Source organism: Suricata suricatta, chromosome 11 (assembly GCF_006229205.1).
Source record: "Suricata suricatta isolate VVHF042 chromosome 11, meerkat_22Aug2017_6uvM2_HiC, whole genome shotgun sequence".
NCBI classification, from domain to species: domain Eukaryota; kingdom Metazoa; phylum Chordata; class Mammalia; order Carnivora; family Herpestidae; genus Suricata; species Suricata suricatta.
Window position 1 is genome coordinate 8,814,928 of NC_043710.1, and position 70,434 is coordinate 8,885,361.

General features: G+C 50.2%; 1 protein-coding gene and 1 non-coding gene across 8 annotated transcripts; one reads left to right on the top strand and one right to left on the bottom strand.

The window, feature by feature from the left end:
• Window positions 1-11,505: 11,505 nt before the first annotated feature.
• Window positions 11,506-39,720, bottom strand: INCENP (inner centromere protein). 7 transcript variants are annotated; one of them, XM_029957657.1, is made up of 19 exons: window positions 39,565-39,720; window positions 35,972-36,122; window positions 35,462-35,575; window positions 33,879-34,678; window positions 27,354-27,405; window positions 26,500-26,557; window positions 26,272-26,389; window positions 25,127-25,178; window positions 24,612-24,729; window positions 24,398-24,532; window positions 23,865-23,876; window positions 19,777-19,886; window positions 19,583-19,703; window positions 19,233-19,355; window positions 18,087-18,265; window positions 17,814-17,877; window positions 17,536-17,643; window positions 15,729-15,879; window positions 11,506-14,126 (listed from the first exon to the last, which is right to left on the bottom strand). In XM_029957657.1, exons 2-19 carry the CDS (start codon window positions 36,109-36,111, stop codon window positions 13,912-13,914), a joined length of 2,670 nt encoding a protein of 889 aa, XP_029813517.1. In that variant the 5' UTR covers window positions 36,112-36,122; window positions 39,565-39,720; the 3' UTR covers window positions 11,506-13,911. The 7 variants fall into 7 exon arrangements, with proteins under 7 accessions (XP_029813517.1, XP_029813514.1, XP_029813516.1 ...); XM_029957654.1 differs by having other exon boundaries at window positions 33,879-34,681; XM_029957656.1 differs by having other exon boundaries at window positions 33,879-34,681; window positions 39,673-39,691.
• LOC115272810 lies at window positions 28,074-28,186 on the top strand. The gene has a single exon (XR_003900468.1). It is a non-coding gene; the product is annotated as a U5 spliceosomal RNA (small nuclear RNA).
• Window positions 39,721-70,434: the final 30,714 nt, after the last annotated feature.

The window sequence follows — 70,434 nt, forward strand, 5'->3', positions numbered from 1 at the left end:
TGAGTCATCTTTACCTCCTCTAAATCTCTCCCCTAAATCTTCCAACCATTCCCCGCCCCCCCCCCACACACCACCAACATGATCATTTATCTGTTACCTCTGGCCCTCAATAGTCAACCCTCAACTCTGTGTTGGTCTCATAATTTCATCAGCCTGTGCTGTCCTCAGTTTCTATGTCCTGCTCCATGAGTCTGAAATCTGAAGGACGGCCGTTAAATACGTGTGGCATTAGCGTGTGGAGCACCCCCCATCCCCCCCCCAAAAAAAAGAGTTGCTCAGTTGTCATGAGTGAGTACAAATCCGAGTGACACTCATTTTCTGGTCACTTGGACCACTGCAGCCAGGAATGGCACATAAGGGCTCCCCCTGGCGGCCAAAAGTATTCTGCACATGCTCCGGGCGATTCGGGTTCCACATGAAATGGCGCCACCTGGAGATTCAAACTTAGAGTTGTGTTGAGACCTTAGAGTTTAAGAAAATCTCAAGGAACATTTCCCACAGGTTGACTTGACTGTGCCACTCCTTGCTCTGTGATCAACTTAACTGGTTTAACGTGTGAATAATTATAATCCACCAAGGAAATGAGTGAAAATAGGATAATAAGTATTTGAAGTGATAATCCGTGAGAAAGATCCAAAATTATGAAAGACAGAAAAAAAGACTATAAAGAAAGTCCTACAAACTTTCATTCCTGCCTCTGATGGTGTAGATTGTAGAGACCAACACTTCCTCCAAGAACAAGTAGAAATCTAGATAAAATACAGAAATCAGATGTTTGAGGTGTTGGTGAGCAACCATGGCATCAGAAGGGGTCTTGGGTTTCCCTGGACATCAGCCAGGATCAATGATCCCCGCCTCTGCCATGTGGGATGTCAAGTAGACTGAAGCTATTTGCAGATATCCTAGACTCGTGCCTTCCACCCTGGGGCCTGGCTTCCTTGAGCTTGCATGCAGGAATCCTCTCCAGAGGTGACCTCAGATTGTCCATTCCTCCTTTGTCTCCTTTCCCTGGAAAGGAAGAACAGGGATCAGAGTCTCATTTTTGTGTGTGTCTAATCTCTGGGGGAAATGAGGAGTCAGGGAGATGAACAGTTTGGCTAGAAAACGCAACTTCTCCATCTCTCCCAGCAGAACTAACGAGTCTGCAATTTGATTGTGTTCATTTACCATTGATTTGGCATATGAAGTACATTTATGGAGGGCAACAAGGAAAGGGATAAACATATCAACCCTGCTGTGCAGATTAGAGAAGCATTAAAGCAAATTAAAAGATGTGAATTTGTTAAAAATTAGATACATTTTAGTAAAATAAGTGAGGTTTTAATTATGTTTCTATATTTTTTTTTTGAGAGAGAGAGAGAGAGACAGAGAGAGAGAGAGAGAAAGCCGGGGAGGTGTGGAGAGAAAGGGAGAGAGAAATCTTAAGCAGGCTCCATCCCATCAGCACAGAGCCTGATGTGGGGCTTGAACCCACAACCTGTGAGATCATGACCTGAGCTGAAACCAAGAGTCAGATGCTTACAGACTGAGCCCCCCAGGCACCCCAAATGAGTGTGGTTGAAGCCAGCCCTAAGCCATTTGTTTGGAAGTGGGGGCTGACAGGGTCTTTCATAAAATGGGCTCCTTCTTAGCAGAGCAAACACACTCAGATTGGAGGAGAATATTCAGTCGGTGCTTTGCTGAGGTTCAAATATACTGATAAGTAGAAGTAGTTCATTTAGTCCATTCAAATCGCCCAAGTCCCAAGCTTGGGCATAGGGCCAGACCCCCAGATTCCTGGGGCACGTCTCGGAGAAATCCACAGGTTGCTTTAGAGACTGTTTCTCAAACTATGTTTCCCGCACACCAGCAACACCAGCATCACCTGGGAACCTGCCTGACATGCAATTTCTTGGACTTTACCTCACATCTACTGATGAGAAACTCCAGGGGTGGGCCCAGTAAGCTCTGGTTCATCAAAACCTCTAGGGGATTCCGATGCACGCTCTCTCTGAGAACCGAGCCTTGCACCATCTCTAACATGCTGGCCAGCAGGACCTTAAATTGTTGTTTCCTGGAATATTGGTCCCTAGAATAATTCAAGACAACACGTACTTATATAAAAACCAAAAAGAACTCTATGCTCAGATGCTGGACTGTCCGTCTTCCCAGAATACCCCTCCCCCAGACCCCTCCCCCTCACTCCCTATCCCCCTTCAGACATGGGGGCTGACATGGGCCCTCTTCAGTGAGGCCTTTCTTGTCCATCCTAACTAAAATCGTGACCTCCTCCTACCTCCTGCCTTTGTTTCTCTCTCTGGAGTGTATCGCCTTCTAATCCACTTTATATTTTACCTCTTTCTTTGGTTGACTTTTTCCCTCCCCTCGCTAAAATATAACCTTCACGAGGGCAGGGAATTGTGTCTGTTTTCTTCAGGGAGGTGCCCCCCATGCCAAGAACAATGCTTGACGTGAACTGTGCATTCGACAAGAAGTTTGTGAGTGAATGGCCACCAGGTAAGAATTGGTCGGTGGGAGGACCCCGTCGAAGGATGATCAATGAGAGAAAAGGTTTCCAGGCCAGTCCAGAAAAGTGGCAATAGAATCAAAGAAAAGACAATTCCAGACTATAGTACAAAAAAAAGCCAAGAACCATCAGCAAAGAAATGGGGTCCCACCATGGTCTGTCCTGCACTGCATCATGTATTTACGCTCTGGGGTACTGGACATTACTGTGAAATGTGGGGGTAGAGGGTAGAAACCAGAAACACGGGGGGCTGGAAGCCTGTAAATGATTCTCATCAATGGGGCGGCAAAGCCGTCTCTGTGAGGGGACCTAACTAACAATCCACTGACCCCGAAGCTCTAAGCAATATCACTCCAAGAGGAGCTTGTGTCCCCCTGAGGACAGAGATCCTAAGTGGCTTCTGAGACAGGAAGGGACTCTGGACTTTCACTTAAAAGCCAACCTGGGCAGAGAAGTGATAGATGTGCAGGGTGTCAGAGGGATGGGAGAGATTTGCTTGAGTCCTGTTCACTGTTTTCCGCATCAATGCGCGAACTCACGGGAACACAGACCGACAAGTGTTCTCCTGAGGTTTAGGGTGACGGGCACAGAGGAGCAGAGTGGATGGGGATGCTTGGCTTTTGTGGAATAGGTGGGATTCTGGGAGACGACTAGATAATGTCTTAAGTCCCTTCCAGCAGTAACAGAGAGACTCTGTGTCCTTCACGGGATCAGGTGGGGTCAGCGGCTCCTGGCAGGAAGCTCAGGCTTCAAGACAGAGCCGAGCCTCCCGGATTGTGTTTACATTGATGTTACAGCTGCATTTGAATTTGGGAGAGAAATGTGCGGTCCACAGTGACAAAGAGGCAAGATGCAGCCCTGTCCCGGGTCCCAGACTCAGTGCGATCCAGCCCGGGGAGTTTTTCCAACCCCACGTCACTGATACTTTGGTTCTAAAATCAGCCGCACTCGGCTAAAACCAAGGCACCAGGAAGCCAGCACTCCTGCTGAAGGCTCTGAGGGAGAATTCATTTCTTGCGTTTCCCAGCTTCTAGAGGCTACCTCGGCCTCTTGGCCCCTTTGTCCATCTTCAAAGTCAGCAGTGAAGCCTCTTTCCTCTGACCTCCGCTTCTGTCCTTCTAGCTCTTTGCTTTTAATGGTCTTGCCTCCCTCTTCTAAGGACCCTTGTGATCTCTCGGGCACCTGGGTAATCCAGGATAATCTCTCATCCCCCAATCCTTAACTAAATCCTTAACTCAATCACAGCTCCAATGTCCCTGTGGCATGGAAGGGAACATAATCACAGGGTCCCGGGGTTAAGACATGAACATCTTTAGGGGACCCTTCTCCAATCCAGCACATCACATGACAAGCCCCACTTGAATAGGACTGAAATACATTCCAACGAGGACTTCAATACATTTCAATTTCTTCATTTTTTTAATTTTTAAAAAATATTTATTATTGAGACAGAGAGAAACAGAGCATGAGTGGGGAAAGGGCAGAGAGAGAGACACACACAGAATTCAAGGCAGGCTCCAGGCTCTGAGGTGTCAGCACAGAGCCCGACGCGGGGCTCGAACCCACGAACCATGAGATCATGACCTGAGCCGAAGTTGGATGCTTAACCGACTGAGCCACCCAGGTGCCCCAATACATTTCAATTCCTTGACCAGCTGACAAGCTCAGGTACCCTGTTACAAAACCTCTTGTTCACACAGCAGAAAAAAGTGAATCGATGGGTGGGAGCCAAGCGACGGCAAATAAATAGAGCACAGTGTATGTGTTCCAATGCGTCACTCTATAAATCCCTATTGAGGACCTGATACCACCTTAGAGGAGAAATCGGTGACTTTTCTGAGACACACAGGGAAATGGGGAGTTACAAGAGTAGGTCAGTTACCTACTGGCGCGTGCACACACATGCGCGCACATGCATTGAATCTGGGTGGATAACATTGTCTGGCTCCTCACTTGAGTCCAAGCTTGGGGGCTCCCACAGGGAATGAGAAACATATCTGACCTGCCGAGAGCCCTGTGGTTCCGTGGAAGGTGACAGGGGTCAGTCAGGGCGACTCTGCTGAGGGTTGCCTGGGTGGGGAGAGCAGTGCATCCTGTAGGGGCCTACGGATTAAGTTCTTGAGCGAGTTTTCACTGTAGCGGCCAAGCTCAAGGGGCTCAGCCCACTCCCCATCCCCGGGGCTCAAGAGGGGTCAATAGAGATGCTGCCCTCCCGCTTGTCTAAATAGCCCTCCCCTGGGTCCCAGGAGCCAGGACACATGGCCAGGACAAGAGGCCATTTCAGAGCCAAGGGCGGCAGGGCCCAGTTTTCTCTCCCTCTCGCCACCTCTCTGCTCTGCTCTCCCGCCACTGCCTGGTTCTCCCACCGTGTCCCCTGTTCTCCCACAGGGAGCCTGAAACTCCTTTACATCTGGCCGCTTTGTGTCTGAGGGGAAAGGCTTTCCCAGGGACTGGAACAGAATGGCACGAGTGAGTCCCGAGGACATTTTCATGCAGGATGCCAACTGACAATGTGATGCTCGGACCAGCCAGGCCCAGGCCGACTGCCCCTGCCGGTGCCGGTTCCAGGAGAACTATTCGGATGGAGAGTGGGGGTGGGGACAGCAGGTGCAGATCCCGGCGGGAAAACGAAAATGGTGGGACATGTCTCAATGTGACAGCATCTCTGGCTGGCCTCCTCCCACCTCGTGTCCCAGCCCACTCTGAGCCTGTGTCTGTATTCTTTGATTCATCTAACAGAATGAATCGAGAACTTTCCTTGGGCCAGCCCCAAGCGGGGGTCCTGACAACACAGGGATGAATGAAGCAGACCCGATCTCTAGTTTGATACAACTTAACGCTTCCTGGGATCACCTCTCATCTGGGCACCTAGAAAGGCACTTCGTCCCCTACTCATGGCACCCAAATCCTTCCGCCTGCCCTTCAGACTACCATAAACCATAGATACTGCGCGGCCACACTGCCACTCCCTTCAGCCTCTCAGATTGTCCACTCTCCTCACTCGCCCTGCCACTTGCCATGCCCATGCTCATCCCGTGCGCCCACTCCTTCCTGCTGCCACTGGCGCTCCCGTTCCTGGGACTCTGCCAACATGGCACACGGAAGGGAGGAGGAGCCTGGATTTCAGAGTGGGCCAGCCGGAGTTCAAATCCAGCCCGCACAAGCTGTGTGACCTTGACACATTACCACACATTTCTGGTCTTGTTTCCTCGGCTCTAAAATAGAGATGATTATACCAGAATCTCTCCCAGAGGACCGACTGTGATGATGTGTGTTACGGGCACAATTGTGTCCCTTCAGAAAGAGATGGAGTCCTAACCTCCCCGTACCTCAGAATGTGACCTTATTTGGAGATAGGGTCTTTATAGAGGTAATCAATAATGACCTTTATAGAGGTGATTAGGATGGACCCGCATCCATAGGCCTGGTGTCCTTAGAAAAGGAGAGAAAGTCGGTCACGCACGCACACACGCAGGGGTATCTTCATGGGAAACGAAAGCAGAAATTGCAGTGTAAACCACCAGAAGCCAGGAAAGAGGCATGAGGCAGAGTCCTCCTCACAACCTCCAAAGGAACCAGTCCTGCTGTCCCCTTGATTTCAGACTTCGGGCCTCCAGAGTGGGGAGACAGTCTGGGACGGTCACCTTTCCGGCTGAGCTGGCCGTGGATGGCGTTTAAAGGCCAGAGCAGGGAGTCTCAGAGCACCTGACACAGTGCACCTGGGCCCCTGTTGGCAACCTGGGCATGCCCTGAGCAAGTTGTAGGTTTCAGGGGGGGACACGAAGGTGAGGCTGGCCATTCCTATCCCCTGGGTCCTATCCCCTCGGCTCACCTGGGTAGGTCAAGGCAGGCTTTGGAGAGGCCACTTGAACAGAAACTTGAATGATGCGCTGGAATTTATCAGATAGTAAGGGTGGGGGGTGGCATGTGTGTGCACAGGTGCTCCGACCTGCACCATGAATCGTGTGAAGGATCTAGCAGTGGTTCCTTGCCCACAGCCAGGAGTCCCCCACGGCAGGGAGGGATGTAGCCGACTTCATCTTCCCAGCTCCCTCTTGCCTCCTGTCTCCCAGTAGTTTTGACTTCACCCCAGGAAGACCTTCCCCGCATTTCCGGCACAGGTCACCTGTTCAGCCTTGTCGGTGATACTGGATACCGTGCCTTGCAGCCAGGGTGAGTCGAAACTCTGGGTGAGCCACAGCAGCCTGGGATGAGGTCCCAGCATGGCCGGGACAAGGACTGTCCATCCCCAGTGGCACCAGAAAAGTCTGGGTGCCTCAAGCCAACAAAAGGCAATGGCGGGAATCCACTGGAATTCTCATGTCTGGGTGTGGCCAGGTGTTGCAGCAGAATGGACTTAGAGCAACACGTTGGGGCCAGAGATCCCTACCTCATCGCACACACTATATGACCATGAGGAGGTGACTGATGTGTTCCATCTCACTTTCCATACGCTTAAGATGAAGATGAAAATAATGCCTTGGAAAGCAGGTGTGCTTCAAGAACATAGCCATGTGCCTTACACACAGTCGGGGTTTTATTCTTAAACTATTCCCCAGGAAGTGGTTAGCCCCAGGCCTAGAGTAACTCAGCCTCTGTGGTTCTGGGCAGCGCTCCCAGCTCTGTAGGTATCCAAGGGAGCCTCACAGTTGAGCCCCAAGTGAGCAGCTCAGACAGGACAAGACCTTGATATCTGGGTAGAGGTTGCAAACTTTTGTAATACAAGTGATGGCCAACTTCCCTTCTCATGCTCTTCCATTGTTTCTTAACCTTCTGGAGGAATGTTTGCATTACGGAAGCCCAGGAGCAGAAGCTGCCAGGGCTCTTGCCCAAGCCGAGTTGACTGGGCATTCATCATGGCTCAGCAGCCCAAGCTGCAAGGAGGAGCCCCGTGGCTCACAGCTCACTGCAGCACAGGGACTGAGGCCTGTGTTGCAAGCCCAGACGGGGCCAGAAAGAAGCTGTGCCTTTGCCTACTGGAGGGAGAAAGAGAAAGCCTCACCAGATAGGCAACTAGCTGGGGGCCAACAAGAGCAAGAGCACCAGGCAGGCAAGGAGATGGGATGAGGGGTGAGGGTGGCTGGAAGGGTCCTACTGAAGCAAGAGAGAGAGTCTAGATGAACCTGTCATTCATCCTCACTCGGACCACACGGTAAAAGATCATTCCCAGCACTATTCCTGGGAATAGGACAGGCTAGGTTAGGGATGTCCCATCCCAATCATGGGGAGATGTTGAATAATACTGACTTTTAAACAGCAAAAAAAGGGACACCAAAGTGGCTCAGTCAGTTAAGCGTCTGACTTCGGCTCAGGTCATGATCTCATGGTCCGTGAGTTTGAGCCCCAAGATGGGCTCTGGGTTGACAGCTCAGAGCCTGGAGCCTACCTCGGATTCTGTCTCCTCTCTCTGCCCTTCCCCTGCTCACACTGTCTCTTTCTCTCTCAAAAATAAACATTAAACATTTTAAAAAATAATAAAATAAAGCAAAAAGACTTTAATTTTGATTTTTACTTTTATACCAATCCAACTGGTAGACTTTTTCGTTTATAATTCATAATTTTTGTGTCACGTGTAAGCAATCTGTGCCAAACACAGTACAGTTTTGTCCTGTTTTCTCCCAGGAGTTGTACCTTTAGGCCAATGAGGCGTCGTGAATTAAATCTGATACATGGTGTGAGGAAGGTTTGCAAGATCCAATTGTTTCAAGACAACTTATCTAAAAAAATTATCCTTTCCACACTGAATTACATTTCCACTTTTGTTAAAACTAAGAGACCATGTGTATGTAGTTCTAGTTCTGGATGCTGTATAGTTCCCCTGTCTGTCTATCTTTACATTAATACCATAACTTTGTAGTGAGTCTTGAAGGCATGTACATAGCTCCTCCGAATTTGTTTGTAGGTTTCAAAGTTGTTTTGGCTATGGTAGGTCCTTTGCAGTTAAAACACATTTTGAAACCATTTTCATAAACCTCTACCCCAAAAAATCCTATTTGGACTTTGATTGAGATGGCATGGCATCAAATCCATAGATCAAATTGGAGGAAATTGACATCGAAAGAAAATTGTTTCCAATCCATGAATATGATAACGAAGACCATTCAGGTCTTCCTTAACCGCTCTCCACAATGGTTTATAGTTTTTACTGTCTTTCACATTGCTTGTCAGACTTATTCCTGAGATTTTGAGACTTTCTGACATTATCATAAATTGGATTAATTTTGATATCTTTAAAAATTATTTTTAAGTTTACTTGAGAGAGAGAGTGCAAACAGCAGAGGGACAGAGAGAGAGAATCCCAAGCAGGGATTTGATGGGGGCTTGAACCTATCAGCCATGAGATCATGACCTGAGCTGAAGTCAGATGCTCAATGGACTGAGCCACCCAGGTGCCCCTAATTTTGATATCTGATTGTGCAAGGGAAGTACATAGAAATACAATTGATTTTTTGTATTAAATTTTGTATCCAGCAAGCATGCTAAACCCAGTTATTAATCCAATAAACACTACCAGATTTTCTACAAGTCATCTCTGAACCTAATTCTAAAAATTTTTGTCCTATTTATGGCACTGGCTAAAACTTCCAGTAAAATGTTCAGAAGTAATGATAGTGGACATCTTTGCATTGGACCTGTTAGGAAGACACTCACCATAGTGTCTGCTGGAGATTTTTTGGTAGAGGTGGTTTACCAACTAAGGAAAACTCCTTTAATTTTTTTAAATTTTATTTTGAGAGAGAGAGAGAGAGGGAGAGAGAGAGAGAGAGAGAGAGCGCGCGTAAGCGAGCAGGGGAGGGTAAGGGAAAGAGGGAGACACAGAATCTGAAGCAGATTCCAGGTTGAGCCATCAGCACAGAGCCTGACACAGGGCTCAAACTTTCAAACCACTAGATCATGACTTAAACTGAAGTTGGACGCTTAACCGACTGAGCCACCCAGGTGCCCCAGATTCCCTTTAAGTTCTAATTTGCATGTGTTATAATTCATTCACTCATTCATTTCTGGAACTACTTATTTAGGTCATATTACTGGTCATACTTGGGCTTAATGGGAGAGAGAGGTAGAGTTGAATATGAGACCAAAAACATTCTGAATTGCTTAGAGCTTTTATCATGACTTAGTGTTGAATTGTCAATGTACTTTCTACAACTGTTAATCACATGGTTTTCCTCCTGTATTAATAGGACAAATTACCTTAGTTGACTTTCTATGTTATACTTGGTCTTAGCCAAAAGGCTTTCTATATTAAACCTAGTAAATTCTTGGGATAAACCCTCCTGGGTTAAGATGTATTATCCTTTCTACAGAACTTGTTGGATTCAGTCTGTTATAATTTTGCTAAGAATTTTTAAATTGAGGTTCATGACGGATAATAATTGTCTAATTTTCCTTTCTTGCAGTGTCTTTGGTTTTGGGATCAGGGCAATGTTGGCCTCATAGATGGAGCGGAAAAGTATTTTTTCCTCTTTAATTTCCTGGGAGAGATTACGTAGAATTGGTATTATGTCTTTTTTGAATACGTGGTTGCATTTACCACTACAGTGATCTAAGCCTAGAGTAGTCATGAGATTTTAAACTAACTACAAATTCAATCTCTTTCATAAATAAATAGGGCTATTTAGGTTTTCTATTGCTTCTTGAGTGAGCTAAAATAATTTGGATCTTCCAAAGAATTTGTGTTCATCCAAACTGTCCAATTTATTACCAGAAGTTGCTCATAATAATCTCTTTTCTTAATTCCTATAGACTCTAGAGCGGCATTACATCTTCATTCCTGACACTGCGCATTTGTTTCTTCTTTTTCTCCTGATCAACCTGGTTGGAGATGTTTTTCTTTGGAGCTTCTCAGAGAATCAGCTTTTGGTTTAGTTAAATTTTCTCTATGATTTTTCTCTCTCCAAAGCCATGGGTTTCTGCTCTGCCTTTGTCATTTCCCTTCTTCTGCTTATACTTTTTTCTTTTTCTGGTTTTTTAAAAATGTTTGTTTATTTTTTGAAAGAGACAGAACAGGAGCAGGGGAGGGGCAGAGAGAGGGAGACACAGAATCCGAAGCAGGCTCCAGGCTCTGAGTCCAACATGGGGCTCGAACCCATGAAATGCAAGATCATGACCTGAGCCAAAGTTGGACGTTCAACTGACTGGGCCACCAAGGTGTCCCTCTAGTTTCTCAAAGTGGAAGCTGAGGTCATTGATTTGACACCTTTTACCAAACACAGATGTGTTAGTTTATAAATTTCCCTCTACCTACTGCTTGAGTTGCAGCACAAAATACAAGGTCAATGCACAAAAATCAATTGTATTTCTACACACCAGCAATGAGCTACTGGAAGCCAAAATTAGAAAAACAATAACCATTTACAATAGCTCCAAGAAAGTAAATGCTTAGCTATAAATCCAACAAAACCTGTCCAGGATCTGTATGCAGAGACTGAGAAATGCTGAGTGAAGAATCCACAGATGTAAATAAATGGAAAAAAAGTCACATTCATGGTGTAGAAGACTTGCTGTCATATGTGAATCCTCCCCAAACTTATCTATAGATCTAAAACCACACCAATCAAAATCCCAGCAAGACCTCTGTATAAATAAAGTGATCTTAAAATTTACAAGGAGAGGCAAAATTGATAGAAAAGTCAGAGTAATTTTGAAAAGGAAGAATGAAGTTGGAGGAATCACACTAACAGATTTTTAAGATGGATACAAGCTACAGTAACGTCGATGATGTGGTTTTGGTAAAAAGAGAGACTCTCAGATCAGTGGAAGAGGACACAAAACCCAGACGCAGGGACGCCGGGGAGGGTCAACGGGTTAAGCTTCTGGTTCTTGTATTTAGCTCAGGTCATGATCTCATGGTGGGAGACGGAGCCACTGCGTAAAATTCTCACTGCCTCTCCCTCTGCCCCTCTTCCATTCCCTCACTCTCTTTTAAAAACAATAACAAAGTCCAGACGTAGACCCATACAAATATGGCTGAATGATTGACAGAGATGCAAAAGAAATTCAGTGGAAAACAGTTTTTTCAACAAATGGTCATGGAACAATTGGATATAGACCCATACGCCCCTCCAAACCAAACAAAACCCATAAATCTCACGCTTAAAAAAAATTAACTCAAAGTAGATCATAAACCTAAATGTAGTATTTCTAAAACTATAAAACATTTAAGAGACAATATAAGGGAAAAGCTTTGATCCAAGGCTTTGAGAACCAAAGAGTTCTTAGATGTGACACCAAAGAGTTACAATCCGTAAAAGAAAAAAGAAAATTGGTAAACTAGGCTCCACCAAATTTAAATTTAACTCCGTTAAGCGAATGAAAAAAGCTGCGGATCAAGAAAAAAATACTGCAAAGCGCATATTGACAGCCGATCTGTATCCATAATACATAAAGATTCTAAACTCGAAGGTAAGAAAACAATCCAATTTACACAGGAACAAAGCCTTGACCAGACACTTCATCCAAGATATACAGATGGTAAATAAGCACGTGGAAAAATGTTCACCATCCTCCGCCATTAGCAGAATGTACATTAAAACCATGATGAGGGCGCCAGTGGCTCAGTCGGTTGAGCTAGCGACTCTTGATTTGAGCTCAGGTCATGATCTCATGGTCGTGGGATCCAGCCCACCCACCCCCTACCCAGGCTTAGCACAGAGGGTGGGGCCTGCTTGGGATTCTCTCTCTCCCCCTCTCCCTCCGCCCCTCCCCTGTTCTGTCTCTCAAAACCATAAAAGTTTACAACCATGATGCGATTTCACTACGGAACAGAACGCCTAAAATAAAAAAATACTGCTGATACTGAGGGCTGGTGAAGATGTGCGGCAATTAGAACTACCTTTTTGCTGAGCCTAACAACTTTTTCTTGAACGCAAAAATGCTCAGAAAAAGTAATATTTGGACACTGTGGTTTTAGGTAAGGACACACCGATGGACTCAACACAACAGCTTCCAGCCTGCGTGCGTACCGAACAAATTGGGACTGGGCACCATATTGGAGTGAACTGTCAAATGTTTCTTTTTTAAGTTTATTCTGAGAGAGTGTGGGGGAGGGGCAGAGAGCCCGAGAGAGCCAGGGAATCTCAGTCAGCGAGAAGCCCGATGCGGGGCTCGATTGAACTCCCAAACCGTGAGACCATGACCTGAGCCGAAGTCAGACACTTAACCGACAGGGCCACTCAGGCGTCCCCAAGTTTCTTTTTTTAGGGCTGGACTCCTCTAAACTTGTGTCTGTTGTGTGTGTTCACGAGTTCCTCATTTTCGGACATTCTGGAATTCAACCTTTACTTTGTCCTAACGCAGGAGCCAGCAAGCTTTCTGTAAAGGGTCCGAGGAAGTACTTTCAGATCTGTGGGCCATCAGACTTCGGTTGCAATTCCTTAACTCTGCCCTCGGCAGAGGAGCCGGAGACCAGAGGCATTTGTTCCAACTGGGAAGGTTCCAATAAAACTTCATAAAATCGGGCTGAGGTTTGATTTGGCCCATGAGGCCACAGTTCGCCAACCTCTGTTCTGGGGGCTGCAAACGCCTGAGAACGCAGCAGGCAGCTACCGGGAGGCCCCGGGCCAGCTTCACGGACACACAGCACTTAATTAGCAGCGAACAGGTTTCCTTGGAGAAACATTCCAACCGCTTGCAAGCGTTGGTCCCAACGGGGTTTCAGGAGCCATCTTTGCAATCAGAGCTCCTGCTTTAGCAGCGTGCATCCGTTCTCAAGTCCTCTGACCTTCCACGTGGCAAGCGTGGAGCCCACGGGGCCGAGGCGCTGTCTTGGGTGGCAGAGCTGTGTCCCGAGCCCGGTCCTCCTGACCTCAGCCCCAGGTCTCTCCCTTTGAACGAGCCCCCTTTTACACACAGGGAACTCCCCAGGAAATCCGAAACTTGCCCCGCCATGCAAGTTAACCGAAGTGTTTCTCAGCCCAAAGGTGGCATTAGAATCACCCACTGCGTCAGCAGGGAGCATACTCCAGGACAGGGAAGAGTGCCTTGGTCCCCCAGCCCCTTGGTGGCCTAAGACACAACGTCTGTGAGGCCAGGGCATTCTGCCAAGGCCCCCATCTCCATGATACCCACAAGTAGGCTTAAAGCAACAGACTTTATTGATCTAGCTCTCAAACACTAGAGGCTAAAATTCGCTGAATTCTAATGGTCTATGTACAGAGTGCTGTCTGCAGGCCAGGTGGGGCTGGGCCGGTTCTCCCCCAACCACCCGCCTAGTGCAGCCTCCCAACAGGCCCGCGCCACTTGCTACCCGCAGCGCACAGAGGACACTTATATACACACGGCCAACCCCCCGGAGACGGAATGCCAGGCAGGATGGCACCAGACCAACAGAGAGGTGGACAGACACACATACACACAGGCGGGTGGAGACTGCTGGGAAGGCCAGGAGTGGGGGCGGGGGGTGCTCAGTACTTCTTTAGGCTGTAGGCCAGGCTGCTGGGGACCCTGGAGCCCAGCAGGGGCGGCGAGTTCCAGACGGCAGAGCTGGTGCGCTTGTGGTAGCGAGGCTTGCTCTTCTTGAAGATGTCCTCCAAGTCCAGTGGGAGAATGGTTCCGAAGAGCTCAAGCAGGTTTGGGGGGTGGTGGTACTGGTAGATGATGGCCTGGCTTAGCTGAGTGCCTGCAGGGGACACGGAGGACCAAGTCACCGCCTGGGGGCTCCTCATGAGCCTCCCCATCCCTTGGCCCTCGTCACCCTCCCCACCGCAGCAGTCACATCAGCTCCTCTCTCAGAGCCCTCTTCCCCTCCCCTCTTCCCTGGAAATACTTATTTTTGAGAGAGAGAGAGAGAGAGAGAGAGAGAGAGAGAGAGAGAGAGAGCGCGTGCATGTGTACAGGGGAGGGGCAGAGAAAGACGGGGACAGCGGATCCAGAGTGGGCTCTGCGCTGACAGCAGCAAGCCCGATGACAGACTAGAACTCACAAACTGTGAGATCATGACCTGAGCCGAAGTTGGGCGCTTAACCAACTGAGCCACGCAGACACCCCCGTGAAAATGCTCTCACTGCCTGTTCCTACCACCTCTTCTGGTACCTTAGCCTGAACACAGGTCCTCAGAGGTTCACCTGGGCCAGGCAACCCCAACCCACAAGCACCAGGGAGGGAGCTCCTTTATTCTCCCCATTTCGTAACGGGGACACTCGCCCAAAGGCACGCAGCTCGTGACAGGGGGAACTCCAGAATTTACTACGCTGCCGTCCTTGATTGCTGGGGTTGGCTACTTCTCTCACCAGCCCCCAGGTCCGACAGCACAGGGTGCAGGCTGAGGAGACCCCTGGGCCAAGGCCTTAGGAGGACCCTGGGGGTCAGGAGGCGGAACATGAGCCCAGCACTGCGCCACACCAGGCCTTACGAATCCACACGAACACTCTTCGTCCTAAATAACCCTCCTCAGCTGGATCTGAGTAGCACCCCCATTTCACAGATGAGAACAGAGGGAGCTTACATAAGCTGGTGGAGGTCAACCACCATTAGGTGGCTCTGGCCATGCTGACCCCTGCCTGCTGACACCTCCCAAATGCCCTGATGTCAGAAGTTAAGGGGATTAAGTCAGATTCTGGCTAATGCGTTCAAATGGGCTGATATCAGAGTAAGTGCTCTTCTGCGGAGTGCTGACCCCCGTGGGACTCTGGGCCCTTCTCTCGGGGGAGTGAGTCGGCCCCACGCCCTGACCCCCAGCTCCGGGAACTCCATGAAGTGCCCATTGTAGGCACCGGCCCCGCTCCCTTGCACCCAGGTCTGCGGCAGCCTGCTCACACGCACCCACATTCCTGTTTAAATGCTGGGGCTTGCAAACTCTGGGGTCAAATCCTGCTCGGGTGCCCCTGCCTCAGGGCTCTCCTGCCTTCCCTGGCTGCCTGGGACCCCCTGCTCCAGCTCTCGGAGCACTGCCTAAAACCTGTGACCACTCTTGGCGCAATTCCTACCCCAAGCTGCTAAGTTGGGTCCAACTGTCATCTGGCCCATTGGGTAGGGGCCCAAGGAGGAGCGTGGGGTCTGAGCCACAGTTTAACACTCTTGCTGAGAGCAGAAGTACCCCACACCACAGACCTAGACACAGAGGACCCCCCTTCCCTGGGCGCACCCCAAGGCCCGATACAGGCTGCCAGCCTGTGACTCCGACAGCCTCCTGACACCTGCAGCTGCCGCCCACCTGCCTCCAGGGTCCCAGATGTCACAAGGGAGGACGCAGGTCTCCCGGGGAACTTGGGGCCCTGCTCACCTCTGGCCCAGGTAGGGATGGGCTTCCGGGGATGCGCCTCATCATCGGTGGAGTCATCGCTATTCAGATCCATCCCGTAGTTATCCGGGTTGATCTTGGGGGGCTGCCTGGGCCCCTGTGGAGTCATCTGATATGAGGTACAAGCTGGAGACTGGCGAAGATAAACATGGCTGTCAGCTCCCCGCCCCACACGCCTGCACTGCTCACCGCTGAGGGGCGCTGGGGCTCTGGTCGCCTCCCCTCATTTGAGGGGGAAAGCAAAAAAATTCAGCAGTTCGCTTTTTAACTTAAAAAAGTCATACCACATATATGACTTTATGTCTTCCTTTTTCCTTTCCTCTTTTTAATTATTTTATGTTTGAGAGAGACAGAGTGTGAGCAGGGGTGGTGCAGAGAGAGAGGGAGACACAGAATCCGAGGCAGGCTCCAGGCTCCGAGCTGTCAGCACAGAGCCTGATGCGGGGCTCGAACTTGTGAGATCATGACCTGAGCCAAAGTCGGATGCTTAACTGACTAAACCACCCAGGTGCCCCTTTCATTTTTTTTTTTAATGTTTGTTTATTTTTAAGACAGAGCAAGCGAGAGAGCACAAGCTAAAGGAGGGACAGAGAGAGAAAAAGACACAATCACTGAGCTGTCAGCACAGAGCCCGACTCGAGGCACAAACTCACGAACTGAGATCATGACCAGGCCGAAGTTGAACGCTTAACTAACTAGGCCACCCAGGCAGCCCTGTATCTTCCTTTTTCAAATTGAAGTATGTTGCAAACACTCTTCCTGGTCAGTGTTTCTCCTTTCAAACCCCATGATTCATATTTTAAGTCAGAGATGAATACTTGGCTCACTTCCAAGTTCTCAACACCATAAACTACGTTGCACTGAAAACTCCCACATACGTTCCGTTAACAAGCGTTAAGCTGGCCGTAGCCTAAATGCTCATCAATAAGGGTTTATTAAAGAAATTCTGGTGTAAGTAACTGGTGCATAGCCATCAAATTTGAGATTTACCAGTGCTGAAACACACAGATGTGTACAGCTCACTAAATGAAAGGGGAAAAAAGGGAGGAAAAAAAAATCAAGATGCCAAAAGGTGTATGTTATAGACTAAATGTTTGTGCCTCCCCCACCCCCCAAATTCTTCTGTTAAATCCTACCCAGCAATGTGACAGTACTGGGAGGCGGGGCCCTTGGGAGGTGATTAGGTCACAAGGGTGGAGGCCCCGTGAGTGAGATTAGCGCCCTTAGAACAGAGACCACAGAGAGCCCCCTCTCCCTTTCCGCCGTGTGAGGACACAGAAGACGGTCACCAAACACTGAACCTGCTGCTGCCTTGACCTTGGCCTTCCAGCCTCCAGAATGGCTGTTTAAGCCAACCAGTCTGTAGCACTGTGTGACAGCAGCCAGAACAGACTAAGACAGTAGGTGTAGACAGTGCCCATTTACAGTTGCCTTTTCTCATCAGGCTCCGGGCCGGATGTGTGTTTGTGTGTATATGCGTGTGTATCCGCATGCATGTGTGTATACAGGTTTGTATGTGTAAACATATAAAAAGATATACATCAGATTAGAGTTCTCCTCTAAGGGTACCTTTCTTTCACTTTACACTTTTTAAAACACTTTTTCTTTTTGTAACAACAAATTCTACTTTTAGAGTAAGAAAAGACACCTGTGGAAAATGGTAAAACCACTTGGGCCAACTCTATCCTTCCCTTCGCCTGGTCCTAATCTGTAGTCCATGGCTCCAGCCAGTGGGAAGTGAATAACCAGAGCTGGGGCCCCCCCTCTCCACTTGGCTGCCCGGCCTCACCTGCACGTCCACGGTCACGTTCAGGCCTTTGCTGGCCTCCGCGGCCCCCCTGGCCTTCCGCTGCTCCTCCTCCCGCAGCCGCTCCTCGGCCAGGCGCTGCTGCTCTTCCTGGGGCCCCGTGGTGGCAGCCGGGTATTAGCGGCGGTGTGTGGAAGCCCCTCGCCCCCTGCCAACCCCACGCGGCTGGGTGGGCAAGGCCACCCTTGTACCAGGAGTCACCAGGCTGGCCCAAAGCTCGGCACTGACCCCACAGGAGCCCCAGGCCCGCTCCCCTTTACCTTTTTCTTCTTCTCCTCCAGCTCCCTCTCCAGCCGCAGGGCCTTCTCCCTCTCCTGCAGCTCCCTGAGGGCCGAGCAAGAGCCTGTCAGGCCCGGAAGCCGCATCCGGCCCGGAGCCCGATGAGAAAAGGGCCTGTCCTTTTGCAAACCCCAGGTGGAGGAGGGAGCTGCCTCCTGGCGACAGCTCCACACGCCCCTTCCACCCGCTCACAGGGCGGCAGGTGCACGCCGACAGGGGTGCCTCCTGGGCCAGCTGGGGCTCGGGTCCCTCACCTCTCGGCCTGGAGCCGCTCCTGCTCCTTCCTGCGCTCCTGCTCCCGCTGCTCTGCCAGCTGCCGCTCGTGCTCCCGCTGCTCCGCCAGCCTCTTGGCCTCGGCCGCCCGGCGCACCCGCTCCTGCTCCTCCTCCCTCTTCTTCTGCAGCAGCTCCTGGTGGCGCCGCTCTTCCTCCTCCTGTGAACAACAGTGCAAGGTCAGGGCCCTCGGGCCAGGCCTGGGCTGGAGAAGCCAGGGAGAGGTCTGGGAGGGAGGGAGGAGAGGCTGCAGGGCTGATCCCTCCCGGCAGCAACACCCCGCGCAAGGCGCCGCAAGAATCACCAGGGAAAGGCATCTTGTGAAAATTGCCTTTTTGTAAAGTTTGTTTATTTATTTATTTATTTATTTTGAGAGAGACAGTCAGCAAGAGCAGGGGAGAGGCAGAGGGGGGCGGGGGACAGAAAGAATCCCCAGCAGGCTCCGCACTGTCAGTGCAGAGCCTGACGCGGGGCTTGAACTCATGAAACTGTGTGCGCCCAACCCACCCAGTCACCCAGGTGCCTCATGAAAATTGCGTTCTCTGCAGCCACAGAGCCAGTAGTTTAGGGTAGACATGGAAGCCAGACTCGCCAGTGATGCGACACCAGGCAAGTGGCTTCAGCCCTCTGGCCTCGGTTTCCCCACTGATAAGTCAGGAACAACAGGAACGACTACGCCTCGCCAAGTCGCCAAGTCCGTGCACAGAACATACTTAGACCAGGCCAAATACCTTTTGCGTTAATCGCATTATAACCCCCTAATGACACATCAGTGCTCCCTATCGGCCTAAGACCACCCCCTGGAAGAGGTCTGGCCCTGCTCTTACAGGCAGAACATTCAACCCTCATACCTACCCTGTCAAGCAGATGATCCCTGAAGGAATCAGAGCCCAGAAAGGTCAAGGAACCTCCCGAGGGTCACCCCGCTAATAAGCGGCGGAGCTGAGACTGAACTCACCATCCACATCTCCAGGGTATTTGCTGAAACTCCTCCAGGCTTAAAGCAACAAGAGGCACCGCGACCAACTCAACAAAGCGGGGTGTGACGGGGACCCTCCGGGACTGGGCGCTGCCGGGCTTCCCCACCCCTCCTGATGGCCAGCCCCTCTGCCCACCTGCCCACGAACCTGTTGCAGCCGCCTGAGCCTTCGCGCCTCCTCTTCCTGCTTGCGGCGCGCCTCCACCTCCTCCATCTTCTTGGCCGCTGCCTTCCTCTTGGCTTTCTCCTCCGCCAGCCGCTCCTCCTTGGCCTGCAGGGCCCACCCACATGTGCCCATTAGAGCACCCTCCTCACTCAGCCCTGCAGCCCGGGGCCCAGAACTGCACCTCCTGCCCCTGCGAACCTGGCCCGTTCCCCACAGCCCAGGGGAGGGGCGCCCAGAAGCCACCAGCTACCCAGTGGGACCTGCTTGGGGCCCCTTAGGGCGCTGCCTACCCTGAAGCCTGGCTGCCCCACCCACCAGCCCAAGGTGCGTACCTTTTCAGTCTTCTCGTCGATCTGAGCAAACTTCTGCTCGATCTGCTTCTTCTTCTCCTCCTTCAACTGCTCCACCCGCTCCCGGGCCTGCAGCACCTTGCGGAGACGTTCCTCCCGCTTCCTGCGGACACAGGGCAGTTGTACCGGGGGCGGGGCCAGGACCCAGGGGCGGGGCCAAGAGCCAGACCACTTACAGCTTCACCTCCTCCAGCCTCCGCCGCTTGTCCTCCTCCACCTTCTGCCGGCGGAGCTGCTCGGCCTCCTCCTTCCTCCGCAGGTTCTCCAGGCGCTGCCGCTCCTTCTCCTGGGACGGGCGGGACGGGGTGAGCGAGGCCCTCAGGCCCCAGCCAGGCTGCTCCAGAGGCAGAGTCACCCCCCAAACACGCATTCGTCTCCAACCAGACTGTGGCCTGGGGCTTCGGTCCTTCTGGGGGCACCCTGAGGCCTACCAAGCACCCTTGACTGAGCCCTGCCAAGTCGCAGTGGAACAAAAATCAGGGTTCAGAATCAGATATATGCTCTGATTATAACTATATTAAATGCCCTTGGGAAGAGAAGGGAGGTTGATGTCACACAGGGAAAGAAATCTGTAAAAGTCGTGGTTAACGTCTAAAACGGGGTGGCGGGCACATAAGCGTTGATTTATTATTCCAACGCGTTGTAACTTTTATACTATGTGTACACACACTTTTATGTTTCTCAGTATTTGAAAAAGAATAAATATGGCCAAATGCTAACAAACATAGATTACTATAGTCTGGTGGGATATGTTAAGGATGGTATATTTTCTCGGGGCACCTGGGTGGCTCAGTTGGTTGAGCCTCTGACTACGGCTCAGGTCCTGATCTCGTGTCTGTGAGTTCGAGCCCCGTGTGGGGCTCTGTGCTGACAGCTCGGAGCCTGGAGCCTGCTTTGGATTCTGTGTCTCCCTCTCTCTGCTCCACCACCCATAGGCCCCTCTCCCTGCATTAGTGACTGTCCATTTCTCCTTGGCCTCTGACCTTGACTGCAGATCTCCCACCTAGAAGTCTGGCCCCACAGACTACAACCCTAAAGACGGAGAGAAGGGCCCCTCTGGTTGTGGGGAACGCACACCCGCTTCTGCCACTGAATGTGGGGATGAAACCTGACTATGTGGAACAGCTGTGTGAGGCTGATGTGAGCAGGCAGATGGAAGACCACTGAGCCAGCAGGAAGTTTACCATTTTCTTCCCCCTCTAGCCTAAACTCAATGAGGTCTGAAACCCCAAAGGGATCTGTGGGGTGCAGACAGACGGAACTCTGGGAAAGGCCCTGTAATTCTCACTTAAGGAGTGGAAAGGGGGCCTCTAATGCTCAGAGTGTGCAGAAACCCCGATTTTAGTTTGGTCTTTGCTTCCTCCACTCGTGCTGCAGGCGACGGTCCGATGGCAACGGGAAGCAGCAGTTACAGGAACCCGCAGTCAAAACTCTGGGGGAGGAGGAGCTGCCTCTGCGCACTCTGGAGCTGTGATCCCTGAGAGTTATGAATGCTGTGGCTTTTTTCCTGTCTCCCTGCCAGGTGACCCTGGGTGTGGTCGTGGAAACATGCCGTGGAGCAGGGTAACGGGAGTCCCAGCTTCCTGGCTGGAGGACGGAGGGCTGGAGCCTCGGCAAAGTGAAATGTACTAGATGCATGGAGAAAACGACACGCTATGGTTGTTTGAACTCCTAGGCTCAGCCGCACACTGCAGATGCATGGATCTGACCATCTATTACACCAAAAACGTGATCCGAAAGCACTGCGAAGACTCTGAAATCTGAACACTGGAATCACGTCCCACAGAAGGAGGGACTGGACCAAACGAGGTAGGATCAAGATACCAATATTCTCTCTCAGATGTGAACATGTGGCCTCATGACGCAAAATTCCAAGTGGCCAGGATATAATCCAAAACCACTCAGCACACAAAGAACCAGGAAAATCTCAACCCCCCCCATGAAGACAATCAGCAGCCACCAACGTCAAGGTGACAGATGTTAGACTTATCCAACAAAGACATCAAGGCCACTATTCTAGAAATGTTTCAACAGTAGTCACATTAAGACAAATGGCAGGGGGCATGAGCTCAAGCCCCACATCAGGATCTGTGCTGTCAGCTAAGAGCCTGGCTCCTGCTTCAGATTCTGTGTTTCCCTCTCTCTGACCCTCTCTGCTTGCATTCTGTCTCTCTCTCTCTCTCTCTCTCAAAAATAAACACTAAAAAAAAATTTTTTTAAAGACAAATGGCAAAATAGAAAATCACAGCAAGGAGAAGATCTAGAAAAAAGCAAACTGGAAACTTCAGAACTCAAAATACAATAACAGAAATGAGAAATTCAGTGCATAGGCCCAAGGGCAGAATGGAAAAGACCGATAGATGTCACTAAATATACAGATCAATCAATAAAACGTATCTGATCTGAACAGAGGGAAAAAGCTATGGAAGAGAAATGAACAGAGCCCGGAGGCTTATGGCGACACAGAAAACTCCACCACCAGCGTGGGTGTCATTGTCACCTATGATGGAGACGAAAGAACGCAACACTGAAACGGAGTTTTTTAGAAATAATGGCTGAAAACGCTCCAAGTTTGGCAGAACGTATAACTTGCCAAGTTTGAGGTTATCCGACCAGCAGGGGGCGCCAATTTCTACCCCGTGCTCCCAGGTGGGGAAAGCACCTCACCCTCTCTTCCTGCCCCAAGTGCCCGCGGACTCCTGCTTCCAACAGAGCTCAGCAAAACGTGTTACCCCCGAAGCCTGAGTGTTGAAATTTCCCAGCACAGGGCAGAGAAATGATCCTGCATGTTGTGAATTTTATAGAAGCAAGATTTGTTCGTGTCATAGAATCCATGTTCGCCTTCTGTCCCAACCCTCCCAGGTTGGCTGGGTTGTCTCCGCTCCCCAGAGGCCACCATCAAGGCCAAGGAGGCAGATCAGCAAACCAAAAGCTTATTTAGCGCCTTCTGCCTCCAGGGGCCTGAATGGAGCAGTCTCTCCACCAATGACTAAAAATTACTTTATACCAAGTCCTGTGCTGGGTGCTTGATGGACAGGACCCTGGTTCACCCATTTCTATGAAGGGACCTCTGAACTCATTTTGTAGCCAAGGAAACTCAGCCAAAAGTTCGGAAACATGTCCTCGATCTCAAGGTCCCTACGATCTATGTAGGCCCAGTCTCCTAACTAAGAACTGTCCCACCACCACCAGACGCCCTGTGCAGGAATCTGGGCTCCCCATGGCGAAAAAAGGCAGCTCCCTGGACCTCTGGTCATCCCTAGGAAGCCTGGCAGGCTCCCATCAGTCTGTGTGCAACATGGGAGTTCGCTGTAGGAAGATCAAGTCCAAGTCTGGTTCATTACCATTGGCCCAGGGGCCTAGCACCTAGCAGGTGTGTGAGGCCACACAGCCTGCTTGCTTGCGTATTGGAGGGTATGCCATTGCCTCGTTCACAGAGAGCGGGCCAGTCTCCTTACACGACAGGCAAGTTCAAGACCTACATGTCTAGCAGCTGAGAAGCCCCTTGACCCGCCAAGCCCCAGGCCCTCGTCTAGAGGCAGAAGCCTTGCTCATAGGAGGCCCTTTAAAGCGCCAGTGGGAACAGAGGAACAGAAGGGCTGCAGCCTTGTAACCTGGGAGACCCCAGGCAGCCAAGACCGCAGGCTGAGCTGACCCCAGCCGTGTGGGGCTCCTTCCTCAGGGCCCGTGGCCCGGCTCAGCTCTGAGGGATCTGAGAAGAGAACAGCTTCTGTGGCCTTCTCTCCAGAGGCCCCTAGTGACAGTTCTACCGTGACCCCACAGGACCCAGACTACAACGATGGCTCCCCCCACCCCCACCCGCTGCTCTGCCCCTCAAGGCAGTCGCTCAAGTCTGTGACCCAATATATCTCAGTGGCTCTGGGGACCAGGGGCCACTTGTCTGTTCTCTTCACAGCCCCAGACCCTGAGGGGGAGCCCAGGGCCAGGGAGGGAGATGCTGTGGGGAAATTCAAGCAGTGGCCCTGGTGAATAGCAGCCAGCCACACCCTCTCTGCCTCCTCTTGTGCCAGGGGGGCTCTGAGGCTCCTCCTGGGAGCAGAGACAAGGGCAGGGAGGACCGGCCCCGCAGAGGGAGGACAGCCAGGACAGCTGGGCGCCTCCAGGCAGCCACCCCTTTAACGCTCCCGCTCCACCTCCAGTGTTAGTGTTTCTACGGGTGCGGGTGGCCTCGCGGGAACAGGGCTACGGCAGGTAAGTGCTAGGGGGAGCTAGGGTAGAGGAGACAGAAGAAGGCTTTACTTACAACGAAGCTGCACTGTGGAGGAGAGGAGACAAGGAAAAAGCCAGGAGTTAATGCCAGGCTTGGGGACATCCGGAAAGCAGGCTCCCTCTTGATGACGCCAGAGTCGGCGTGGGGCCTGTGCCCTCCCAGCCCCCCATCCCACCAGCCCTCACCTCAGTGAGCACAGGGTCCACGGGTGTCCCTCGCCTCAACTACTCAAGCCTCAAGAGGCAGCATGGGGGGTGTGGGGATGGATGGTCACGGCCATGGCCAGCTACGCCATTTCTACTACCAGCTCAGGGCCCAACACCCAGGAGTCACTCTGAGCCGCCCGAGCCTCTGAGCTGCCCTTTGGAGCCCAAGAAGCCCGAACAGCCCTCAGACATCGGGGCGGCCCAAGGCCACAGAGGCTGGAGCTGGCCCTTGACGGGTGCCAGGTCACAGCTGCCTTGGCCCGGATCCACGCCACTCCCAGCAGCCTAGGGGACAGACGGGAGCCCTCAGCCATGCTGCCCTGGCCTAGCAAAGTGCGGCCAGGGTCCGGGCTCCCTCACCTTAGGGTCCACGCGCAGGGGAGTGTTGCGCTTGATGAAGGACTTCATGACACTGCCACGGGGGGCCGAGGTCGGGGTCATGAGCATCTGGTTCCTCTGCACGGTGTGCAGGAAGGTCCGGAGGGGCCGCACCACCTGTGGGGGAGGACCAGGGTAAGGACACCCCCCGGGTGCAGCAGCAGGGGCAACAAGGGAGTGCAGAGGCCCCGTTCACCTTGCTGGCTGGGCAGGGTGGGGAAGGGGTCTTGCTCCTGGGGGGCTGCAGCTCCTCGTCCTCCAGTTGCTGCTCCTCGTCCAGTTCACTCACGGCCTGCTTGTAGCTACGCTTCCTCCTGCCACAGCATGGCGGCGACAGTGTCACAGGCTGACCCAGTCCCCTCCCCACCACACCCCGTAAGAGGTCACCCTGTGAACAGAGCTGGGCCCCACTCAGAGGGCTCCAGGTGGAGAGGCACTACAGATGTGGGGTCCTCCTGACCAAGTGCCCAATCCTAGGTCCCACGCCCAGGAGGATGCAAGGGGTGGGGTCTGCGATCCGGTCACCCACTCCCAGGCCCGCTCTGTCTCACAGCGGCGAGCTACCTCCTGCACTAGGCCTCACCCATGCCGAGAGTAAACAGAGCCCACCCCCCCCACCACATTCCCACCCTTCCCGAACGAGGACCTAAGGTGCATGTCCCCCTGGGCCCCTCAGAAGAGTCGCCTAGGCACCCCTACCCAGATGCACACCTGACACTCTGGGGTGGCTCCCTGGGGCCATCTGCATGGTCAGTCTTGGGCTCTGTGGAGAGAACAATTTTGGTAAGGCTGCAGGAACAGCTTGGAGGGGACAGGGGAGGGGTCCCCCAGCAGCAGCATGGCGAGGGCAAGGCTCTGTGCCAGGCAGATCCCAGGGTGACTAGTGGCGGAAGCTGTCAGCCTTAGCACAACCAGCCCTGAGAAATCCGTGGACGTCCAGAGCCCAGCATACGGGCCCCAGCCCGTGGGGCCCGTGACAGGAACAGCAGGACACTCCCACTGAGGTGGCCCACCTGTGTGCTGCCCACCTTAACACTGAGAGCTGGGGCGGGGGGGTGGTTACCTTTTAGGAGCAGAAACCGTGGAAGCTGCAGACTCTAACAGACCCCTCGACTGGCTTCAAACTCCCACCCCTCCAGGCCTATCAGCTGAGGCTGCCATGACAGGAAGAGGGGAGGGCCCCCTGGGCAGGGTCCACCGTTGGGGTGTGGGGTCAAGTTCGTTTTGTTTCACTGCTGGGGGAAAGCGCCAACCTCGCCCCTCGCTGTTTAACCTTGCAGCAACCTTGCAGCTCGGCCAGGGGTTACAGCGCTGGAGCAGTTCTGGTCCCTGGCCCCAGTATAAAGCTGGGAAAGCCGCGGACAAAGACCTCACAGCCACAGTGCTCTTCCCACTGAGGAGACGTGAGCCAGACGCTGGGACACGCCAGGCGGCCTGGAGGTGCTGGAGCCCATAGCTCTTGCAGGGACCCGCAAAAGTGAGGGGAGTGAGACAGCAGCAGGGACATAACACAGGCCAGGGGTCCCCACCCCAGCACAGAGCTCCCCCCGCTGCCCCCAGGGGAGGGGCCTAAGTCTCTGACCCGGCGCGTTCACAGTTGATACCTGAATTCAGGCCCCGCCCCGCATCACCTGGCTTCACACACCAACCAGCCTCGGCCACTCATGTGGCACTCAGCAGCTGTTCCAGCCAGAAGGTGGGCAGTGAAACCTGGACACCCAAAGATCTGTACCCCCTGGGTCTCGTTTACCTGTGGCCAGAGAACCCAGAAATGGGCTTCTCTCTCCCTGAAAGTCAGACCAAGGCCACCAAGGCCACCATGGCCCTGGGTATCTGCACGAAACAAGAAGGCTCACCTTGCTGCCCTTTGGAGGGCGTTTCTGGGCCACCAGTCACAGGCTGCGAGCCAGGTGTGCTAACGGCGATCTTGGTGGCACTGCGGGGCCACAAGGCACTCCTGTCTTGCTCAGGGCCCTGGTGGGAGGGTGAAGAACCAAGGCTTTGGGGTCTGTGCCTGGGCCTCATGGGCCCTTGACCCCCCACCCCCACCCCGCTCCCACCCACACCCAGCCTGCTCGCCTTACCTCTGGCTCAGCCGCCTGTACACCCTTGGCCTCCTCAATGGGCTGCTTCTGCTCAGGGCTGAAAGCAGAGCAAGAGGCATGTGGGACCCGCCCAGCCAGCCTGAGTCCTCACAGGAGCACCTCCCCACCCGACAGACGTCCTGGTCTGGGTCACCAACCCACAGCGCCACGTAGGAGAAGAGGACAGCAGCCAGAGCAGAGCCAGGGGGACCCTGGAGCGTCTGTGGCCCGGGCAGACAGGGAAGTCAGCTTCTGAACATCGGGGCCTGGTTCGGGATGTCAGCCCTTTGCCAGCTCTGTCCTGACCCCTTGTGCCCCGATGGGTCATTGTCCATTCCCCGGAGGGCCAGCAAAGCCAGTCTGCCCAGTTTCCCTGTCTTCCCATCTCAAGCGCTGACCCTCTGCTCCAAAGCAGGGGCAGGAGGGCCCCAGTTTTAGCGATGGCAAGATGTAGCCTCAAGGAAAAGCGGTGCTGGGGTGTCATCGTGGGGCAGGGAGCATGCGCAGGCCGGTGCCGCCCCATTGCCACAATAGGCACGCCCCCTTTCCACTACAATAGGCACGACGCTCCTCATGTCTGTACTAGCCAGTACATGGGCCTCTGGATTGGACCCCCAAGGAGTCCACGCACCAGGGTAAGGTTTGGAAGACTCAAGGCCAGGCCAGAGCTGTCACCTGTGCCATCTGCTGCCTGGTTAGAATAGGGGGAGGGGTAGCTGCAGCTGAAGGCAGTCCCCATCAGGAGGGAAGGCTCAGGCACAGGAAATGCTTCCACTCCTGGGACTCAGCTGGGTAGGAATCCATGTGTCCTGCCCAGCCCTGGAAAAGTCCGCAAGCCCTGGAAGTGAACTCACCCAACTTTCTGGGGCACTTCAGCATTCAGGAGCCTCTCCAGGTAACTGTGACCTGAGGGGAAAACAAAGGATGATGCCTCAGAAACTGACCAGGTGTCGCTCCAAGTAATCCCGGAAGCCACGTGCTGGTTGGAGCTTGGCCACTCTTCATCTACAGTCAGACCTTCTCCACCCAGAGACCTCCCCCCTTCACTGGACACAGGCCTTCTCCACTCCAGAGACACCCCCTTCACCAGGCATGGGCCTTCTCCACCCCAGAGAGCCCCAGCTTCACTGGGTGCAGAGGCCCCGCCTGCCCTGAGCAAATTCCCTCGGCTTCCAGCATCCTCAGTAGAGCTGTGGGCTTTATGTCTCCTATTCCCCAGCTGGCAACCTGCCCATCTGAGAGCACATCTTGGCTCCTTCACTGAGTGGGGCCGGGAACACCTCGGGAAGAGAAACACCGTCTGACTCCGGGTCCCTAATATCCAGCATGGGGTCCAACACAAAGCAGCTTATTCATTCAACAATTATTCTTGGGGTGCCTGGGTGGCTCAGTCAGTTAAGCGTGCGGCTTCTGCTCAGGTCATGATCTCACAGTTCGTGGGTTCGAGCCCCGTGTCGGGCTCTGTGCTGACTGCTAGCTCAGAGCCTGGAGCCTGCTTCATATTCTGTGTCTCCCTCTCTCTCTGACCCTCCCCTGATCTCACTGTCTCTCTCTGTCTCTCAAAAATAAAAAGCATACTCCGGTTTCTCTTCAGCTCGCATAAATCTTTCGCCTTTTACTAAAGATTTCCGTGGAGAGAAACAATTCTGAGTCTTTAATTTTTTGGGGCCTTGCTCTGGCCAAGGCTGTATCAGTTGTTGTAACAAAAGATCAGGCTTCTAGGGGCACCTGGGTGGCTCAGTTGGTTAAGGTTAGGCCTGCAACTTTGGCTCAGATCTCACGTTCGTGGGTTCAAGCCCCCCGTCCGGTTCTGTGTCTCCTCTCTCTGCCCCTCCCCCTCTCATGGTCTGTCTCTCTCTGTATCAAAAATAAATAAAACATTAAAAAAAAAAAGTACAGAGACCGTTTAAAAAAAAATAAAAAGCATTAAAAAAAACTAAAAAAAAAAACAAAACAATTATTCTTTGAGGGCCTACTATGTACCAGGCCCCAAGGCCATGGGGACCAAACAGTGAGTGAGACAAACAGAGCCACCATCCGGTCTACATAACCATCAAGTAATCCTGTAAAAGACACGTGGTATGTGTGATGACGGAAAAGAGCAGAAGATTTTGAAAGACTGTAATGGGGACCCAAACTGGTCTAGAGGCTGGGAGGTGAAGGAAGACACGGTCACAGACAAAGGGGGAGCGCTGGGAGAGAGAAGGACATCCAGGCTGATGGTTCCCAAAGTCTATTTTCAGACTCCTGAAAGTCAAGTGCCCAAGACCCTTTCGTGAGGTCTTAACTATTTTCACCACAACATGAAAAACCCTGACAGTGCAAAAGCAATGAAGCAATGCTAGGTGAGACCCTGAGCACCAAACGGAGATCATGAAACCAAACCGTACCCCATACTCGACACAGAAATGTTCAAATTCACTTAAGAATGTCCTTGATGAAAGAGTATAAACTATGAATTTTATTAAATCTAAACCTAAGTACGCTCTGTGTGGTGGAGTGGAAAGTATGTGCAGTGCCCTTTACTGTACACCCAGGTCTCTGGCAAGCGTTCATGTTTGAATTCCCAGCTCAACTAGCCATTTTTTTTTTAATGGAACGATTTTTAATTGAAAAGGCAACTGACAAACCACTGTTACGCAATCTTGGATATTTGGTAGACATTTTCTTAAAAAATGAACAAAATGAGTCTGTCACTTAAAATAAAACAATGAATAAGGCAGGCCTAGGGGCTCAGTCGGTTAAGCATCCGACTTCAGCTCAGGTCATGATGTCACAGTTTGGGGGTTCCCCTCTCTCGTTCACTCTCTCTCTCAAAAATAAACAGTTAAAAAAGAACAATGAATATTTTATCAGTAATAAAAAAATGATTCCCTGTCCAAAAATAGAATTTTGAAAGCCATGTATCCATGGCCATGAGCTTCTAGCTTCCCGATACCTGCAGACTTTTCTAATGAGATGGGAAAACAAATGTGCTCCTTTTAAAAAATAGATGATGAAGGGTGTCAACATTAGGAAGATGCACATAACTTAGTGAAACAGCATCTTCTAAATGATCAACACATGAGGCTACAAAATTGCATATGGCTAAAAGTTCCATTCAAAGTGCAAGACGAGCACCGGGGTGACTCAGTAGGTCACGGCTCTGCCTCTTGATTTCCGCTCAGGTCATGATTTCACAGTTCGTGAGTTCAAGCCCCACGTTGGGCTCTGACCTAATAGCATGGAGCCTGCTTGAGATTCACCCTCTCCCCCTCTTTCAGCCCCTCTGTGGCTTTCTCTCTCTCTCTCTCTCTCTCTCTCTCTCTCTTTTAAAACTAAATAAATAAACATGAAGGGGGAAAAAAGCACCGGACAGACCAAGGTGGGGCCAATGAGAGCTTCCGATTCCCCACTGCAATAAGCCTTTCAGAAGCTACCACTTGTGTTGAATATGTACAAATTAACTGAAAAAAAAAATGAATATGCAAAATTATCTGAGAAGACTTTTAAAGGTGTCCTTTCTTTTCCAACTATGTATCTCTGGGAGGCCAAGTTTTCTTCGTATGCTTTCACCCAAACACCACAATGCAACAGATGGAATGCAGAATCTGCTGTCTGCTTTCAAGGCACACGTTAAAAAGATCTGCAAGGTATAGAAGAGCGCCAGCCTCCTCCCTACAGTTTTGTTTTGGAAAAGAATTATATTTTTTATTTAAAAAAATCTAGAAGCGCCTGTGGGGTTCAGTCGGTGGAGCATCTGACTTCAGCTCAGGTGATGATCTGGCAGTCCGTGGGTTTAAGCCCTGTGTCCGGCTCTGTGCTGACAGCTCAGAGCCTGGAGCCTGCTTTGGATTCTGTGTCTCCCTGTCTCTCTCTTTCTGCCACTCCCCCACTCAGGCTCTGTCTCTCTCAAAAATAAATAATAAAACAGTAAATTTTTAAAAAATCTAACATCAATAGACAATAGGCTTGCTATTTTTGTATCAGGGTATTAAATAATACTTTTAATTTTTAATACCAAAATAATATAACTACAGAAAATAAAATTAGATCATACTAAAGTTTTTTATTAATTTTTTTTTTTAGGGGCGTCTGGGTGGCTCAGTTAGTTAAGCGTTCGACTTTGGCTCAGGTCATGATCTCATGGTTCGTGGGTTCGAGCCCCCCATCAGGCTCTGTGCTGACAGCTCAGAACCTGGAGCCTGCTTCGGATTCTGCGCATCTCTCTCTCTGTCTCTCCCCTGCTTATGCTTTGTTTCTGTCTCTTGAAAACAAATTCTCAAAATGTCTAAACACAATTTTTTTAGCATTTTTTTTTTTGAGTAGGCTCCACGCCCAGTGCAGAGCCCAACACATGGCTTGAACTCATGACCTTGAGACCAAGACCTGAGCTGAGATCAAGAGTTGGACGCTTAACTGGCTGAGCCGCCGGGGTATCCATCAGTTTTAATTTCTAATACAGTAACTATCAGTGTCTAGAACCCTCACATTCAAAAACTCTTTGGGGTCTTCAATAATTTTTAAGACTGGGAGCGGGGGCTGAGACAGAAAGTTGAGAGCTGCTGGCCTGGGCAGAAGGCTACGAGGTAGGAAAGGACCGGCTTCTCCGAGGTGAGAGGCAGTTGGGGTGCGGCCAGGCAGTGCCTGAGGGTCTAAGGGAAGGGGGGAAGATGAACACAGGGCTGCAGCAGCAAACAACGAGGCAGAGAAAACAGCAGCAGAGAGCCACCTGCTTGGGGGTGGGGCCAGGCCTGGGGCAGCGAGAGGGGGCGGCTCAGGGCCAGGCCTGCAGTCAAGGGAGGTACGTGCTCCCACTGGTGGGGGGCCAAAAGCTAGAAAGGCTCCCCTGGTTGCCCACCCCAGCGCCGTGCTCCCCCCCAGCTCTGGGCTCCGTGCTTGCTGCTGAGGGAGCAGAGGGATGAGAGGCCCATGTGACCCACAACTGTTCCGCTGGAATGTTAAATGCCATCTGCATGCCATTCGGGCCCCAGGCCCGATATCGTGGCAGGGAGACGGCCTGAGGCCTGGCAGAGGGCCAGATGGGCTGTTCCCCAGTGCGGAGGTGGCCGGGGAACCCCAAGGAGGAGCCTGGCCTGAACGGCAGGACCCCCCAAATACCCTGAAGTGGCTGCTGCCTCACTGCTTCAGGGGCCATCTGTCCACCCACTGCTGCACCATTTCTTTGCCCAACGGCTCCCACAGGGCCAACGTGTGCCAGGCCAGGCACGCGAGGCCTCAATGCCCCCTCCCAGCAGCCCCTGGACACAGTGCTCCACGGGCCAGGCCTCCTCACCGGCAGCCCTTCCCGGTCTCACTTCCCCACGACCCCACTGCAGGCATTTTGCGCTCTTCCAAAATGATCAAGTTGCACCCAAATCCTGACATTAAGGCTGATTCTGGGGGGAACCCAAACTAAGACCCCACCTCCAAGTTGCCCGGCCAAGCCTCGGAGCTGGGTGTCAGGAAGGCCTCCGGGAAGCCTCTCTCCCCCGCTATGAAACACCCTGCAGCTCAGTCCAGTTCAGGGGCAGCCTGGCCACACCCAGACTGAGCTTTGAGAACACAGGTCTTCTGGGGTTTTATCCCTTAAAGACTGACGGAGCCTGTACCTTATCCAAGCATGAAAGACGGGCTCTCTACCACATTCAAGGCAGGTGTTATCACCATTTAACAGATGGGAAAACCAAGGTCCAAGGTCAAGGTCAAGGTCATGGAGGCTCTGTGTGACTCCAGGGCTTAATTGCTATGTTTTAGTCTCCCCCCACCCCCTTTCCCTCTTCCTTCCACCTTAAGGTGGAGGAGCCCTGGGCTGGGAGTGAGATAGACCTGTCCAGAACCTCTCCCGCACCCTTCTTCTAGAACTCCAGGCTCACCTGCTCCATCACACCCTAAGGATCAGATTCAGGCCTGAGGGAACCACCAACGCAAGTCAGAAACAACTCAGCCATTCTGAGAATCCAAAAGTGGCCCGCGTGCCAGGTCCCCAGGCTGCATGTCCTCAAGCCCATGACCCAGAGCAAGCCCTTCCCTAGGTGGGGAAGAAATCTGGCGAGGTGAGGGGCCCTTACCCACTGGACCAAGCCCCACTCCGGGGCGCCCCACACGGCCTCCTCGGCGCCCCGGAAAGGATGCCACATGGGGCTCAAGCCGTTTCCCAGTTTTGCAAATTCAGTGACCACTGTAAGCTTCTGTCTCCTCCTCTGTCAGGTGGGGGAAAGTCCACCGGGCCAACGGTGGTGCTGCAAGGGCCCAATGAGAACCTAGTGTCTTCTAACTCTTGGAAGTGCTAGGCCGATGTGGACGATTGATCTAATAGCCATGAACTTAAACCCTGGCCTTCTTCCCCATCAGCCGCGCTGCCTCAGGTTCCTCTGGCTGGACTCTGGCGACAGCCTCCTTCCCAGTCTTCCTGTCTCCTTCCCTCCCTTCCCTTTGGCCATTTTTCACCCAGTACCAGGGACCATCAAGGGGCCATATCCGCTGCATTAGTGGGTCAAGCCCAGGCCCCTTGCCTGGCACGTGAGCCCAAGATACCCCCTCTCTTGCCACTTCCTCCCTCTGCGTCTTCACACAAGCTGTTCCCTCTGCCAGGGATACCTTTCCCCACAAATTTTCCACCTGCCGCAAGCCTAGTGATCCTTCATCAAAAACCTCCCGGCTCCGACCCCACCTCCTTCACGCAGCCAGCCCCGACTCGCAGAGCCGCCTGTCCTCCGTGGCTCGTCACACCTGCTCCCCCCAGGACAACAGTCCCCTGAGCTGGGGCCAGATGAGGATACAAATGGCTAATGGAACAGCTGAGGCCCACAAAGAATTTCCTGGAGCCTGCTCCAGGTCACAGGGCAGGTGGACTGCCAAGCTGGCACTACATCCAGCTTTCTGTCCCTCCAGAATGACCCTCTGCATCTCCAGACCAGCAGCTTCGCTAACAGGAGGCCACAAACGTGGCCAATCTCAGTGAGCCTCTGTAGGAAGCAAGTGGGACACTCTGGCCCTGAGTTGAAGGCCTTGGTTCGAGCCTCAGCATGATCACTAACCACAGGGACACTGTGGCCACCAACCTCCCTGGACCTCGGGTTCCTAATTTGTAAAAGAGGTTTGGGCTAGATTTGTGCCGTCCAATATGATAGGCACTAGTTTAAATCTAAAGTAAGTGAAACGTAATGAAACTAAAAATTCACTTCCTCCGTCACACTAGCCGCATATGGGGGCTCCACAGCCACACGTGGCTAACAGGGGCCATGAGATGGGACAGCACAGATACAGAATGTTTACACTGTCGCAGAAACTTCTAGGGTCAGCTCCTTGCTAGAAGGCTCCCCAGAGCCGCTCCAGTTAAGCCAGGCACCAAGGACCACCCACCGCACCCCTACCTCCTGCTGGGCCCCCAGACTCACAGATGATACGGGCGGAGGCAGCTGGCTCTTCAGCGGCTTTCTTGCCTAGCCTTCTGCTTGACCTGCGCACTGCTTTCTCCTGTGTGGCCACCAGCGAGTACTTCTGGGCCAGCAAGCCCTGGCGGCCCGGGGAGGACGGGGCGATCAGGCTGCGCCGCACCGCCTGCAGGCCCACCCGGGCGCCCGTGGGCGTGGAGCAGTTATGGGGCAGGAGGGGAGCCAGCACCCGCTCCTGCCACGGCGACGCCAGAGAGCCCGCTGAGTCCTGTGGGCCTGGGGAAGCCTCTGCGATCCTGAGCTTGGAGGCAGACCGGCTTGCTCCGACCCCTCGGCCCTTGGGGTCCTGGGGCGTAGCCATCAGGGAGCTCACGGTGACAGACCCCAGTCTCCCAGCCTCCGGCTTCTGGGGTGTCGATTCCTCATCGGAGATCAGGATGCTGTGGGCAGCAGGAGCCGTGGCTGGAGGGGATGGAGCCGGGGAAGGCGTGCGGGTGGCCCTGAGCTGGCCCAGGTGCTGCTCTGCGCTCCGGCGCTCGCCCACGCCGATCTCCACCACGGGCACCAGCTGGCCCTGGGCCGGGCTATTCTCAGGCTCCTTGGTCAGCGCCATGGGAGACTCAGGCGCAGGCGAAGGAGGTGCCACTGCCGCGGTGGCCGCCGCAGCTGCGGCCGCAGCACGGGTCACCCTCCGCAGGACGGAGCCGTTCTCGCCGACCACGGTAGCCAGCTTCTCCACCTTGTCCTTGCTGCGGAGGTGCCGGGAGCTCAGCTGGCTGCTCCGGGTCCTTCTGCGGGACAACCTGCTGGAGGCGGCGGAGCAGAGGGTGAGACAACCCAACAGGGCGAGGGGTACCCTCAAAAATAGATTCGGGGGGGCCACCAGTCTCCCCAGGAGCCGCTAGCCTGCATGGAGTATGAACTTGGAGGCAGAAGGCCAGCCAAGACCCCCGGCGGCTCATCTCTGAGCTTCAGGCTCATCTCTGAGCTTCAGCCTCCTCACTTATAAACTCGGATCGTTACCAGACCTCACAGAACCTCTGGGAAGACTGAAGTCATACAAACGTCCCCCATCCTCCTCACCTCAGAGATGGGGAAACTGAGGCCCAGAGGTAGAAAATGAACCCACGGCCATCCAGCTGTGATGGGGCAGAGCTAGGGTGTGTACCCTGGACCACGTGACCCCAAGACCCAGCCTCTTTTCCAGCACATGACCATTTCCATGGACATTATCAAGTGCAGCAACAGGGGGAGCCCCTGGTCCGTATCTCTGGCTGCTTCCTCCACGCAGAAGGATGGATTCTTTCTTCTCCCACCTCTGAAAATCCTTCCCTTCCTCTAAGGCCCAAACACGCATACATGAACACACACACACACACACACACACACACACACACACACACTCTGGACTCCACGGTCATACTTCGTCTCCCTGGTAGCATTTCACCCCTCAGCATGGCCCACAGGGTCCCCACCCCACCACTCATGCCAGCCTCTGCCCCCTCCCAGTTAACCCCTTCGAATCCGAGTCTCCGGGCAGGCACCAAACCTCCAGACCCCACCTGCCCAGCTGACCCTCCTCCCACCTTTTCCGGATGGGGTCTCTGTTTTCATCCTGAATGTAAGAAACCCGCCTCTTCTTCCGTCGGTTCTTCTGAGAAGGAGTCTTAGGCATCAGCTCGGGCTCCTTGCTGAATTCACTGTTTGGCACAAGGAGGGCGTGAGTCCGCGCCTGCGCGGGAACTGCCAGCCTGCTCCCCACCCCGAACTGGCCCCAGCCCTTTCCTGGCAGGGACCAGTCGAGCTGGGATGACCAGCACCGAGCTCTCCTAGGCCCCGTGCGAGCCCCGTGCCGGGTGTGCAGGGTTCCCTCCCGAGGACGCGGAGGGGAGCGGGGCCGCCAGGCAAGCCTGTGGAGCATCGTCCGGAGGGCCAGCCCAGCACCTCTCCTTCCTCTTCCCATCACATGAGGGTGGCCCCCAGCACCAGGCACTCTGGGGGCCGGGGGGGCCCTGGCAGCCTGTGTGTCTCGCGAGTCCAGTGGGGAAGCGGCTGTGTCCCCCACGGCGCCTCCTGCCGGTGCACCCCGCCTTTACCTGGTGAACATGCGCCGAGCCTCCTCCTCGATCTCTTCGAGCCACACCAAGTCCTTGTTGTCCACATTGCAGATAAATTCCAGGAGCTTCTGGTCACATAGCTCGAGCAGGTGAATGGGCCCCGGGGCTGTCGACCCCATGGTGGCTCTGTCTGGTGAAAGCGGACAAGAGGCACAAGGGCTCAGGGCTGGGGCTGGAACCTGGGGCAGGGGAAGAGCCTGCCGGGCTGCAGCACCCAGCCCCAACGACCACAACCACCCAGTACCTGGATCAGTGCCCCTTCCTGCCCACGGTCCCAGAGATGCAGAATCTCACCCCCTCACTCCCCGCCAGAAGATACAGAATTCCAAATGCCAATCTACCAGCGTCCTTTTTACAAAAACAAAAATGCCCTATTGCTCTTCACACGCCTTCGCGACCAGCCCGCCTGCCCACAGCACGCTGCTCCCAGGAGTCCCCACTTGCCAGCCAATTCTGGTAGCAACAGTCCTTACAAGCGGCCTTTTCGCGGGCTTGAAATGACAAGACATGGCCAAGTGCTTTCCCGGATCGGGGAGAAACTGCAGCAGGCACAGGACCCCTCTCTACCTGCCCAAACATGGGCCCGTGTGTTCCCCTCTTACTACCTGTGGGGGAGCGAGGGCCAGACACAGCCACCCTGAGCTACACCAGCTGACCCCTGGCATCAGGCCAAAGAACATTGGGTCCAACTGCTCCTTCAAGAGGCCAGTGAACACAGGGTTCTGCATTCCAAAGGAGCCGGTCAGGAAGTAGGGGTCCAGAGACAGGCTCCTCTCAAATAGTCCCCACAACCCTCTCCCTCGAGCGGAAAGTTCCTAGAAGTGGATGACAGCATGAGGGGAGTAGATAAGCAATGTCTTATATTTGAGAAAATACAAAAGATACAAAACCAATGTCCCCTTTTCCTTTTTTCTTTTTCAATCTTTATTTATTCTTGAGAGAGTGTGTGCGAGCAGGGGTAAGGCAGACAGAGAGAGGGAAACACAGAATCTGAAGCAGGTTCCAGGCTCTGAGCTGTCAGCACAGCTGACAACTCAGGATTCAAACTCGACTCAGGATTCAAACTCGCAGGCAGCGAGATCATGACCCGAGCTGAAGTCTGACGTTTAACCGACTGAGCCACACAAGCGCCCCCAAACCAATGTCCTCCTAAAACAAAACAACCCCCCCAAACCCAGCAACTCGGGTATCCTCCTTAAGGCTGTTACAAAAGCATCGTCGAAGCCCCCAGCCAGGAAGAAGTAAGAAGTGCATTACAATCACAGCAGGGGCTCAGTAAATATCCCTCCAGGGGAATGAATGAGTGGCCCTAATAACAGACTGTCTCATGCCCCGGCAGTGACCCACCACCCTGATCTACACCCTGAAATTCAAGAGCCATGCTGACAGAGCTCAGCCTCCCACCTACGCCAGAAGCTCCTGGAAGGACGAGCTAAGTCACTGATCCCTTGACACCTTATAAAGCTTAAAACCAGGTTCTGTGGCAGCTTCCCAAGTCTTCCAGAGGCCTGATTTCCAGGGCACACTAGCCTTTGTTCCTCAAGCCAACGTCTGCCCAGTATCTGGAAATTTCTGTCTCCTGTCTGCCCAGCTGACTCATCACGGGAATCTCAGCAACTCCCGATCCCGTGCGAAATTTCACACACTTGGTAACTGTGTAATCTGTTTGCTTACAGCCTGTCTCTGCCCACTAAACAGTTGCTCCCTGAGGGCAAGCCCTGCTCTGTCTTGCTTGTAGCTGAAAAAGCCCAGAGCCTGGCACAGTGCCTGGCATAAAAGGAATACTTGTTCAATTAATTAATTCCATCTGTCAGCTGTACACCTAGAAATAAACATCCTACAGGTACTTCTCCTCCCAGGCATACACACAAGGACACCAAAAAAGTTCGTTCTACACAGGTTAGGGCATGCCAGACACAGGTTAGATGCCAGGGACAGTACTAATCAGGGCAGGGCCAACTGGGCAGGGCGGGAGAAGATCTGGGCAGCGGCGGCTCTGAAGCCAGCCAATCACGGGCATGGCCTCTCTGCTACCATCCCTTCCCGCAGCTGCTCTGTCCCAGAGCTCAGCCCCGGCAAAGTGTGGGACCCCGCCCAATTCAAGGCCAGGAAAAAGAAAATTGTTTTAAGGAAGCCAAAACCCAGACGAAGGGTCACGAAAGAGCTACAACATGCAACGACTGATACCTTTCTTTAAGTATTTGTTCAAAATGGCAAAGTTGGTGAGCGCTTCTTTCGCAAAGTGCAAAAAAGCGTTTGGGCTTCATCCATGGGGAGGTCTGTTCCTAGAGACCTCAGCTTGGCTATTTAAAAAGGGCCACCGGGCCACCTGGGTGGTGCAATCTGTTAAGTGACCCACTTCGGCTCAGGTCATGATCTCACCTTTCGTGAGTTCAAGCCCCCCATCAGGCTCTGTGCTGTCAGTGCAGAGCCTGCTTCAGATCCTCTGTTCCCCACCTCCCCTGCTCATGCGTCTGCTCTCTCTCAAAAATAAACAAAACATTAACAAATACAATAAAAAGGGTCACTGTAAGTTAGAAAAGAGGTGTAAGTGAGAAAAGAGAAAAGATCAGCGTATCAAAGAGGCTCTCGTAGAGAACCAACAGCAAAAAATCTTTTCAGCCAGTCTAAGAACTTGTGTGCAAAAACCAGGAACATCCAACATCCCACCAAGGGAGAGGGGAGCTCAGCTTCCTCTCCAAATCCTTCCTTCATACGGTACACCAGCCCAGAGGCCCCACAGGCCTCCTGTGCAACGCCTGTTTTTTGAGGTGCAGGAAATCGGGGACTTAACGGTCTATCACACCTTAGTGAAAAATGGTCATGATCATAAACAGCTGTTCCACTGAGTCCTGTCTCCATGCTCAGGTGGGGCATCATCCCATTTAACTCTCACTACAACCTCAAGGATACCCATGTGCAAATGAGGAAACTGAGGCAAAGAGAGGTTAAAGTCACCTAGTAAGTTAGGGGCGGGGCCTGGATTTAAACTGCACTCTTAACCACAAGCGAAATCGCCTGCTCGGTTTCTGCCTCTGAAAGGCAGGCACCTAGTTGGGCTCCGGGCACCCGCAGGGAAGGCCACGGCGGCTGGATGGTACTGAACCGCTGACAGTGAACGTCCCTGGGGAGGAACAAAATAAGGGGCAGCACTGGCCTCCGGAAATGGTCCATTTAAAACGTTGCTCAGGTGGTGCGGAAGGTGTGGAGCGAGGATTCACTGTACAGAAATGCCATCGGGCATAATTCCCCGGTTGCTGGGCGCTTCCTGCGCGTTCAGGTCAACAAGGGCCTCCTAGCACAAAACAGGAAGCTAGGCACCCGGAAAGTGGGCGCGGAGGGATTACTTTTTCGAAATCTGGTGACCTAGGTGGGAGATAAGGGGTCATCTCTAGGCCCCAGGACCAAGGCAGGTGACCACTTGGAAGAGGTGACCAGTCCATTCCCAGGCTGTGGGGCAAAGAGCGCGGGCGGGGGGGGTGGGCAGAGTCACGCCCCCGGTCCAGAGTTGGCGGGAGGGTAAAAACTCGCCAACAACCCCCAGCCCCGCCGGCCGCCCCGCGCACACTCACTCGACTGCACCGCGTCTCCTAAGTGCTTCTATGATCCAAGTCCGGCGGCCTCCCTAGAAGAGCCTCCCGCGGGCCCCAAACCCTCGGCTCCGGATCTCCAGGGCTCACCGCTTCGGAGAAGCAACGGGGCGCTACTGCGCGGCGAAACCCACGAATTTCAAAACTGAAGACTCGACCAATCCCCAGTAAGTTTGTCTGGACGCTGCAAAACTCTGGGCCAATCAGATAAGAGAAAGCGCCAACCCGGCCGCTTATTAGCTCCTCGGGTTGGCTGTCTGCGGGACTAAGAGGCGGGGAAAGGAAGCGTTGAAACTTTAACCTGCTCCGCTTCCGGGAGCGGCGGCAGGCAGGCGGCCGACAGAGGAAGTCGCCCTGTGTGGGGAATGCGCGCCCAGGGCTTCTCACGCCGGAACTACAAGCCCCAGCATGCACTGCGAGGGCCCGCGGGGCGGGGACTGTAGACCCGTGCTCCTCGCGGGAGCTTTAGGCTTTACAGGTTTCTTAGTTTAGCCTTCTCCGTACAGCTTGACATCCTTCTGCCCTCTCCCATTTTTGAGAATTAAAAAGAAAATGCTTTGTAAAATCGTGCCGGACTTTGTATTTCTGTAGAGCGCTGTGTCATCTCTTGGATGGCAGCAGACTGGGTCCTACCTATTATGGGTTCGAGTGTTTCTTTGGAGCAATGTTCTCAACCCCGGGGCCCTTTTGTCCCACCCTCATTTGCCAGTATTTGAGAGGAGGGCCGGATGGTGGTGCTACTGGTATCTGCTGGGTACAGGCTAGCCACGCTGCTAAACTGCATTGGACAGTCTCCCTCACCCAGTCCCCGCAAAAAAAAAAAAAAAAAAAAAAAAGGCAATACAGTGATTGTTGAATCTCTGTTTTAGTCAGTCACTTTACTCTGTGAGTCAGGGTTGCCATTACCTGTAAAAGAATGCAGTTAAATCTGGAAGAGGTATTCAAATGCCAATACTCACTGCAGTATTTGCCAAGAGGTGGAAGCAACCTAAATGTTTATCAGTTGATGGATGCATGAAGAAAATGTGGCATATGCACACAATGGAATATTAGCCCTCAAGAATAAAAATGCTGTCTTCGGCTACAATGTGGATGAACCTTGAGGACATTATGCCAAGTGAAATGAGCCAGTCACAAAAAGACAAATACTGCATGATTCTGATTATAAGAGGTGTCTGAAGCATGGTCTACTTTTTTAGACACAGAAAGTAGAGTGGTAGTTGCCAGGGGCTGGGGAGAGGAGGGAAAAGGGGAATTATTCAACAGAGATAGTTTCCATTTTGCAAGATCCCCAAAAAAATTAGGAATCTGCTGCACGATGTGCTTATATTTAACAACGTGCTTATTGTTATGCAGTAATGTACATTTAAAAATGGTTAAGATGGGAACACCTCAGTGGCTCACTCAGATAAGCGTCTGACTCGATTTCAGCTCAGATCTTGACCCGCATTGGGCTCTGTGCTGGGAGTGTGGAGCCTACTTGGGATTCTCTCTCTCTTCCTCTCTTTGCCCCTCCTCCACTTGTTCTCTCTCTCTCTCTCTCTCTCTCAAAATAAATAAACTTTAAAAAAATGGTTGAGATGGTACATTTTATGTTTTGACCAAGATTGAAAAAGAGAGAGAGAGAAAGTTAAGCTGAATCATCTTTTTCCAGTTCCTACAGTAGGATTGCTGGATCATAAAGTAGACCTATTTTTTTAAGTTGTTTTTTTTTTTTTTTTTTGAGAGAGAGAGAGAGAGAGAGAAAGAGCATGAACAGAGGAGGGACAGAGAGAGGGAGAGACAGAATTTGCTCTTGGCATAGAGTCCAATTCAAGGCTTGATTCCCATGAACCGTGAGATCATGACCTGAGCCGAAATCAAGAGTCAGATTCTTAACCAACTGAGCCATGCAGGTGCCCTAAGGTAGATCTATTTTAAGTTTTTTGAGGAACCATACTGTTTTCCACAGTGGCTGCACTAATTTACATTCCCACCAACAGTACACCAGGGTTCCCTATTTCCCATGTCCTTGCCAACACTACTTATCTTTTGTGTTTCTTATAATAGCCATTCTAACAAGTGAGCTGTGGTATTTCAGGACTTGGATATACATTTCTCTGATCCTGATGTTGAGTATCTTTTCATATGCTTGGTAGCTGTTTGTAGATCTTTGGAGAAATGTCCATTCAAGTCCTTTGCCCAGTTTTCAAAGGTTTTTTATTTAAGGGTTTTTTTTTTAAATGTTTATTTAGTTTTGAGAGAGGCAGACAGAGTGCGCGAGAAACAGAATCTGAAGCAGGCACCAGGCTCTGAGCTGTCAGCACAAAGCCCGATGCGGGGCTTGAACCCACGAACTGTGAGATCATGACCTGAGCTGAAGTTGGATGCTTAGCTGACTGAGCCACCCAGGTGCCCCATGTCTCTCTCAAAATAAATAAACTAGCTTTAAGAGAGAGAGAGAGAGAGAGAAGGAAAGGAAGGAAGGGAAGAAAGAAAGAAAGGAAAGGAAAAGTACATACAGGACAAATCTAGGAGAATATAAAATGGACTTTCTTAAAACTCTCAGGAAGTCTTGTTTTTCTTTTTACACCCTCCGTGTGGGTGGTGTTTCTTAATTTGAACACCGCTGGGCTCTCTGCAGCCTCTTCCCAGCACTGAAAGTCTCTGGGGGTAGAAGCTGTAGGCAAAGATATAACTTGAGCTCAGAGTGCCTGCCAAGATCACAACGTCATTCTGTCTGCTGTAAGGAGCATCCCTGAGCGAGCATGCGGGCCTGGGCAAGTTGGTGACACTGGAACTGTGTCCACCTCCGCCTGGGCTTGATTTAACCATGCTGTCTGATTAGAGGATCTCAGACTTCCAGGACCAGAAATAATAATTGGGTGATGTGTAACCACGGTCTCAGGAGTGGGGGCTACATTCCCTAGGCCAGCCTCTTCTCTAAGTTAGGGAGTCCTCGCTACAGCCTACAGACTTGGAGTGTCCCATCGATGTCACAGACAAGAATCCAGCCAGTGTCCCTATGGTATTATTATTGTCATTTTTAAAGAATAAACGGTGCATTGATTAGTGCAAGAATTTGAATTGTTTAAGAGAAAACAACCTATTTGGTAGCAGTGTAGCCTCGTAATCCTAATTTAAAATGTATCATTGATGAATTAATGTAGATTCGTATCTTTAAGCTGGAATCCTACAAAATTCATATGCCAGAATTAGATTATCTAAGCGAATTTAAGATTCCCCATCAACCAAGGTGGCCTTAAACACCCCTTCAGCTTGAATGAACTTAAGGCTTCTTCCTGAAAAAAGAGAGGTGTCTCATATTTGGAGGTCCCGTTCTACCGTTGTTTAAGATGGGAGGCTAATTCTGTCCTGTTCCTCCCTCATGGCTGGCAGAGGAAGTCCTCCATGCTGGGCTTTATCGGCAGGGGGTAAGGGGTCTCTGTTGAGGTCTAAGATGCTCACTCTTTTTTGATGCTACCCTAAGATAATGATGGCTAACAGACTCATTCGTTCCAAGTCAAAAAACAATGTGCAAAAGGAAGATTAATAAAAGCACCTGCTGATTCCCTTGCAGCGGAGAATAAACCCCACCAGACTAAAATCCTGTGTGTCATCTGCGCAGCCTCTCTGATAAGCAAGGCGCAGAGTGAAATAACCGGAAACTGCCTCTCTGAGGATTTAGGATGAGGAACCAGTCTTGAGCAGCCAGAATTAGCCTGGATGTAATCAAATGTGTTCTTTCTCTGAAGCACAACGGAAGCCACGCGTAATCCGAAGGCCTTCCTGTTACTGCAATCAGCATGGGAAACGGATGCCTGGCTAATGGGTTCTAGCTCCCAGTTTACCACAGGGAAGAGACTGGTTGATGGGATTGGAAATGCAGGAGGTCACGGGGCACCTGGCTGGCTCAGTTGGTAGAGCGTATGACTCTTGATCTTGGGCTTGTAAGTTCGAGCCCCACATTGGGTGTAGAGATTACTTAAAAATAAAATCGTAAAAAAAAAAAAAAGAAAGAAAGAAAGGAAATGCATGAGGTCTATCATACTTCCTGCATCCATCTCCACTTAAGAAAAAAGCTTTCCTATGGAATAGGAAATACAGTCCTTAAAATTCGGTGCCTGTCACTCCCTCTCCCCTGTACTGCCCTGGGATAGGAAATGCCAGCGTCTGCCGCTGTGACATTCCTCCTACTGTGCACATGTGATTTTGCGTATCTCTGCTCCACCAAGTATCTGAGCTGAGCTCACAATTCTATCGCCTTCACTTCAGGACCCCTCACGAGCACCTCTCCGTAGCTCTAACTATTGAAGGTCTCCAACACATTAATACTATGCTGCATTCCAAGTCTCCCTCTCTTTTACAGAAAATCTCCTCTGGCTTCAAGCTGTCCGACCTCCTTTGTGCCCTGAGGGTACGGCCCTGGCTTTGGCCCCCCGCTGAGGGAGATACTCTATAAGGATTCCTACTCACAGTGAGTCGTTGGATCACATTCCTTCCGTCTAGTGATTCTGAACTGCTAAGTCCATGGATCCTTTTCACATTTTGGAATGCCACGGTAGATGGCTACTTGGGAGACAAGGCGAGTTAATGTTCTGCACATTCAAAGTGTATTTGACAACTAACAGGTGTTTCACAGACAAAGCTCTGTTTGCTGGCGCTGCCAGAACAAAGCACCACAAACTGAGTGGCTTAAATGACAGCGATGTATTGTCTCACCTTTCTGGAGACCAGAGTCCAAGATCAAGGCAGGGCTGGGCCTTCCTGACAGGGCTGTGAAGGAGAATTGCTTCCGTCCCCCTCTCACGGCTTCTGGTGGTTTGCTGGCAAGCTTTGGCCTTCCCTGATCTCTGCCTTCACGTTCCATGGCGTTCTTTCTCTCCGTGTGCTTGCCTTACTAGGTCACACGCCCATGGCTGAGACATCTCCCACACCCGGAGTTCCGGGGGAGGCAAACTGACCCACGGTGACACCTTTTTCTGCCATCTGTAATGGGGTCCATGCAGCTACATGAAGCTGCTACGTGATTTAACGGGACCACAAGTCCTGGACCCCGCTGTGTGACTTCTGCATCAACATCCCCCTCTGCAAAGTGAAGGAACTGAAACAGGTGGCTTCTTAAGCCCCCGCCCCCAAGCTTGTAAAACCAATTCTGGGAGCACCTGGGAAATTTAGAATCTCTGAATTTAGAGTAGACTGCTGCATGTCCACTAGGAGGCAGTAACCCTCTGTGTTTCAGTCCACGGCCATTGAACAGATGTCACACAGTACTTGGTGTCTTTTTGCTTTGAAAAAGCAAAAAGAAAGGATGGGATAGGAATCTCTTGTTAGTTTTCCCCTCAACACCAAGCTACTCTAGAATAACAACTTCTAAGTCACGGCCATGCAGGGCAACAAGAAAGACTGAGTATTTTGCTGCTTTCTGCATCCATCTGAATTTCTCCAGAACTGACCCCTCACCTGTAAGGGGCCATCTCTTTTCTTTAGGGTGTTGAACTTGGAGATCACTGACTCGTGACGTCACAGAATTTTGGACCTGAAAAAGAAGGACTCTTTGTTGCTGGCGTAACAGACCAGAGTGGTGAGTGGCTAGTTCAAGGTCAATGACAATGGAGCAGCAGGGCCAGGACTAGAAACCATCAAAGACCATTTTCTCTGCTATATAATGAGATACAATCTCTGAGGTTCCTTTAGGCCTAACAGTTGATTATCTGACTGGTGATTTCCGCTCCCCATGGTGGTTCTAATTAAGCATTAAATTTGGCTTGGTAGGTTGACTTTTTTTTTTTAATAGACATTACTCTTTTAGAGTATTTTTAGATATGCAGCAAAGTTGCTTAGAAGGTACAGAGGTTTCCTGTATACTCCTTGGCCCCACGCATGCGTAGCTGTCCATTGTCAATGTCTCCCAACAGTGTGGTCACTTGTTACCTTGTTATAAGGGCTGATGCATCATTGTCACCCAGAGTCTGTAGCTTCCATCAGGGTTCGCTCTTGGTGTTTTACAGTCTATGGATTTAGACACATTTATAATAATATGTATCTAACATTAGAGCCTTATACAGAGTAGCAATTTGACTCCCTGCACCAATCCAATCCTCTGTGCTTCTCCTCTTCATCCTTCCTTGCATCCAACCCCTGGGAACTACTGATTCTTTTACTGCCTCCAACGTCTTACCTTTTCCAGATCCTTACGTAGTTGAAACTATACAGTATGTAGCCTTTTTGGACAGACTTCTTTCACCTGGTAACACTCCTGCCTGGATAGCTCCTTTCTTTGTTGTGCTGAACGGTATTCCATACTCTGGATGTATTACAGTTTATTTATATATTCACCTGCTAAAGGACATCACAGTTGCTTCTAGTAGGTTGACTTTTTTTGAATGTGCAGAAATATGTTATTCAAAACCTTCCTCATCAGAATGAGATTCAGTTTGGTCTCATTAAATCCCTGATCTCAGATTAAAGCCCTGATTAAACCCATTAGAACAGTGGTTCTCTGGGCTTTTGGATGTTACAAAGCAGTAAAGTTTTAAAAGGTTTTTATTTATTTATTTTATATTTTTTAAAGTTTATTTTATTTATTTTTGCGAGAGAGCACGAGGTGGAGGGGAAGGCGGAGAGGGAGAGAAAGAATCTTAAGCAGGCTCCACTCCCAGCATAGAGCCCAACTCGGGGCTCAGTCTCACGACCCTGAAATTGTGAACTGAGTCCGATGCTTAATCTACTGAGCCACCCAGGCAGCCCCTATATCGGGTTAATTTTCCTAAGTAAATATGGAGGTTTTAATTTAAAACCTATCACTTACTGGGATCCTACTATTATAATTTTTTTAACATTTATTTATTTTTGAGAGCCAGAGCACGAGTGGGGGAGGAGCAGAAACAGAGGGAGACACAGAATCTGAAACAGGCTGCAGGCTCTGAGCTGTCAGCACAGAGCCCAAGGTGGGGCTCAAACCCATGGACCACGAGATCATAACTTGAGCTGAAATCAGATGCTTAACCGACTGAGCCACCCAGGTGCCCTGAGATCCTACTATTATAAAAGAAAAGAGATTTTAACCAAAAAAGTAGAGGGTGCACAGTCTCCAAATATATCACCATGAGATAAATAAATTCCTGTAGGAAAACTCTAGCATTGTTCTTATCTTTCTCATTTTGCACAAATCAGTAAAATCTTTGTCTCCCACTGAACTCAGCCTACAGATCAGCCTTGGGAACGGCTGCCTTAAGAAACTGGCCAGTGTTACATAAGTTCCTCTACAAAGGAGGTCTTCTGCCTATGAATGGTTCCCTTCAAGAGGGGAAGGAGGCTGACAACATTTCCTAGCGGGGAAGAGAAAACGGTGAGAGTGGCAAGTATGTCTTTTATTTTTATTTTTATTTTTTTTTAAAGTTCCAACTTTCTTCCTTCCTTTCTTTCTCGTTTGTTCTTTCTTTCTTTCTTGCCTTCCTTCCCTCCTTCCTTTCTTTCCTGTCTTCCTTTCTCTTTCTTTCTTTGCTTCCTTCCCTTCCTTCCTTCCTTCCTTCCTTCCTTCCTTCCTTCCTTCCTTCTTCCTTCCTTCCTGTCTCTTTCTTTCTTTCTTTCTTTCCTGCCTTCCTTTCTTTCTCTTTCTTTCTTTCAGAGAGACAGAGGAAGAGGGAGAGAGCACACAAGAAGGGGGAGAGGTACAGAGAGACAGAGAGAGCGGGAATCCTAAGCAGGCTCCACATTTAGCACAGAGCCCAACATGATCCTGGGAGCATGACCTGAACCGAAATCAAGAGTTGGACCCTCAATGGACTGAGCCACCCAGGTGCCCCGGAAAGCATGTCTTTAAAAGCTGCACTTACAAAGAACTTTCTAGGAGATTTGTGAATTCTATTTCTATATGATAAAACACTCTTGAAGCCTAAAAGAATGGGGAAGGGGTGGAGAAACATTTCCTGCCACGAATGCAAACACCTTGGGCTGGGAAGGTGTGGGGTGAACGGTAGGACGGACCGCCGCGGGGTGGCGCCTTCATGCTCACCTTCAGCAATAAGTTGGGAAACCAGAATTCCTGCTTTTATGGACTCAGAGGCTTTGGCAAATGGTCTAATCCCAGTCCGTGGTTTTAAAGGACACCATACGATTGTTAGCAAGGCCCACTCAGATAATGCTAGAACTCTTGAAACAATGGTCCAGTTTTGCAAAACATACGTTCCTCACAGCCCTCCATCGTCTCTGTCTCTTATGTCATATTGTCTGAGAAGATATACTTTAAAAAAAAAAAACTGTATCCCCTTGTAGGATTTACTAGGTGCATACCTGGCTGGCCAGAGGCAGCGAGGAGCCCTGTGTCTAAACAGCGGAGTCTGTGGGGGCTTGCATACCCGGTTTCACAGCTGGAATATTTTCTTTCAGCTTTTCCTTTAAAGAAAATTTTTTTAATGTATTCGTTTTTGAGAGAGAGAGAGAGAGAGAGAGCGAGAGAGAGCGCGCAAGCAGGGGAGGGGCAGAGAGAGAGGGAGACACAGAATCCAAAGCAGGCTCCAGGCTCTGAGCTGTCAGCACAGAGCCCGATGCGGGGCTCGAACCCACAAACTGTGAGATCGTGACCTGAGCCGAAGTCAGATGGCTGAGCCCCCAGGTGCCTTCTTGTAGGTTTTCTGAAGAAAAGGAGTTCTTTGGGCGTAACTTTAAGCCCAGGAGAGACGTCATGGGAAGAACCCCTCTACCTTACAGGCAGTTAGGGTTTCCTGTTTTCCTATAGACAGAGAGCCTCCAGACTTCTAGTTTTCTCAGAAACACACAGTGCTCGGGGAGCGCCCTGAATGCCCTGACCATCCAGGAAGAGCTCTAGGTTGATTTTCTCCTATGGGAAGAAGAGAGGCAGAGTGTAGTAAGAGGTAGCAAAATGCAGCATTACTGATAAAACAGAACATGGACACAGTCTTGTGACCAAAAGGAATGATAGAACTATCTATACAATTAAACACAGGGCTCCTGACCACCTGGGCCAGCCGGGCAGCCCTCAGTCACTGTCAAACCAACCTGCAAAATGGCCTCAGGAAACATCGTGAAGTTGTCTTCCCCAAAACTCCGTGGGGTGCTGTTTTGCCTGTGCTGGCAAACATAATGTGCAGTGTTTGAGTGGAAAAAAAAAGTAATTTACAGCTTGGTAATAGAACTCTTAGAGATGAAATCATGAATGAAGAAAACCTAATCAATCAGCTGACCCAAGAGTCTGAGATGCTTACCCTGAATTTTCACCCTTTATTTAAAAAAATTTTTTTTAAATGTTTATTTATTTGAGAGAAAGAGAGAGAGAGAACACAAGCAGGAGAGGGGCAGAGAGAGAGAGGGAGACACAGAATCTGAAACAGGCTCCAGGCTCTGAGTCATCAGCACAGAGCCCGGTGCAGGGCTCGAACTCATGATCTGTGAGATCATGACCTGGGCCAAAGTCAGATGCTTACTCAACTGAGCCACCCTGGTGCCCCCTGAATTTCTACCCTTTAAAAACCCCTGCTTGTAAGCCATCGAGGACTCTGGGACTTTTGCACATCAGCTCCCCATTCTCCTGGGCCAAGCCTCCCCAGTAAATAACCTATCTTTCCTCACGGCAAAAGCTGGGTGTCAGTTTCCATTGACTTGCTACGGATGCCTGCAGGTGGGCTGAATGAGGGGAAGAAGGCGAAACACGAGGAAAAATGGTTTAGGGTATAAAGTGTCTGCTGTTGTATTAAGCTATGGTGGGTTTGTACAGTTTTCTCCAAAGGTGAGTATAGATTACTGGCAAAGCCTTTTTCACTAGGGGAGCTCTGAGCTCTTAGCGATATTCTACGATCCTTCGATCCTTCGGGAGAATGTTAAAGAAAGTTCCACCACCCCTGCAATTCAGGCTTTCATCACGGTAAGAGCTGTGATGTTTATCACTAGATAGTTTCCATCGTTAAAGGAGGTTTCAAAATAAACCTAGGGCGCCTGGTGCCTTGGTCAGAGGAGCATGCGACTCGATCTCAGGGTGATGAGTTTGAGCCCCACATTAGGTGTAGAGATTGCTAAAAAAAAAATAATAATCATCATACTAAATAAACTTCAAAATAAAATAGAAGGGTGCCTGGGTGGCTTAGTCGGTTAGCGGCTGACTCTTAATTTGAGCTCAGATCATGTTCTCAGGGTTGTGAGATCGAGCCCTACATTGGACATGACACCTGCTTAAGATTCTCTCTCTCTCTCTTTCTCTCTCTCTCTCTCGCTCACACACTCTCTTTCTCTCAAAAAATTAAACACATACATACATACATAAAATACTATGTAAAAGAAAATGCCAAAACAATATATCTCCATTATAGAAACTTAGAGACATTTAGAAAATAGAGAGTGATCAGTGAACTTTCACCACCTGACAGCACTATGGCTAGATTTCTTCCTATTTCTCTTCCTGTGTAATCCTGGTGTCCTAACAACCTCGCGTTCTTTTTGTTGGCTTCTTTAAAAAATTTTTAATGTCTATTTGTTTTTGAGGAGGGGCAGAGAGACAGAGAGAGAGAGACACAGAATCCAAAGCAGGCTCCAGGCTCTGAGCTGTCAGCAAAGAGTCCAACGCTGGGCTTGAACCCACGAACTGTGAGATCATGACCTGAGCCGAAGTTGGACACTCCACTGACTGAGCCACCCAGGTGCCCCATCTTTTCGTTACTTTTATGGGTGTGTGTTATATCATGCTACCATTTCATGAGTCTTGCTTTGTTGTTTTTTTTAATTTTATGTATTTATGTTGAGAGTGAGAGAAAGCACAAGCGGGGGCAGGGGGGGAACAGAGAGGGAAAGAGAGAGAGAATCCCAAGCAAGCTCTGCACTGTCAGCGCAAAACCCAATGCAGGGCTTGAACTCACCAACTATGAGATCATGGCCTGAGCTGAAATCGAGTCAGATGCTTAATCAACTGAGCCACCCTGGCATCCCATGAGTCTCACTTTTTTGGGCTATGAAATTTCTTCTTGTGGGTGGCACATTTTAGTTAAATATTCCCTTTGATGAGTTTGGGGAGAATGAGCTTTTTGTTTTGTTGTTGCTGATTGGAAATCTACAAAAGTGTCCATTTTGCCAAGCCCTTGCCTATGTGAGCCATTGCTGTGTTTCAAAATCTCTATCAATGGAATGGATATCAATAGCTCATCTTTGTGTCTATTTCTTTTGATTACAGCAAAGTTGAACACTTCCTTATTCTTTCATTGTACCTTCCACTTTGGTGACATCCTGGTTAAGTCCTTGGGGCAGCACCAGTTAGAATGAGGTTTCTCATCGATGACCATTTAGAGAGTACTGTAAATGTTCAAAGGGAGAGCGTGCCACAGAGAACGGGAGTGAGAGAGTTAACAAACTCCGTTGTGATTATCAAACACTCTAATGTACATATAATCACAAGTAGATGCAATGTCATCTTAAAGTGAAAGACTAGGGGCACCTGGGTGGCTCAGTCGGTTGAGCGTCTGACTTTGGCTCGGGTCATGATCTCATGGTTCGTGGGTTCAAGCCCCGTGTTGGGCTCTGTGCTGACAACCCACAGTCTGGAGCCTGCTTCAGATTCTGTGTCTCTCTCTTTTCCCTCTTTCCCTGCTCATGCTCTGTCTCTTGCTCTCTTTAAAAAATAAATAACAGCGGCGCCTGGGTGGCTCAGTCGGTTAAGCCTCCGACTTCGGCTCAGGTCAGATCTCACATTCGTGGGTTTGAGCCCCGCGTCAGGCTCTGTGCTGACCCTTAGCTCAGAGTCTGGAGCCTGCTTCCGGTTCTGTGTCTCTTTCTCTCTCTGCCCCTCCCCCTCTCATGCTCTGTCTCTCTCTGTATCAAAAATAAATAAAACATTTAAAAAATTAAAATAAATAAATAAATAACATTTAAAAACTTTTTTTAAATGAAAGACTAGAACTTCTCCCTCTTGGTTCTCAGGGTGCAGCACATGTATTTGACATTCAGCACATCTACGTGTGAATCGAATGGCTCAGTTTTTTATCTGCTTCCTCCTATGGTCAGTGAAGACCAGAAAGCAGTTGAATACCACATTATTGATTGAGTGCCCCTTGGAATAAAAGATTCAATAGTCAAAGACTGCAAACGTGTAACTTAGGTCCGTTCCTACCACTGTTGAAATGTCCTGCCTCTAGCTAGAAGGCTGTGTGACCAGTTTCAGTGTTTTGTCACATTGTCCCCTGTCTTTGCACTTTTCAGTTATTAGCATCATAAATTCTTTTTCGAGATCATTTACGTTTTACAGCGCTGACACCTATGGGATATGTGGTGCATTCCTCACTGAATTCTTACAACACCCTATCTGGTCATCTCTATCATCCCCACTTTACACATGCGGACATTGAGTCCCGAAGACAAAAGCCAGCTTCCTCTGGACCCAGAAGAGGTGCTGGAGGAGTAGCAGGGATGTAGCAGGGATGTGAACTCATGCCCTTCGGATTCGAGAACCGCTACAATATGCCACCTCAAACGTGCCGTTCAACCCTAGAGGCTATGAAAAAAAGCACTCTGCTCTTAAGCAACATGGCTTCACTTCTGTGCAGAGTAGAGGCTTATTAGAAACCCCACTAACCAAAAATGGAGTTACTTACATAAAAGATATTATGTCTCCAAGTGAGGCTTTCTCTGCCTCTCTACAAACTATGAGCTCCCATAGCTGAGGATATCTAGGAACATTCCTTGGGGCTGCAATGGATTCAAGCATTTTAAAAATCTTTGGAATGACCTGCAGGCACCTGGGTGGCTCAGTCGGTTAAACGTCCGACTTGGGCTCAGGTCATGATCTCGTGGCTTGTGGGTTAGTGTCCGGTGCCGGGCTCTGTGTTGACAGCTCAGAACCTGGAGCCCGCTATGGATTCTGTCTCCCCTTCTCTCTGCCCCTCTCCCGCTCATGCTCTGTCTCTTTCAAAAATAAATACATGTTAAAAAAATATTCTTTAAATCTTTGGAATGACCTGAATGACGTTTAGTATTGTTGATCTGAAAGACTCTTTATTACTGAAAAGCCAACTAGCTGCTGATAAACTATGTAATGGGAAATGATGTCCGTCTCCTGGTCTCAGAACTGTTTCCCTGGCTGGACCTGACGCGTCTGGGTCCTCTCTGTGGCTAACATGGCCTCTACTCCTTAAGATTTAGAGGTTAGATGCAGAGTTTCTGTATGTTGTTTTCTTCTCTCTCTCTCCTTCTGTGCTCACCCCTCCCAGGTTTATGGTTTTGCATATGCCTCCCTCCCAACCTCAAGGGCTCCAGTCCAGAACAGGCTCTCATTTTGACAGCTGGGCACTGCTTTCCCCCCTTAGTGACCAAGGATGGTGCAGATCCGGGCACTGAGCCAGCAAGATGAACGCTGGCCCTCACGCCGCTCCGGACTCTGGGCTTGTGATGCGCCTTAGCCCAGACAGCGCCCGGCGCCACTTAATTTCATTCCTAGCCTGGCCTCGCCCGTCCACACCTTCCAGCAGGGATCCAGCTCCGTCTGCTATCTAATTTGAGACACTTAGTTCCCAGTGGCCACCCAGGAATGAGAATGGGGGCTTCCACGGACCCTCTGGGGCTGGAGCTCTGCAGCCCACTTACCACAGTGCATTTCCTTTCTGCTTTTCGACATGATTCTGAGGCCACTCGGTGTAGGAAGAAGGAGGACCCTTAGTTACCTTACATAGCAGAAGGGGGTCTGCAGATGGGATGGGTTCAGGATCTGGGGATGAGGAGACCATCTGGGATTCTCTGGGGGGCTGATGTGATCACAGGGGGGCGTTGTAAGGGAAAGCGGGAGGCAGGAGAGTCAGAGAAGGAGATGTGACCATGGAAACAGCAGAGACGGAAATCTGAAGAAGCTGCTTCGAAGACAAAGGGAGAGGCCGTGAGCCAAGGAGGGTCTAGATCCTGGAGGGACCGTCTCCCCTCAGGTCTTCAGAATGGATGCAGGCCTGATGACACCTTGCTTTTTAGCTCAGCGAGACTGACGCGGACTTCTGACCCCCCAAACCACACGACCATCAGTGTGAGCTGCGGGAAGCCATGGAGCTTTCAGCAGTTTGTTAGAGCAGCTGCAGGAAACTGTCTTCGCGGTTTGTTGTTGTTATTGTTGTTTTGTTTTCTCTATTATTATTATTATAAACCTTGCCCTCCTTTTCTGTATTTGGAGCTGAGGAGGCCTATCAAACAGGAATTTGTCCACAAGTTGACCCTTATTCTAGGAATCAATCTTGACCATTTATTAAAATGGGAAACACAGATCGGCAATGATAGGAGTGCGTAGAATGTGCTGGCAGGTGTATTTTTAGTGCTTTAAAATCATGCGAGACTTCTTTCTGCGTCACACATATGCCCTGTATGTACCTAAAGCCTAACACTGTAAAGCCATACATGAATGTCAGACTATTTTTTTAAATGTTTATTTTTGAGAGAGAGAGAGGCAGACAGACAGATAGAGTGGGAGCAGGGAAGGGGCAGAGAGAGAGAGGGAGATGCAGAATCCGAAGCAGACTCCAGGCTCTGAGCTGTCAGCACAGAGCCTGACACAGGGCTGGAACTCAAGAGCCATGAGATCATGACCTGAGTCAAAGTCAGCTGCTTAACCGAGTGAGCCACCCAGCTGCTCTCTACTGATAATTTAAAACTGAGTTGTGTAGGGGGACCTGGGTGGATTGGTTGGCTAAATGTCTGACTTCGGCTCAGGTCATGATGTGGCAGGTTTGTGAGTTCAAGCCCTTCATCTGGCTCTCTGCTGTCAGAGCAGAGCCTACTTCGGATCTTCTGTCCCTCCCCTCTCTGTCCCTCCTCCACTCACACGCCCGTGGTCTCTCTTAAAATTAATAAACATTTAAAAAAACAAATAAATAAAACTGAGTTGTGTAAATCTTGTCTCCATAGCTCCAAAGAGCAGAACATGTCCATACTTCTAGAAACCCTTAGAACATGCTGCCTGCTTCTTGGCCCATAACTGGGAATGCATACATTTTTGTAAACTTTACAAATTCCTGGTTGTTGTTGTTGGGCATTTGAAGATTAGCCCAGTGGTCAAGATCCAGCCTCCCATAATTCGGTGTGTCTGTGTGTTTTGAAAGCCTGGGCTTTGGGGAGCGGCTGGACTCCACAATTTGGGGAGAGGTCAGTTGAATGATGACTCTCTTCAAGCTGAGGCTGAATTTAGTGTCTGAATAGGAGCCAGATGGGGGAACATGGAACCCAAAATATCACTGGGGTCCTAGTCCAGTGACGCTAGTGGGTGAAGCACGTCCAGCGGGAACAATACGTGTAAACAGAGAGGTGGGATGGCACAGACGTGGGGACACGGGGACCGTCTACGTGTCCCCAGTCATCTAACCTCTCTGAGCACCGGTTCCCCAATCACTTAACAGGGACAATAACACCCATATGTTTTCAAAGATGTGAAAGAACTGGGGCGCCTGGGTGGCTCAGTCGGTTAAGCAGCCGACTTCAGCTCAGGTCATGATCTCACTGTTCGTGGGTTTGAGCCCCATGTCGGGCTCTGTGCTGACAGCTCAGAGCCTGGAGCCTGCTTCAGATTCTGTGTCTCCCTCTCTCTCTGCCCCTCCTCCACTTGCACTCTATCTCTCAAAAATAAAATTAGACGTGAAAGAACTAGAACTCTCCCACAGGAAGGACGGTAAATAGGTATAGTCACTTTGCAGAGCACTGGCAATATCCAGTGTAACTAGTGAATGATGTAATATGTTCCCCCTAATACACACAGCAGCACTTCTACTCTTGATGTGACCTTAGAGCGGAGGTTCGCAGCCCTGGGCATGTTAGAACCCCCCCACCCCCCAGACTCGGTGTTTTTTAAATCCTAAGGCCTCAACACCACCCTCAGAGATGAAGACTTATCAGTGCTAGGACAAGGCCCAGAAACTGGTTTTTGAAAAAGCTCCCAAGGCCACTCCAAGGTGCACCTGCCAGAGATTCACACACGCAGTAGAGACGTTTACCTCGGACCAGCTACATAAATAAAATCAAGGGGAATTAATCATCTACGTGTAAAAAGCAAATCTTTAAGATTATTTGAAAATGCAGAAAACTACCTTCTAACCTCAAGAGAGAGACGGATTTCCAAAGGTTCAAGATACATAAGCCATACATGATCAGATTGATACATTTGGCTTTGAAGTGTAAGAATCTTGTATTTGAAAAGGCACATACAGGAAGGGAAAAGATAAGCCGCAGACTGAAAGAAGTAATTTGTGAATCAGATCATCAAACAAAGGATTAGTGTTCAGAATACAAAAAGAATTCAGGGATGCCTGGGTGGCTCAGTCGGTAAGCCTCTGACTGACTTCAGTTCTGGCCATGATCTCACAGCTCTGCTCCTGGGTTCGAGCCCCACGCTGGGCTCTCTGCTGACCGCCCAGAGCCTGGAGACTGCTTCAGATTCTGTGTCTCCGTCTCTCTCTCTCTCTCTCTCTCTCTCTCTCTGCCCCTTCCCCTGCTCTGTCTCTGTCTCTCTCAAAAATAAATAAACATTAAGAAATTCAAACGTGTTAATAAGATTAAATCTACTTACCGTGACTTCATTATAAGGAGAATAGAGAAATAAAATGGGCGCAGTTACACAAGGAACTTTTCAGCAATAAAAAAATGGATCAACTATGTATTAATGTATATATACACGTCGAGACCTATGTATATGTGTTGATATGAATAATTGTTTTTTTAAAGTGTTTACTGACTGATTTTTAGAGAGAGAGAGAGAGAGAGAGACAGAGAGAGAGCTATCAGGGGAGGGCCAGAGAGAAAGGAGAGAGAGAATCCCAAGCAGGCTCTGCACTGTCAGCGCAGAGCCCGACGTGGGGGCTCTAACCCATGAACTGTGAGATCATGAACTGAGCCACAACTGAGAGTCCGATGCTTAACTGACCCACCCAGGTGCCCCGACGTGAATAATTCTTAAACACAATGTTAATCTATAACAGCAAGTTCTTCAGAATGATATAACATAACACCATTGTTTTTGAAAAATTCAAAACACACAAATCCATACTATTTGTATCCATATAGGTTATATGAGTATAAATATACACATGGGTCTGCAAATTACTATCCTGAGTTTTATTTTCCTGCCAAGAAGAAAGGGAAACTGATTCGGGGCTACAGAGAAATCTGTTAATATTTTACGTGTTTAACAGATGCTTCAATACATGAGTGTCATATCATTACCTAAATTTTTTTTGTATGCTTTGACATAGTATAAGAATTATTGAAATATCTAAAAATTAGCTCTAGCATCTTTTGGGGATGAATCTTCTAGAACCACAGTAGACTCCTCTGTATGAAGCTATTGGGAGTATCCTGGTCTTGTGAACTGTCACTTTATTTATTTTTTTACATTTATTTATGTAAAGAGACAGAGACAGAGCGTCAACAGGGGAGAGGCAGAGAGAGAGGGAGACACAGAACCGGAAGCAGGCTCCAAGCTCTGAGCTGTCAGCACAGAGCCCAATGAGGGGCTCAAACCCACGAACCACGAGATCGTGACCTGAGCCGAAGTCGGACGCTCAACTGACTGAGCCACCGAGGCGCCCCGTGAACTGTCACTTTAAAGAGAAGGCAGGCCGCCTGGGTGGCTCAGTTGGTTAGGCCTCCGACTTCGGCTCAGGTCAGATCTCACCTTCGTGGGTTCGAGCCCCGCGTCAGGCTCTGTGCTAGCTGTCAGCACAGAGCCTGGAGCCTGTTTCGGATTCTGTGTCTCCCTCTCTCTCTGACCCTCCCCCTCTCATGCTCTGTCTCTTCTGTATCAAAAATAAATAAAACATTTAAAAAAGAGAGAGAGAGAGAGAGAGAAGGCAAATGAACTTGTAGAGAAACCAAGGCAGAAAGTCTTTATTTAGTTTATTCTAAGTAGTAAATGTGGTTTTAACTTCCGGTCTGCGATTAACCCTAAGCACCCAGTAGGGGGCGCCAGAGGACAGCGCAGGCAAGCAGGAGCCCAGCTTCTCCCTGGGGATCCGAACAGGCCGGGTTCACCAGCTCCACGCTGGTTAATAAATAATCAAACCACAAGTGGGTTCTTGCCTCCTGGGATGACCTGTGATTATTGCAGCACGTGTTTTCATTGCCCTTGGCCTGATACAGAAAGGGTTTGCGCGGCCCCTGAAACGCAGCCTATTTTCGATCTGATTACACAGAGCTTTGGGTGCGTTGGTTCTGCCCGTTGCCTAGGGTTACAGAAAATTAATCTGCCTGAGCTGTCGTTCTTTCTGACACCCCCAGATCCTCAGGAGCCTGAAAGGAGACTGCCTGATAAATGTGCTTTTTCCCCCTCCCATCTGTCATCTATTAAAATATAATTTGAAAGAAAAGAAAAAGGGACCGATCAAAGTTGTCACCCAACTATTATAAAGCAAATTACACGTAGATGGGTTGATGCCTGATGAAAGTGTGAGTCAGCGGCTTGCCAAGGTGGGAAAGACTTCTCAAAGAGGAGGGTCTCCCTCGAGGTCTTGCTAAAACCCCCTCTGGGTCTGCTGCTGGCTGCAGCTTCTGCACCTGGACTCTGAGGTCCTCCCCTCTCCCTGCCATTTTCCTTGTGGTTTTACCTTTTTAATTATTGTGGGAGACCAGGTGATATACAATACATGAGGTCAATCTGCATCTCTGTTCGCTTTTCAAAGCAGAAACTCTTTCTCTCTCTCTCTCTTTTTTTTTTTAACAGTCTTTCCCGGGAATGTGCAACAAGGAGGGTGCTCGGGACCGATGTGCCCAACAGATGAATGACGTCCCCCGCCCCCCCCGCCTGATCTCGCATGCACTACAGCTCAGGCCCGGCCACACTCACTTTAATAATTGATTTGAGGGGCGCCTGGGCGGCTCAGTCGGTTAAATGTCAGATTTTGGTCATAGTCTCTTGGTTCATGGGTTGGAGCCCTGCTGTGATTGTGCTGACAGCTGAGAGCCTGAAGCCTGCTTCGGATTCTGTGTCTTCTTCTCTCTCTACACCCTCTCCTGCTTGCACTCTCTCTCTCTCTCTCTCTCTCTCTCTCTCTCTCTCTCTTCTCTCTCTCTCTCTCTCAAAAATAACATTTAAAAAAATTTTTTTAAATTGATTTGAGGGGTGCATGGGTGGCTCAGTCAGTTAGGCATCCGGCTACGGCCCAGGTCATGATCTCACGGTTCGTGGGTTCAAGCCCCACATCAGGCTCTGTACTGACAGCTAGCTCAGAGCCTGGAGCCTGCTTCAGATTCTGTGTCTCCCTCTCTCTCTGGCCCTCCCTGCTCACACTCTCTCTCTCTGTCTCTCAAAAATAAAAAAAAAAATAAATAAATTGATTTGAAACAGACTAGCTGAATTTCTGTAGTTAGTGGCTATTATGAAGAGGGTATAAATTCTGTGTCTACGTGAAGGGCTGAGTGAGCTTGCTCTTCTGTAAATCGGAGACGATAGTTTGGGTAGAGAGATCATGAGAGGGTTAGGCGGGGACAGAAACAGCCTGTAACCCAGTAAGCATTCACTACATGTTAAACTTTTTTGGTTTGGGGAGATTTTCAGTGGTATTTCCAACAGGTGTTCTTTTGATTTTATTATTTTTTCTTCTGCTTAGGGGACAAAGGACAGGTACAGTAGATGAAACCCGAGTGTCAGTAAGTGATTTTGTAGACAGGGCTGGGTTTATGGTAAAACTCTCAGAAGTTCCCAACTTGGCAGTTAAAAACACCCTTCTTATTTCTGCTTTTATTTTATTTTTTGCCATTGTAAATAGTGCTGCAATAAACACACGGGTTTATGTATCTTTTCAGTGTTTTTGTTTCCTTTGGGTAAATACCCAGAACTGTGATTACTGGATCACGCAACTAGAATGGTAATACTATTTAAAATTTCTCTGAGGAACCTCCATACTGTTTTCCACAGTGGCTGCACCAGCTTGCATCCCCACCAACAGGCACAAGCATTCCTTTTTCTCCACATCCTCACCAACACTTGTTGTTTCTTGTGTTTGTGTTTTTTTTAATTTTAGACATTCTGACTCGTATAAAGCGATATCTCATTGAGTTTTAATTTACATTTTCCTGATGATGCGTGATTTGAGCATGTTTTCGTGTGCCTGCTGGCCATCTGGATGTCTTCACAAATCCATGAAGACTTCCATATTAAAAAAGAAAGAAAGAAAGAAAAAAGAGGGGCTCCTGAGTGGCTCAGTGCGTTAAGCATCGGACTTCGGCTCAGGTTATGATCTCATGCTTCATGAGTCTGAGCCCCGTGTCGGGCTCTGTGCTGACAACTCAGAGCCTGGAGCCTGCTTCTGATTCTGTCTTCCTCTCTCTCTGTTCCTCCCCCTCTCGCACTCTGTCTGTCTCTCTCTCAAAAATAAATAAAGATTTTAAAAAGTGTTTTAAAGAAAAAAGAAAAATGTCTCTTCAAGTCCTCTGTCTATTTTTTAATTGGGTTTTTTGGTTTTTTGGTGTTGAGTTGTAGAAGTTCTTTATATATTTGGGAAACTAACCCCTGATCAGATATATCATTAGCAAATATCATCTCCCATTCCGTAAGTTGTCTTTTTATCTTGTTGATGGTTTCCTGGTCTGTGCAGAAACTTTTTATTTTGGTGCAGTCCCAAGAGTTTATTTGTGCCTTTGTTTTTCCCTGCCTGCAGAGACACATCTAGAAAAAAAATGTTTCTGTATATTCATTTCATATCCTGTGACTTAATTGAATGCATTTACTGAGTTGAAAACACTTTCTATTTCTGCACGTCTGATAGGAATTATGGCAGAATCGTTCCCCCCACCCCTAAGGATGTTTATGTCCCAAGCCCTGGACCACGTGACTATGTTGCCGTACATGGCAAAGGAGATTTAAGGCTACAGATGGAATTGAGGTTGTCCATCAGCTGCTGTTAAAACTGGAAGATTGCCCTGGAGTGCCCAGCGGGCCCACGGTAATCACAGGGGGTATTAAATTTGTAAGGGGGGTGCAGAAGAGAGATTGGAGTTCCAGAACTGAACCTGCTATTGCTGGCATTGAACCGCATGAACCCAGGGATGTCAGCCGCCTCTGGAGGAGCAAAGGCAGGAAAATAGATTCTCCCCTGGAGTGTCCTTAAAGGTCACATTTAACCAATGACACTTCTGACCTCCAGAGCTATAACATATATAGATATATTATTTTACTGTTTTATATATATATATCAATATATATTTTTTACTGTTTTAAACCACCAAGTATGTAGTGATTTGTTACAGCAGCCAAAGAAACCTGATATAGAAATTAAATCATTTAAGCTCCTCAGGGCAGTAGGAGGGTAAGATTAGTTGACTTTCCCCTGTGCCAGTCCCTTAACTAGTTTGCCAGCTTTCCTACGTGGTTCCTCCTCTCCGGGCCTGGCTCTAGGGTACCCCATTAGGCTTCTTTCCAGAGGGCTATAAAAATGCCACCACTTAGGGTATAAGAGATCTGCCTTCTCTTGATCCTGAGCTAAACTCTAGAGGACACGGTTACTGCTTCGCAGGCATGACTCCGGGGAGCTGGGTCCTGAGGATGGGGGGAGAGGAGGCGCCCAGTCTGTTCCCACGACGGTCCTCCGTAGGTGGTCTTAGCTTTTCTAATTGTTAGACTTCGCTAAAGCCAGCTGTTAGAGGTCAAGGTGTCTTTGCCAACCAGGTGCCCCCCATCTCCCTCCCTCTCTGCAGGGCTCCGCAGTCCTGTTCTCCCTCCTCTAGGGTTTCAGCTGGGGACATCTGCCCTCTGTGTCCTTCGTCCTGCCTTTCTGTAACCAATACCCATCCCGGTTTGGGACAAGAGGGAGCAGCGCTTTGGATTAATGTCAAAAGGACTTCAACCCGCCCTCCACCCAGCACCCTCCTGTGTGCGTGTGTCCGGGAGGCAGGAAGGGTAGAGTACTCGGTCCTCAGTCCTCATCAAGGTTAAGAGCAAGTTCTCACTCAGCATCATGCCCAGGGTTGTTTGTAGGATTTGCTGAGGCAAAATCGGGAGAAAAATAAAACATGACATCATGTTCCAGGAGCCCCCTGGAAGAATCAGAGGAAACACCAGAGGCCGGTCTTGTATGCAAGAGCACTGACTGCCAAGAAACTCCCTGGCTCTCTGCTTGCCACAGATTCCAAGGAGTACCCGATTGTTCGGGCCACAAAAATAAACCCAAGAAAATTCTAGAAGCGGATATTGGTGACAGTTGTACAACATCGTGGATGTACTTAATGCCACTGATCATGCACTTTTAAAAATGGATTAAGTGGTGGGGCTCCTGGGTGGCTCAGTTGGTTGAGTTGTGATCTCACGGTTCGTGAGTTCAAGCCCCAAGTGGGGCTCTCTGCTGTCAGCGCAGAGCCTGCTTCAGATCCTTTCTCTCCCTTTTTCTCTGCACCTCTCCCACTCACTCTCTCTCTCTCAAAATAAACAAATAAATAAAACATTTAAAAAAAGGATCAAGTGGTAACTTTTATGTTATGCATATTTCACTACAACTGACAAAAATAAAAAAAAGAGTGAATTGCTTGCTTCTAAAACCTAAGAGGCATTCTTGATTCTCTCCTTTCCTCAGCCCACAGGACCAATCTGTGGGACGTCTGGTCACCTGTACCTCCAGACTTCTGGAATCTTCCTCTCGACCTCCACAACCATGCCCTGGTCCGAGCTACCATCACCCTGCCATAGTAGGAACCTCCTAACTCGAAACCTCCCTCCTCCATAGACCGTTCCCTTTCTGCAGCGCACTTCCCCCCACTCATGCTTTCTGGTTCACTCCAGAGAGACAGAGAGAGAGAGAAAGAATCCCAAGCAAGCTCTGTCGTGTCAGCACAGAGCCTGATTTGGGGCTCGATCTCGCGAACTGTGGAATCATGACTGGAGTGCAAACCAAGAGTCGGACGCTTAACTGACTGAGTCACCCAGGCACCCCAGGAATCAGTGCTTTTTTGTTGCATGGCTAGAATGACATACCTTTAAAAAGACACCCTAGTAAGTTGAAATATGTGTCTGCTTTCCTTCTTCCTACAAGGCTTCTCTTCTTTTCTATTTGCTTTGGCATCTGAACGTGTCTCAGACAAGTCAGCCGACTGAGATGAGGTCTTTCATCTGCTTGAACCAGACGTGTGTCAGCCTTCCTCTGGGAAGGAGGTGTTCATTTCACACTCTGCCAAGAACATGCTGAATGAAATAACCATAAAACATGCCCTGACTCCCCTCGGGTCTGTGTTTATGGTCAAACAAGATGATAACGGTCTTCAAATCCCTTTGAAAGGGAACGTGTTGGCCGGGGTTGGTGGCGTTTTTATGCATTTCCTCCCTACAGACCTGGAGACAGCCAGTGGCTCAGCCTCATAGCCTCACTGGGGCTGTGCTGGGACCAGAACCCGGGTCCTGACCCCCAGCCCTGGGGGACAGAGGGCTTGACCGGGTCCCATGTCCTGCAACTCCTTCAACTGAAAGCAGTTTAAGCCATTGTCTCTAGAAGGAAGAGCCCCTGCCACCCTCTTCCTTCGGTGGTGAGGGAAGAACACTCTCTCCGTGGAAGGCTCTGGGAGGGGGAGGGGGCCGCCAGGGGCTGGGCTGCGCAAAGGCAGGAGGCGCAGAGATAGTACAGGGGTGATGAGCCTCTGGGCTCTGAAGTAGCAGAGCAGAAGGGACCAATTCGAGAAATTCTATTTATCTTGTGTTAAACTTAACTTTCCGTTTGGAGACCTCCAGACTCACACACGTGCTGAGAACAGCACCCACCAGTTGTCATGTTTTGCATTGGACAGGTAGAGCCGGCAAGATGGAGAGGGTGTGGTGATTGGTTAGATGGGGAGGGATGGGGGAGGGGGAGCCAAAGAGAAAGAAGAATCCAGGAGGACCCGAGGCCTCTGGCCTTGGTGGAGTGGAGAACTGAGGGGCCGAGCGGTGTGGAAAAACGTGACAGGCTGGGTGAGCAGAGGCCCTCCGGAGGGTGGGGGCCGTGCTGTTAGGACCCCTACCTCCCAGTTCCTTACACTGGTGTCTACTGAATGATTAGGCAAAGGTTACTGGAGAGTGGGGTCCGGCAGGGGCTCCCAAGCCTCCTGCAGGACTGGCCAGTCTGAGGGCGAAGCAAGAGAGAGCCAGAGGAAACTGGTTAGTTTCCCCGCCGGTCCTTTAAGGTTGATTTTGCCTCTGGAGGATTTCTGAAATTGAAAAATAACCAAGTTGCCTCTTTTTCCCAGAAAAAGGGAGGTTTAGCTTATAAACAGAAGGATGCGAGAGAATGTTCTGGAAAGAGACCAGGTGGTGTAACGCGGCTAATGGTCTCACCTCACCAGAAGCTGCCCTGGCTGCACTCCAGGCGGTGCTCCAGGGACACCTCTGCTGGGCACAAGGATTCAGCTCTGCCTTGCAGCCCAGCCCCTTCTCTGCCAGGTGTCGGGGAGCACCCTGAGCACAGGCAGTGCGGGAGAGGAGAGGTACCGGCCACAGATGACCCTGACCCCTGGAGGGGCTGGATGGGAGCAGTAGGCTCCCGTTCATTCTCATGCTCACATTCATTTTACCTCAGGACGACACTGACCGTTCTCCTCGCATCGTCGGAGTTTTCCTGCGTCTCCTCCACCATTTATTTATTTATTTTTATATTTTTTAAACATTTAGTCATTTTTGAGAGACCGAGAGAGGAAGAGCATGAGCAGGGGAGGGGCAGAGAGAGAGGGAGACACAGAATCCGAAGCAGGCTCCAGGCTCTGAGCTGTCAGCACGGAGCCTAACGCGGGACTTGAACTCACAGACCATGAGATCATGACCCAGGCTGAAGTCAGGCGCTCAACCAACGGAGTCACCGGGCCCCCTCTTCGCTATTTATAATCAGAGATGTTATTACCCAGGTTGGCCAATCATAATTCCAAAGTGACTTCATTTTCACAAGTCATGCAATTATAGCAACACCAAGGGTGCTCTTTTGTTATTTTTAATGTTTTATTTATTTTTGAGAGAGTCAGAGAGCCAGCGAGGGAGGGGCAGAGAGAGAGAGAGAGAGAGAGAGAGGGAGACACAGACTCCAAAGCAGGTTGCAGGCTCTGAGCTGTGAGCACAGAGCCCGATGCAGGGCTCAGCTCCACGAACCGTGAGATCATGACCTGAGCCGAAGTCAGATGCTTAACCCACTGAATCTCCCAGGCGCCCCCCACGCCCACCAAAAGCACTCTTTGAGTCTAGTTTTATAACCCTTTTGGGTGCATATAACCCTGAGATATAGCCCTGAGTCACCGAAGGTGCTCCCTGGCCACGCCTCCACTACTGCATTCTTTGCTTTGCCTGTTGGCCAAAATGCAAACAAATGACTCCGTCTCTGTTAAACTTCTACCAACCTCTTAGACCCAGGAAGCCTCTCTTCACACAGTAATTTCCCCCATTCATTTGAACTCAGAATACGTGCTGCTTTGAGAGATCTGTTCTGTTCTGCTGTACTTGTACCCACAGCCATACTGTCATTTGGCACCTACGGTGCTGTGTTCTCTTCCCAAGGACACAGAGTCCCTTGAAGACCTTCTCCTTTTCCACCCCTCCGGGGACCCATCAGAGAGATCATGAGATTTGATTCACGCAGAGGTACTTCACCAGAGTTTCAGTTTAGGCAGCCTCCTGCCCAAAATATTGCGACGGAAGCTGGAGGCAGCAGCATTTCCTCAGCACAATCTAGAACATTCTGAATGGTCTTCTACAGCTCTGACATTTGTGGAGACCTCGAGGGTGGCCCAGAGGGCATGTGTAGCCTGTGGTAGTTGTAGCTCCAGGGTGAACTTCGTTCTAACAGGTGCATTTTGGTTTCTAAGACTTTTAACATCTCTTCTCATCAAGGGCACGGGGTTGAAGTTGAGGAAGTTTTGTCCGAACAGACTTTGTTAAAACAATTCTCTTCCTTTAGCTTCCCCTATGTTTTGTTACTTTTCTACCATTGCATCTCTCGGTTCAACCCAGTTTAAAAACATGTAGGTTGGGGTGCCTGGGTGGCTCAGTCAGTTGAGTGACTTCAGCTCAGGCCATGATCTCACAATTTGTGGGTTCGAGCCCCACGTCGGGCTCTGTGCGGACAGCTAGCTCAGAGCTATACTTCCCTCTTTCTCTGACCCTCCCCTGCTCACGCTGTCTCTTTCTGTCTCTCAAAAATAAATAAAACACAAAAAAAGTTTTTTTAAAAAACCATGTAGGTTTTGAGGGGGGCGCCTGGGTGGCTCAGTTGGTTAAGCATCCGACTTTGGCTCAGGTCATGATCTCCCGGTTTGTGAGTTTGAGCCCCACGTCGGGCTCTATGCTGACAGCTCGGAGCCTGGATCCTGTTTCAGATTCTGTCTCTCTCTCTCTCTGCCCCTCCCTTGTTCTGACTCTCTCTCTCTCTCTCTCTGTCTCAAAAATGAATAAACATTTAAAAATTTTTTCCAAACAAGTAGTTTTGTCTTCATTTCCTTCGTAGCATTCCCATGTTACATAAAACCTTCCATAAATAAATGTGTGTGCTTTTATCCCATTAAGCTGTCCTTTGTAGAAGTAATCCTCAGGGACCGCCAGAAACCCTATGAGGGAAAAGGTCATATCTGTCTCCCCTGCACTTGGAAAATGAAGTTAAAAAAAAAAAGACAAAATATAAATCCTGTTGTTATTATTAGATTCAACAATCAGAAAATTATTCTTTCAAAATGCTATGAAACATTCTAAAAAAATTTCCCTTAACTCCTGTAGTTACTTCTTAACCAGGAGCATACAGATCAGCCCTGTTCCTGGACCGCTTGTGGGAAAATGGGCTAGCCCGCCTTGAGATAATTTGCAGTGTTTTAATAAAACCCATTCTTGGGGCGCCTGGGTGGCTCAACTGGTTGAGCATCCGCCCTAGGCTCAGGTCATGAATTCATGGTTCGTGGGTTCGAGCCCCCCATCAGGCTCTATGCTTCCTTTCTCTATGCTCCTCCCCTGCTCGCTCGCTCTCTCTCTCTCTCTCTCTCTCACACACACACACAAATAAATAAACATTTAAACAAACCACACTTTACTACACTGTGTAAGTAGTGTAATAAGTTTATAATAAAAACCAGCACTCACCCCTTCCCCAGTTTTCTTCCGCCCTGCCCCCCAGCTCCACCTCCTTCCTCTCTTTCTCCCTCTGCCCTCCCATTTTCTTTACCCAGAATCCCAATAGCCAACTGTTTTTACGACTTCTTTTACCCCTGTGTCACAACTGCTCCAGAGACCAGCTGGAACAGAGCCAAGAACTCACATGGAACACGACCAGTGCCTGCGGTCACATCCTGAACCCGGCTGGCTGTAACCGCGTGCTAACTGGTAGGAGGAGAGATAAGAGAGATTTATCTGTTGTTAAGCAACAGTGAGCTGTGCTCCCAGCTTCTATTTTAGGGAGATTCTGGCCCTGGGCGCCTCTAGCTTTGCTCCCTAAGGCACAGCGGCCCCACGTGGGTGCCCCTTTGTTCTAGAAGCCAGGCTAGGCCATTGCCACCTTCTTCAAATTCTTTCAGGAGATCCACCTACTCTGTGAATTCCAGTTCTGGTTTGACCGCTTTGACCAAACTGTCTCTTCCCTTGTGACCCAGCCTGCAGGCTCATCGTGTGGGCTTGTTTCCTAACCCCTATAGGCAGGCTCGTGTCCAGATAATGGATCGGTTCCATTATTGCTTTCAATGACCACTCAGTGGCAAATATATAGGTAAAACCCAAAGATAAGAGTTGTCTAAAGTTCAGTGAGAAATAGACTTAGGGTATATTCACATTTATCAACGCATCAGTGGCCTGAGGACACCTAATTGCCTGCTGGAGGAATCTAGCTGGGAGGGAATTAAGGTGTCACAGGCAGGGATGGTCAGGGTGGCTTGGCCTGAGAGCGCCTAAGAGGGAGACGCAGGTGATGCGGTCGGGAAGGAGACCGAGGTCTGGGGTAGGCAGCCTGGCCCGAGCACCTGACCCTCTCAGGAGACCCCCTGTCAGGTCTCCCTGCCTCCTTTCTTGCTCTCCCAAAATCCACTGCCACAGCCAAAGCGATTTTTAAAAATATTTTTTAACATTATTTTTGAGAGAGGGGTGGGGAGTGGGTATGTGTTCGAGCATGGGGAGGGGCAGAGAGAGAGGGAGACACAGAATCCGAAGCAGGCTCCAGGCTCTGAGCTGTCAGCACAAAGCCCAATGAGAGGCTTGAACCCATGAACCGTGAGATCATGACCTGAGCCAAAGTCGGACGCTTAACCAACTGAGCCAGGTGCCCCGGATCCTTTTTTTTTTTTTTTAATTTTTTAACGTTTATTTATTTTTGAGAGAGAGTCAGAGATACAGCATGAGTGGGGGAAGGGTGGAGAGAAAGAGAGACACAGAATCTGAAGCAGACTCCAGGCTCCAAGCTGTCAGCCCAAAGCCCGATGCGGGGCTTGAACTCACAGACCATGAGATCATGACCTGAGCCGAAGTTGGATGCTCAACCGACTGAGCCACCCACGCACCCCCCAGATCCTTTTAAAACATAGCCGGCTGTGCCCCCACCCCGCCTCACCTCCCCCGCTGGTTTCTGTTACAGGTAGAATTGCACCCAAGCCTCCATGCCGGGTGTGACCCCCTGTGCTGGCCTGTCTTGTGCCAGCCTCCCTGGCCCACTGTGACGAGCGTCCAGCTTGACAGCGGGCTACTCACCACCATCTGGAACAGAAGGGGGACGACAGGGAGTAGCAGAGAGCTCAGGTCCCGTGGGGACCACAGGACTCTCACGGTTTTCAGGAAGCAGGTGTATCCACCTACTCGTCGCTTGAGAAGATGGACGCTCCATCTTCCGCGTGCCCAGTGTAAGAGCGGGCATTACCTAGAGAGGCTGAACCCGTGGGAGTCCCCGGGGCAGCCCCTGCCCTCCTGGAGAAACGTTTGCGCACCTGCACCACAGAACTCAAGGGTCAGAGGTCCGCGCACTCCAGCCCGCGGGCTGCTCCCACTCTCCTAGTGCTGCACCCCGTGGGCTACTTTTACGGTTTTTAAATGGTTTTTCCTTTTTTTCCTACATTTAAAAATGTATCTTAAGATAGAGAAGGACATGCAACAGAGGCCATATGTGGTCACAAAAGCCTAAAATGTTTATTACCTGTTTCTTTACAGAAAAAGTTTGCCAACCCCTTATTTGGGGAATGCTCACACAGGATCGTTCGTAATAACAAAAACTGAAGGATTAAATGGGTGAGTAGCTTAGAAGAGCATGTGGCACAGAGAAGGTGCTCGAAGTATTAGTCATCGTGCGACCAAAAGGTACAAGCAGATAGAATGTCTGTTATTGAATGGAGGAACAAAATGTGGTCTAGCCAAACAGTGGAGTATTATTCAGCCTTAAAAGGGAAGGAAATTCTGGGGTGCCTGGGTGGCTCAGTTGGTTAGGCGTCCGACTCTTGGTTTTGGCTCAAGTCATGATCTCACGGTTTCATGGGTTCGAGCCCCCCGTCGTGCTCTGTGCTGACGGCGAGGAGCCAGCTTCGGATTCTCTGTCTCCCTCTCTGCCTATCCCCCGCTCACACTCTCTCTGTCTCTCTCAAAAATAAATAAACTTAAAAAAAATAAAATAAACAGCAGGAAATTCCGACACATGCCACAACATGGAGGAACCTTGAAGCCATTACGGTAAGAGACCAATGCCAACAGGACGAACCTTGTGTGATTTCACTTACATGAGGCACCTAGCGTTGTCAAATTCATAGAGACAGAAAAGAAAATGCCAGGGACCTGGGGGGCGGACGGGGAAATAGGGCCTTTGGTTTCATGGGGACAGAGTTTTGGTTTTGGAAAATGGAGAAGTTCTGGAGATGGATGATGGTGAGGACTGCACAGTTATAGGAAGGTGCTGAATGCCATTGAACTGTGCACTTAAAATGGTGAAAACTGTAAAATTTAGGTCATATATATATATTGTACAACAACTTAAAAAAAAAAAGCATTAGATACGGCACCTGGGTGGCTCAATCAGTTGAGCATCCAACTCTGGATTTCAGCTCAGGTCACCATCTCACGGTTCGTGAGTTCGAGCCCCATGTCAGAGCCTGTTTGGAATTCTCTAGCTCTCTGTCACTTAAAATAAAAAGAAAGTGTTAGCTATTGTCATCTCTAGTCTCAGCTATCAGGAGGGTTTCTCTACAGAGGAGAGCCCTAGCGGTGGTCACAGGCCCTGCCTGACCCTCCCTCTGGCGGACAGCGCCACATCTTCTCGGACCTTCTCGGGTGCAGTCTGTTAGCTTACCCCCTTACATCCAATCCCACCTTTGTTTTAGGCGGGGACATATGGAACAAAGAGCCCTGAGGTTAGCGGAGGAAAGCAGGAGGATAAAGAGTGGGGCCCCGGGGGCCCTGCCCTCACCACCCTCACCCTGTCTGCGGCCAACCTGGAAGTTAGTTTCTCCAGAAGCTGGAAGTGGGTTCTCGTGGTGTCCCCTCCGATTAGGAGCCATGCCAAGGGTCCGGTGGCTGCTAAGGGTCTCAGCAAAACCATGTCCCTTGGGAGCCACAGAGGGAAGGCCAGTAGGCTGTACCTGGGGCGGATGGTTCTCACTCACAACTTGGCCCAGGAAATGCCCCGGACGAAAGCCCTGGCCCTGGCCCTCATGGATGGAATTGGTTTGCACACTTTATTTAATAGATTTGTACTCAAGGTGCCCTATAAATGGGACTCAAAAGCAGTGTGGCTCAGCTGTGGCAGCGAGCTGGGACCACCCTGGGGAGTTTAGGGAACACAGATGCCCATGTCCGGTGCCCATAGATTCCGGCTGAATTGGTCCAGGTGCAGCCTGGGTACTGGGATTTTAAAATGCTCCCTGCAGAAGCCTAATGTGCAAACGAACATTGCACACGGCTGGTCTGGGGTTCACGGAGGGGGCCGACGGCCTCTGTGAGCAAAGTGGGGGGGCAGCAGAGGTACATTAAAA

Coding starts and splice junctions, on each gene's coding strand:
- INCENP (XM_029957654.1), bottom strand. CDS start 36,111: ATGGGGTCGACAGCCCCGGGGCCCATTCACCTGCTCGAGCTATGTGAC. Junction 27,406..33,878: donor TGCCTCCGCCCGTATCATCT/GTGAGTCTGGGG, acceptor TTTTCCCCTCAG/GTCACAGTTACCTGGAGAGG. Junction 26,390..26,499: donor TACAGGCGGCTGAGCCAGAG/GTAAGGCGAGCA, acceptor CCCTCCCACCAG/GGCCCTGAGCAAGACAGGAG.